The following is a 72089-nucleotide window of genomic DNA, read 5'->3' on the forward strand; positions in this document are numbered from 1 at the left end:
GCTCATACATTCAGCTAGAAAAAAAAGGTGAGAATTTTAATTTTTCTCTCACTCAGTCTTAACACATTAATTTATAAGTAGTGTTTTATCAAAATAGTTTTTAAAAAATGATTATCATGATTCAATCTTTCAAAATGATAAAGTAGTAGAATTTCAGTTTTTATTTTAGCTTTAAAACTTGTTCTTTTTAAATTTTTATGATAAAAATGTGAAGCAGAACTAATTAGTTAGATATAACAGTATTTTAAAACTAAAATTAGAAAGTTTTTTAAAATGCCCTGAATTTGTTGTATTTTAAAAGACAAACTTTTTAAAAATTGTCATTTTTTTGAAATTTGAAAATAATCACACAAATTAAGAGAAATGTAATTTAGAGAAGTTTAAAAAGGTAAAATTAATTTTAAAGTTGAATCTAAAATCATGCATTTTAATTTATCACATATTAAAATACAATGTTTAAGAAAAGTAACAGCTGAAAAATCCTAAGTTGAAGAATTGTTTAGTGTATTTAAATTTAATGAAAATGAAAATGGCAGAATGAAATGCAAAGTCATGATGAAGGAGATTAATAAAAGTTATATTCAGGTGGCAGCAATAATAATGGTGTACATTATTTTAGGAGCTTATATATTTATCTCCTGAATTATTTTGTGTTCACTGTACTTCTGTAATTTTTTTACTATAAGAATATTCATTTTTAATGTTTATTAACAATATGATAAATACTTTCATGCTTCTCTTTTCTCATAGAACATGAATGACCCATGCCCTGGTGTCTCGGGCTATCAGGTTCTTCTTTCTGTTCTACACATGCCTCTTTTCAGCTTTCATCTACATCCTAATGAGAAGTTTACTAAAACTAACTGACAGAGAGGGAAAGAAGTTGAGCCTGAGTCTCAAATGGCTCAGCACCTTATACTGGCACTAGCTGAAAATTAGTTATTGCCACATTGCAGTCTCACTTAACAGAGGTCCTAAAGAAGCGTTATGAAACACTGTCCCAGTTGCCAGGGTTTTGTACGGTACATTTGGTCATTCAGTTTTTAGAGAAAGGATGAATGACCTGAAGTATGTGGATTCCAGAATAGTGCCAAATAGTTTGAGTAAGTCATTTCCTGGAAAGAGTAACACTAAAAAATTCAGAAGTAGGATGTCTAGAAAAATAGTGCACAGATCGACATATCCACATAGTATTCTGGGTTTGTACCCAGGATGTGTGAATTTTTGTATCACATGTTAATGCTCAACTGAGATCTTCGAAAGCAAGTCAGCTCTCAAAAACCTTACAGGGTGACTTGCCTTGTGTATTTTACCTCTGCCCTCTGCCACCCCGGTGTTTACACAATGAGCTGATGGATAAAACAGCTTGGGTAGCAGGGATAGGGGATAAGTATGGACCGAGAAGCAGGAGCTCTCTTTCACCAAGACTTATCTATTTACATTCACTGCAGAATACACAACCTGCCCAGAATAGAGACTAATATCGAGTCCTTAATATTGTGTCAGGCATCAAAGTGACACATTCAGAGAGTTGCTTGCCGTATATTATATCAGACAACTTTCCCCTAAGAGTAGTGATTCATCCTAACCAAATTCATACTTTCTTCCCTGCTTACAAAGCCTTTGCCATACAAGGGCTCAGGAATGCTTAATCTAATCCCCAAATAACCCATACAATATTGTTTCTGGCGAAAAGATGCATTTTACAGTGGAGCTGATAAGACAATATGTGCATGACAATGGAATCCAGTCTTCTTACCATATATCTGTGCATCCAACAGAATAGTATGAAAGAATCATCTGCTAAACACACACCTAAAGTGCCAGCTTAGCAACAGCATTTTATGTGTCTGGGTGCTGTATGCTAGGCTATAGTAAATCCACTTAAGCAGGTGCTGCGGAGATTCTGAGGATTCCTTTTTAAGCCTTAAGACTCCAGTGAACTCCAATAGGAATTCTGTCAGTATCTGCATCTTGTTGCCTGAAGGCTTTCTACAAAGCTATGTGAAAGGCAGGCTTATAATGCCTGTGAATTAACACTTACCCCCTACAAGCATCCTCAGTCACTGATAGAGGAGAATTTGTTAGATTAACATCACGATATACTTGCCTATATTTCCAAGTGTTTTTCTGTTGGGATTAAGTTCAATTAATGGCTTGATAATATATCCTTTGGTGTCTGCCTTCTTTTCTCTGATGTAGTTAATCACTTCTCTACCAATATTTCCTTCATTTCTTAAATAATGTATTTCTACTTGAGACTTTTCTCAAGCTAAGACCTGTGCAAAATCTATGCTTGATATGTGGAAACCAAGTAGGGGATTATTCTGGGTAGAAATCTTGGCTCCTAGAAGATAACTCTTCTGGCAAGAGAAACATGCAGATGCTCAATTATCACATTAGCTCCTCCTTCCAGGGGATCAATAAGTAAAAGAAGAAGGTAGTATTCTGGTGGAATAATCAGCCCTGAAGAGATAAGTCTTATGCTTCACAATGAAGACCAGGGGAAATATGAACGGATCTCAGAGTATGTGTTAAGACATTTCTTTTTGGTTTAATGCCAGTGATAAGGGCAAGTGGGCAAATGGCAGCACCCACAATCTAACAAGGACAAGTCAATTAAAGACTCAGATCCTTAGGGTATATAGGTTTGAGACACTCTAATAAATTTCTCATAACAAAACAAAACAACAACAATAACAAAACAGAAAAACTACAACAGAAAAAACAAACCTAAATCAAAACTGCACTGTGCTGGGTTTAGGTTTCAGGGACATCTAAAATGTGTAGCAAAGGAAGAAGATGATGAATCTGATTCACCCTCTTCAACAGGGAAGGACATTAATTGTTTACAAACACTCTGACCTAAATCATTTTGAGGAATTGAAATATACCCTTATGACCGGTTAGACTTGTAAAAGCTTTCTCAAGAAAAAAGAGGCCATCTTGATTACATATAGATGGAGATCTGTAATTTAACACAAAATGAAGGACACAACCAATATGAAATGTGTTAGCACCCTACTCATGTGCATGCTCTGCAACACTTACCTCCCATCTTGTACTTTCTTTTTGATGTCAAGTCATGAGATGCTATGGGACCCACCTATTTACTATGCATGCACAATTTAGAAATATGGATGAGTCAATTGACTATAAGAAAAAACTTTGACAAAGGGGATATGTCAACTGGGAGAAAAATTCTTCCTCTAAGATAATCTGTACTGAAATGCAGGACATATGTGTTCTCAGAAGATGGTGAAATCGAATAGTCAGCATCAACTGATATAAAATAGTGACGAGCTTGTAACATGCCCTCCTATTGCTCTTCGTCCTTCCTACCTGCCTTCCTTTCCCCTCATTCTTTCTTCCCTGGGATTGCATGGCTTAACAAGGAAGTTAACCATAAATATTTGCCTCCAACTATTTTATTTGGAATGTTGACCAAGACAAAAAGCACCTCATCCACTAATATGTTTGTAATCTTTCAGTGGACAGTAAGTGATTTAATAAATTTAATTAGATCAATCCATCCATTATTAATAAGAATCCTCCTCATTTCTTTTTCTAAAATGACATAGTTTTATGAGACATAAAGACATAAAGTGAGAAACTTTAAGTACTAATATTATTCTTAAATATTTAATGACATTATGTTTGTCTGTGATAGACTAGAGAAGTGAATCATCACCGCCATCTTAAGGAATAGAAAAAGGGGAAAAAAATAGGAAATGAAGGTACACATCATGTTGAAAAAAGCTGATATTAGTCTTGGTCAATTTTTACTTAGTTATGGGACTCTAATTTATATATTCATACTCACCCTAAACTTACGTAATAACTTGTGCTACTATCTGTACTTACATCTATACATGTCTTCTATATATTCTATTTCTTAATTATATAATAAGAAATATGTATCAATATAGGAAAGATATGAATTAAAATGTATACCCTACTATTTTAATAGTTTTATCACTTTGGTGGGTTGATAAAGAGAGAGTTTAAATTAATTCATTAACCCCTAAATATTTCATAATGTGCAGGTTATGTTTAAGACTTCTAATTAATACTAATGTAATGCGACTAATATATGGAATCTTTAAAGCTAAGGACACAATAAGAAATCCTACATACAACTTTCTAGCTATGTAATCGTAAGCAAGTTACTTAAAATATGAGGTTCAGATTCTTCATTTGTAGAATAAGAATAATAGCTAGAATATAAGGTCGTGGTAGTATTAAATGTCATAACATATATAAAACCAGCTATTACAATGCTTGCTATATATACGATGATCAAGATATGACTTTCTTCAGCTGCTTTTTCAACAACTGTTTTCTCAGGTGTTACCAACACTTTAACTATCAACTGTCTTTTACTGCCACTACCACTAAATCTTTTTCTAGCAATGTAAAGTTTATTTCTGAAATGACTTTCTAGTAACACTTTTATACATACAGTTTCTCTTGAAAAATGTTAATATTGCTAATCTTTTCTAATCATAAGTCTGACATCATTGAAAATGAGCTTATATCAAAATATGCATTGCTAATTTTTCATACCTTGAATTTTTTAGAACTTCTTGAATGTGTTAGTTAATATGCATAGAATTCCAAATAAGGTATAACTTTGTGACTGTAAGATTTTAGTCATTTTTTGTTTTAATTTTTAATGCTAACTACTAATTTAATTTTCTCTCTTTATCTGATGTAATTTTTAAAACCTCTTCCATGCATTCATATACAATAAAATAAGGAAAAACTATGATAAAATATTCTAGAGTTTATATACAAGTTCACAAGCAAGAAAGAAAAATCCCTGGACACAGAAATGAACAAGGAGCTCAAATTTGGAGTACTTAACAGTTATACAATTGAAACAGCATAGGCAGGTATTAAATTCATTTCTAAAGACTGAGACTTTTACACCAACACCGTTCTAGTTGTGAGGTGAAAATGAACTCTCTGGAAACATTCATGAGTCCCCAGGAACTGAGGAACTTGGACCTGGAGCAGGCTGACCTCCCTGGTCCGTGAAGAGGAAGAGTCACTTGGAATAATTTTAAAGTGTAGAATTGTGCTTTTTATGATGAGTGATCTGACTTCACACCACTCAAATTGTGTGGGAACCTGTAGCGGGAAAATTAGCAAAAATCTCAGATATCCCTGGAATGCAAGTAAATGTGAAATTTCCCCATGGGGAGGCTCCACAAACATGTGTATACAGGACTGTCATATATAAAAAAAAATTTCTTACCATTTGTTCCAGTTTAATTTTTAAAACACACAAAAAAGGAAAAATCCATAGACACAACTACACCATAAATAATTGTAAATTTGAAAACCAAATGACAGAATGTTATATCTGAGACAAAACTAACTGAAAAAAAAACTAGTTTATTATTTCTGTTAAAAAGTAGGTTTTATACATAAATATTATTATAAAAATGAAGGTTATTAGTTAATTAAAAATGAAAAAATTCTAAGGAAAATATAACAGTTCTGAATATTTATATACTTAATAATACATTATTACTATCCCCAAGTCCATCGACAGAATTACAAAGCAAGTAATACATTTGCAATCTTCGTTGAACTTTTTAATAGAACTTTTGTGGAAACTGGTATATAAAGGATAGACATTAATACAAGAAATATTTAAGACATACAATTAAAAACTAATGTATTGGTAATTCATTCAGTGTTAGAAATTTGTGTAGTATAGACTGATGTTTTTATTCTTGACTCATAAAAAGAAAGCCTTGTGTACGTGTTAATGAAAATACATACAAGTTGTTCATTAAATCATTGTTTAAACTTACAAAAAAGAATTCTTAAAGAAATAGTAAAATATAGTGGACTAATATAGTGGAAAGCCTACAAAACATAAAATGAATAAATCAGCTCTATTTTTGCCAACATGGCTGATTCTCAAAAACATAACAAGGTAAGTAAGCTTTAAAAAACATACATTTAATTTGATTCCATTTAAAACATACAAAGCTCAATTTAGAAGAGATGTTGTTCATAGCTGCAGACATGTATAGTATACTCAAAAGCCTGTGTAGAGTAGGAACTCATCAACTTGAGCATATTGTCTCTGGAGAGAAATTTAGGAGAATGGGATGCAATATGACTTGAAGCATATTGTGGTAGTATTTATGATTTTTTAAAAATCTTAACAAAGTAGGTCAAATGTTAACATTTATTAATTCTGTATACCAAGTGGATATCTGTTTTATTATTCTCCATACGTATCTGTAAGTTTGAAATATTTCAGATTTTCCAAAAGAAAAATATGAAAAGAAAAAGGGACTTCAATGCACATTTGTTACATACCTTTTCCTGCTTCGCTTAATGCATCAACTGTGAATGTAGTTTTGAAACATTCATTCACTCATTTATTGCTTTATTCGATGAGCACCAGCTCTGTTGCCAGGCACTGTACTAAATGCTGGTTTATAGAGCAATAAGTGAATAATGAAGTGGGCCCCTTTCTCCATAAATCTCTCTAAGAGACAAAGAAAATAAGTAATTTTAAAAGTCCAGGGAAATGAGATGACTGTTGTAAGGGAAGTATAGTGTGGAATGACAGTGCATAGCAGACAAATGAATCTCCCACAGGAGGAGAAATTTTAGCTGGCACTTAAAGAATGAGAGAGATTTAGAAAGAAAATGTTTGGAAGTAAGGTTTATTGGGAGGCAAAGTAAGGATAATTGTTCCAGCCATGTAGACTACCTAGCACCTTGAAGACCTTAAAGTAGTTTAGCAAGGCTGAAGCGTAATTCACTTTGAGGAGAAAAATGAGATCAGATCAGATCAGATCATATCAGCAATTTTAGACAACTTAGAGGGTCTTATAGGAGTGATAGGAATCCACTGTGGAACTCATAAAGGAGGGAGGTATATAATATTATTAAATTTTATTTTTTGAAATAAAATAATGTGGATAACTAACATGGAAGAAGGATCTATTTGAGAAAGGTAGATTGGCTACTGTCCAGGAAAGAGGTGTGATAGTCTGTATCCAGAAACAAAGTGAGAAAGGAGAAACTAATCACACAAATACATAACAGATCGAAAGGATAGGACTTCATAATTCATTGATGATGTGGTTATGGAGAGTGAGGTATCAGTACTGATGTCTACAAGTATGGATTAGGAATGTGGGTGGTTAGTGGTGCCTCATATCAAGATAAGGAACACTACAAAGGAACAGTTTGGTGAGAGTAATGTTCAGTAATAGATATTCTGAATTTTAGTTGCATATGAATTGTTGAGATGAAGTTATCTGATAGGAAGTCATAAAGATGAGTCTAGCACTGGGGAGATAATCCTGGAGGGCTGGCTGGTCTATTAGATTATGAGAATCTTTGCTTTGATGATAATGGTATAGATTGGTAACAGGTGAGGACATAGTCATGAATACTGACTAATACCAATACTTAAGAAGTTCAGGCAAAGTCGGCTTTCATGAAATCCCTAGTAAGAAAGCCACACTGCATGAGATTAATGAAAGTAGAAGATATAGAAGAGTAGCCTACAGTTCTGTTAGAAACTTATGATAATATGGAGAAAATCAGGGTAGTAATTGGAGTGTGCATGAAAGAAAATAACTTTTAGTGACTTGTATAGGTTTAAATGCAGATGCAATAAAAATTCACTCATGGTTCTTTCCTTTCTCTCAAATACTTGCCAAAGAATCTCTGCAAGGACTAAGTCCTCTGTACAGAGTGTTCTTCCAACAGTTGCGTCTGTGGCACAGGCTTTGTCTAATTCAATCTTAGTTGAAACACTACCACTTCAGAGTCTTTTCCTAAATTTCAGACTTAATGTCCTTTCCTCTCCCACTGAAACTATGCTCTCATTCTCCCTATCTTATTGCATCATCATATTTAATTTTAATCAAGTTTATCACTACCTTTAACCTTGTTTAGTTACTAGATTGTTTACTTTCTTCAAATTAGAAGTAAATTGGTAGTAGTAGTAAATTGAATGAATTACTTTTCAAACACCATTTAATCTTTGCCTTCCTGGAAAAAATGCAAACTTATATAATTAAAATACACTTATAGATATTGCTTAATTCAGTTTGTTAATATTTTTATAATGATACAAATATAGATTATTGAGAAAGATTTCTCTCCAATTTCATCTATAAGTTCTTGTCAGGTTTTAATTGAAAGATTTATGGGGATTTTATAAAAAGTTGGAAAACACTTTTAAATTCTCTGGAACAATTTGAGTAGGAATAATAATATTTATTCCTTAAATGTTTGGAAGCAATCATTGGTCAAACCATTCTGTGTTTTCTTTGTAGAATAGTCTTAAGGATGTAACCAATGCTTTTAATACACACAGGACAAATCATATTTTCCAATTCTTCTTGTGTCAGTTTTGGTGAACTAGGTATATCTAGAAAGTTGTCCTTAATACAAATTTTAAATTTTATTCTTGCAAGATTCTTCTAAATAAGAGGTTTGTTATCTTTTTCATGACTGTGTTGTAGGGCATCTTTCTGATATTGATTTGCTTTTGATACTGATTGCTGTACCTTCTCCCTAGTGTTTTTTTCTCAGTATTTCCAGATGTTTTCAAATGTATTAGATTTCTCAAATACCAAACATGCCTAGTACTGTTTTTCTTTATCATTTATTTCTATTCTTATATTTCATTATCCCTGAGTATAATTTGCTAAAGTTTTAAATTTCTATAGGAATTGCTTGATTTGTTCACTTTTTGCCATCTTTTATACTATTTGCAGTTAAGGGTATATATTTCACTTTGCATTCCACGTGTTTGGCAATGTCATATTTTCATTACCATTTGATTAAAAATATTTTCAAATTTCCGTTAAAAATTTATGAATTAACAAAATAAGCAACGTTTAATCTTCAAGTATTTGGAGATTTTTTGGTTATTTTTGTTATTGAATTTTAGCTTAATTCTTTATGTAGTCAGAGAACATATTTTGTATGATTTTTGTCATTTAATGTTTGTTTTTAATGGTCACAATTTGCCCTACCTTGAATAAAAGAATGCTGCAAAATGTGTTATTTAATAGAATTGATTTTCCCCCTAGAGCACAAAATATTGAAGTATGAACAAAGTAACAAGATCTGTTTTATACATGCAATTAAATTACACTATCAGTCCAGGGAGTAATAGAATAGGTATAATAAAACAACTAGATGTGCAGGAAAATACAACAAAGAACTCTGACCCTCTACATAATTGTTTCTTCTAGGTGACTGCTGTGAGAATGACTGTTCCTGGCAGCATTAAGTCCCAAATGTACTCATCTCCTTACTTGCATTATGTCCAGCCCCAGGGCTAATTTCAACAAGACCTACACATTATTTGGTGTTATTTCCAGTCTTCTTTCTATTTGTTTTTCTTGTCTATTCAAAGAAGAATTTGCACAGCCTGAATTAGTGAAGAGAATGAAGGTGGAGAGGCAAATATCCAATCTTAGATAACTCACTCACAGGCCGATTGGATTAAACATCCTTGACATTGGACTTAATAAAAAGAAAACAGGGATCTGCATTTAAATGCAGGAGTGAACATGTAAGTGAAGCCATAAAATATTCATCTTTCGAAATTGGTCCCACTGAAAAAAATATGCTTAAGTTCCTAGTGTTTTCCCCATGATAAATATAGCTGGTGACAGATACAATATAGTGACTATGATCCTTCATTTTGTAACTTTTTTGTTAGATTTAGGAGTACATTTGCAGGATTCTTGTATAGGTAAACTAGGTGTCCCAGGCGTATAGTGTACAGATTATTTAGTCACCTGAGTAATAAGCATAGTAACCAATAGGTGTTTTTTTTTTTTTTTTGACCCTCTATATTTTTAAAGTAGGAAGCTCGTGAGCTGAGCTTGTAGGGAAGCTCATAGCCAATGGCTGAGCATGATGCTGATAATGGAGCCTAGTGATTTCTACAAACTTGAGATTCCTCCTTTGGGCAATCTTTATTCTGGACAATTGGTTCAAGTGAAGCTTCATCAGAGCCACATTGCAGTCTGTGTCACTCTCTGCTCAACTCTCTTCTTCCACATTATGGACCGAATTATCTCCTCGCAAGTTTATATGTTAAAGTCTTATTCCTCAGTACTTCAGAAAGTAACTGTATTTGGAGATGGGGTCTTTAAAAAGGTAATTCAGTTCAAATAAGGCCTTTAGGGTAGAGCCTAATCCAGTATGACTGGTGTCCTCATAGGAAAAGGAGGAGACACCAGGATACATTCTCTGTGAGAAAAGACCATGTGAGGACATAATGAATAAGTGGCCATCTGCAAGCTGAGGAGAGAGGTCTCAGGGAAAACTAACCTTGTCGGCACCCTGATAGAGGATTTCTAGCCTCCATAACTGTGAGAAAATAAATTTCTGTCATTTAGGCAGAACTTTGCTTTTTTTTTATTTTTCCCGCATCTGCAAGTGTCTGCCTGCATTCCTTTGCTTAGGGCCTCTTGCTCCAACTTCAAAGCTAGCAGCACAGCATCTTAAAGTTTCCCCTTAACTCTAATTCTCCTACCTCTCCAATTCACATATAAGGAGTTCAAGACACTTAGGGAGCATTTCTGCAAAGTCCCTTTTGCCAGATAAATTAGCATATTAAAAGATTCCAAAGATTAGGATTAGCACATGGACACCTTTGGAAGAGTGTAATTCTGTTTACCACATAGACGTTACCTCTCCAAATTAACCATTTGCACTCCTATCTGCAATAGGACCTCCACATCTTAAAAAATCATCTCTTATTAAGTGAAAAAATATTTGTTCTATAGAATAATATATAAATATACTTTCTCTAGGTAAAGTATTCTGACAATAATAGGAACTCTTGAAGTGGGCACTTATGCAGCTTTAAACATTTACATAGTCAATAATATCATTGGAGTTTCTATGATAGATAATAAATATCTGTAAATATTATGTGCAAATTACATATTAAAATCAACTTTCTTAAGAAATAGTTTATTAATTAAACATGTACTTTCCTTATTTTTAAACTTATAGCAGCCCAAAGGGTTTACTGCAAAATAAAATAGTATTGTTAAACAATAAAATAAATGAAAAATCTTGATTTATCTAGAGAACAAACGATTTTTAAACATTACTGTCACATGAGGTCTAGACTTTCTGCTCTTTCTTTGCTTCTGTTTCCTGCACATATTTTATATTCACCCTAACTTGTTATTTCTCACATTCTCTCTGATCTTTTTGCCTAGATTACCCAGAGGGTTTGGACATCTCATAAGCCACAGGGCAGGCCACAGAAAAATGGCTGCTAGTTCAAGACACAGGCAGGGCAACAACATTAAATATTCCTACCATGATATCCATCTAGAAGGAGTTCATTCTCCCTAGCAGCTTATAAATACAAGCACACTTTATTTGATTAGTAAGTACTTTAAATTCTATTAGTTATATCATATCTAGAAAACAAAGAATTAGCACTGATTTTTTTTTTTTTCTGAAATTAACTTCGTGTTAGAGTGAGAAACTGGTTCACTACAAATACCTCTCAGGTATTACCAGTCACAACCATGGGACAATTGGAAGTCTACTAAATTTATAGTGCCTTATTTTATTTTTTATTTTAATAAAATCTTGTTAAAGAATAAAAATCTAGAACACATTTAGAACTGGACAGGAGGCTAGGTCAAGATAAACCTAGCCTTCCTGCCTAAATACCCTTCTTATGCTCCGAAGTCTTCTCTTGGTTGATGCAGATCTCCTGTAATTTTCATAGACTACACTCACTCACCATAGTATAAAACCTGTTCCTGCAGTTTTGCCAAGATTCCATTTCTTTATGAATAACTGATGTGTCACAGGATCAAGAGACAATAAGTTGGCCATCTATGCCTTATTTAAATTAGTACCTCTTTTAAATATGTAAAAGTCTTTCATGCTTCTAGCCTATGAATGATTTTTCTTCTGGTGATCAGTTCTATCTTACAAGTGTATCTGCAGTAGAAGGGAGAGATGTACAGGCATATTCCTCTTCTTTTACAGTCATTTTTACAGTCATATGTTATTTTAAATGGAAAATTATTAATTTCTACCCAACTTGGCATTACTTTAATGAATTTATCATTGTGTATACCAATGGCTTAAAAAAGTATGGCTTAATCATATGCAACTTTTCCTGTGAAAATATGTCCAAGCTCTCTTTTACAAAATAATGTGCAATAATTTTACCTATTATGCAAATATCTGGCTGCCGTTTTATTTATCGTTGAACAGAAGTAATTCAGATTGCTTCTGTGGATATATCCAGGACATTGAAATAGTACCTTGCCATGAGCGCTTTCTTTGTATGTTTGGGTGTTATATAATAGTATCAAGTTTTGGGCTGGGTGTGGTGGCTCATACCTGAAATCTCAGCACTTTGGGAAGCCAAGGTGGGCAGATAACTTGAGGTCAGGAGTTTGGGACAAGCCTGGCCAACATGGCAAATCCCAGTCTCTATTAAAAATATAAAAATTAGCTAGGTATGGTTGAACACGCCTGTAATCCCAACTACTGGGGAGACTGAGACACAAGAATCACTTGTACCTGGGAGGTGGAAGTTGCAGTGAGACAAGATCACACCACTGCACTCCAGCTTGGATGACAGAGTGAGACACTGTCTAAAAAAAAGAGAAAAAAAAATCAAAAATTGGTTCTTAGATATTGAAAGTGACTAAGACAGATTCAGTTTCTCAGAGTAGTTCTCTCCTTGGACAAATTTCATTTCAGAATGTAAAATATATAACAAATTATCAGAAACATTGCACTCTAATTTTTTATACTAATTTGATGAAAGAAAAGTAAAACCTGTTATGTTTTTTCATATAACTCATTCACATATTTTTAAAATATTTTAAATAGCCTTTAGACATATATATGTAAAAATGTATATATATGTAAAAATTTGTGTGTATATATATATGTAAAATATGTATACGTATTTTAGATATGAGCAAACTGGAATTCAGAGACCTTATTGAATTTCCTTTGACCAGTAGCTCCAGTTGAGAGACTAGAAACGAATTTAGAATTGCAAAGTTTACAGCCTTGTGATATTTACTGTGTCACAGTAAGGAGATAACACATTAGAGTGTGTCATTAAGCTACATATAGGTACAATGGGATGATAATCTCTAAATGTTTAAGAAATAACAGTGGAAAAAGCAGTATCAAAAACTATCCTTATCTTTGACAAGGAATTGATATCACAAGCTTAGAGGGGCAGAAATTAATGGCCTACTTAATGGTTAAGAAGCTTCTTTATCTATGTGGTTCTTAGAACATGCAGACTTAAAGGATAAAAAACAGCAACAAAAGCAACAAGAACAAAAACAAGAAAAATAAAACCACTACTTTTTTGGAAATCACGGCAACATCTCCTAAAAGTCATTGGAAAATTAGGCCACAGTTTCTTGGAAAGAAGGTCAGCGTTGTAAGAGATAGAATCCTCATGAAGCTAATTTAGAAATGTCATGCTTTTCTGAAACATTTTACTAAGAAACGACAGAGAGTATGCCAAAATTTATCAAACCCATCAACCTCTACCCCCTTCTGACCAGTGCAAGAGCAAGTGATATTGCTAAAAGAAACCTGCAGTTTTATCTAGTAAATTGAATTTATTTATAGGGGACACAGATGGTGTTTTTATCTCATTTTCCTATTGAATAGTATGACATTAAAAGTGAAAAGAGTGTATGAAAAAATGAAGCATTGGCTAGGTAGATGGTGCTGAAGAACTGAATTTGGTTTGAGAGACTTGGCAGGAATTGGGCACTTCTCACATGGCCCGGGACGAATGGATCTGGCAGGAGTTGGTGATCTGATTAAAAGCATTTTCAGCTAAAATGTGGAAAGAAAGGAGAAAGTGTAAAACTTAAAATGAAGATATTCCAGGGTTAAAAATCAGAAATGTGTACAATTTGCCTGTTAAATTGTCAAAAAATTATTGACAAAACGTTGTGAAATACCTATGATTTCAGATGCTTGTAAAAAATGCAGAGTATAAGCATCACAAATAATATATAAAACTAGCTCTATCAGTTAAGACTGATTTAACTAAAATATACAGCAGATTATATCAGGTTAGTATTAACTAAATACATATGTTGAACTATATACACAATTGTTTTAAGTTCCAATATTTTAAAATGTGCCATTTTAGAATCAAGGAGAATTTCATTAATACTGCAACTATTTATTAATGTAACTTATATCACCTTACATTTCTTATTTCAGCCTAATTTTCCTAAATATTCTGTGCAGGATATTTTAACTCCACTTCTGCTATTTACCGTTTATGTAAATCTGGATATATTTTTATCTTCCCAGAGAAGGCGGTTTATAACCAAATGTTAACTCCAACCTTACTGAGGGACCTTGAGAAAGTTTCTCTTATTTTTAGTTTATAAGACTCAGTGTCTTTATCTGTCAAATAGGAAGGAATACTCTATTTCATTACTGTTGTCATGAGGATTAAGCAGAAATGATTTTGTAACAAAGCACTTAACATGGCTTCTAGGATATAGAAAGCACAGATACCCTACAACTGCTTCATCTTCTTACCCAAAATCAGGCCCATCTAGAAGTCTGGGAGTTATTCCTGACTATACCTTCTAACTCATTAAATATATTTCTAATTGATGCATAATAGGTATTCACAGTTTTGAATACATTCAAATAATTTGTAAAGAACAAATCAGTGTACTTGGGATGTCATCACCTCAAATATCTGTCTATTTTCATTGTTGTTGTTGTTTTTTGAGACAGGGTCTTGCTCCGTCACCTAGGCTGGAGTGCATTGCTGTGATCTCGGCTCACTGTAACCTCTGCTTCCCATACTCAAGCAAAACTCCCAGCCTCTCAACTCAGCCTCCCAAGTAGCTGGGACTGCAGGCATGCACCACCACACCTGGTTAATTTTTGTATTTTTCATAGATAACGGGGTTTCGCCATGTTGCACAGGCTGGTTTCAAACTCCTGGGCTCAAGTATTCTGCTTGCCTTGGCCTCCCAATGTGCTGGGATTACAGATGTGAACCACCCTGCCCTGTCTTTTCTTTCTGATGGAAATGTTTCAGTTATTCTCTTCTAGCTCCTTATATATCCTGGTTATTAATTCCATGTCAAAGGGGGTGGTTTGTAAAGATTTTCTCCCATTTAATGCATTGTCACTATACATTGTTGATTGTTTCCTTTGCTGTGTAGAAGCTTTTTAGCTTGATGTAATCTTATATATCTATTTTTGCTTTAGTTGTCTGTGCTTTTGAGGTCTTACACAGAAATATTTGCCCAGACCAGTTCTGTGGAGCATTTCCCCAATGTTTTCTTCTGGTAGTTTTATAGTTTCAGGTCTTATATTTAAATCTTTGATCTATTTCAATTTGATTTTTGTGTATCGTGAGAGATAGGGAGTCTAGTTCATTCTTCTGCATATGGATATCCAGTTTTCCCAGCACCATTTATTGAAGAGACTGCCCTTTCCCCAGAGTATTTCCTTGGCAACTTTGTTGAACATAAGTTGGCTGTAAATGCTTGGATTTATATCTGGGTTCTCTATTCTGTCCCATTGGTTTACGAGTCTGTTTTATGCCAGTTTCATGCTGATTTGGTTACTATAGCTTTGTCACAAATTTTGAAGTCAGTTAATGTGATGCCTCCAGCTTTGTTCTTTTTGCTCAAGCTATTCAAGGTCTTCATGGTTTGATATGAATTTTAGGATTTTTTTTTCTATTTCTTTGAAGAATGTCATTGGTATTTTAATAGGAGTTATATTGAATATATTAACTGCTTTTTATATTATTATTATTTTTAACAGTATTAGTTCCATGAGCATGGAATATCTTTCCATTCATTTGTGAAATTTTCAATTGCTTTTATCAGTGTTTTATAGTTTTCATTGTATAGACTTTTCACTTCTTTTGTTAAATTGATTCTTAGGAATTTTACATTCTCTTTATCTATTGTAAACGGGATTCTTTTCTGATTTATTCTTCAGATTATTCACTGTTAGTATGTATAAATGCTACTGACGTTTGTATGTTAATTTTGTGTCTTGCAACGTTATTGAATTTATCTTTTCTAAGAGTTTTTTGGTGGAGTCTAAATTTTTCAAAGAATAAGATTATGTCATTTGTGAGCAAGGATAAATTAATTGACTTCTTTTTTTTCCAATTTGTATGCCCTTTAATTTAACTTCTTTTTTCTCAATTTGGATGTCCTTTATTTATTTCTCCTGCCTACTTGCTCTGACCAGGACTTCAGGTGCTATTTTGAATTAATGTGGTAGAAGTGGACATTCTTTTCTTGTTCCTGATCCTAGACAAAAGGTCGTCAATTTTCTCCATTAATTACAATGTTAGCTGTGCTTTTTTCATATATGGCCTTAATTATTTTGGAGTATGTTCTTCTATACCTAGTTTAACGAGCATTTTTATCATAAAGGAATGTTAAATTTTATTGAATTTTTTTCTGCCTCAATGTAGATGATTACATAGCATTGTACTTGGTTCTGTAAATCGGATGTATATCTTTATTGATAAGCATATATTGAATCATCCTTGCATTAGTGAGATGAATTCCACTTGATCATGTGAGTGATCTTTTTAATGCGTAATGTGTTCAGTTAGCTAGTATTTTGTTGAGAACTTTTGCATCTATGTTCGTTAGTGATATTGGCCTGTAGTTTTTCTTCCTTGTTGTTATTTCCTTGCTTAGGTTTGGTATCAGGATAATGCTGGCCTCATAGAATAAGTTTGAATGTTGTCTTTCCTTATCAATTTTTTAGAAGAGTTCGAGTAGAATTGGTCTTAATTATACTTAAATGTTAGTAGAATTCAGCAGTGAAGCCATCAGGTCCTAGACTTTCATTCGATGAGAGATTTCTATATTTCTTAAAGATCACTGAGCTTCCTTAAAACTTCAGTTTTAAATTCTTTATCAGAGAGCTGAAATTTTACCATTCATTGGGGTTAGTCACTGATTTCTTGCTTTGTCCATTTGTGGACATCATGATTCCTTGTTTGCTGCAGTTTCTTGTGGATGTATACATATGTCTTCACATTGAAGGATTAGTTATTTATTCCAATACTCTCTGGTTTGTTTTGGTTTTCATTTGATATATTTGCTTAGAGGCTCTTTACTGCTAGGTCACTGAATCCTTTTTGGCTCTAGGTGGTGCCTTAGGCTCAGATTCACATTAACTCTAGTAAACAATCATAGCACTGTCTTTTCAAAATGGAGGAGGTTCCAAAGGGGATATTCTAGCAGTGTAAATCACTAGGGGTTTGTACCTAGGGGACTTTTTAAATGAACCTCTTACAATATGGTGCTGCTGAACAACCACTCTGATTTGGTGTCATTTGGGCCAAGTTACAGAACAGAGTTTTTAGAGTTTGGGGATGGTACTCCTGCCTTCCCCTTTTGTTTCTGCCTGTCTTCAGGGGTATTTCTTCTTTCTGGCACTCAGTGCTTCCTGTGGGTTAAGGTAAGAACAGATCTCCTTTCAAGGGACTCAGGATGGTTGGGGAAGCTGGTTGTTCACTTTGATGTCACTATTTCCAGTGTAGAAGCTGTAGGATAGGGAAAAACTTTCTACATGCTTGGTACCATGCAGAATGAGGGGTGGGGCATTGTGTATGTGGAAGTCTGATTCTCTTACCATCTGCTCAGAGATTTTTCACTTTTCTGTGGCCCTAACAACTGTCTCATATTCACATTTGAGTTCTGGGATATTGCTGGCGATAATCTGAGCACCATCAATTTGTTTTTGTTTTTCTTTTGGGGGAAGTGAAGCCAGCTTGCTTCTATGCCTCCATTTTGGAACCAGATGCCCCATATCAAATATCTTTTTCCATTCACTGATTTGGAAACTAAATATCAGTGATATGACCCCTCTCTTCATCTTCATTATTAGTGTCTGAGCTTATGTCCCTGGTATCTATTACTTGAAAATTTATAATAGATTTCAACCTAGTCCACATGAAATTCATCCATAAAGCATAGACAAGTGCCATGACCAACTGACTTCAGCAATTCCTGAATTTTGCTTTGTTCCAATTTTTTGGTTAGTTTGTTTTTTAGACAATCAAATATGTGTTTAAATTTCTGAAAATACACTTAGTTGTTGTTGGAGAGCAAGCCATCTTCCCCCTCTCAGAACAAGTAGTTTATTTGAGCAATACTGCAGAATTAGCTGTGAGGTTCTAATTCAAGCTTGGAAAATGTGAGCCTTTCATCCCACATTACACATGGATTGATTCAAGAGTAGGAAGGGAACCCAAGTTTATGTAATGAGAAAAAATTGTTGGACTTTGCATACATGACAAAGAAGCAGATAAAGAAGCACATAATCCTTACTTCTTACTTTTGAGACATATAAGCCTGTATTTTCTACTACAATTTTTGCACACCTCAATGAGCAAATGTGTATGTCTGAGAAGAATCAATCCACTTGGTCAGGACCAAGATCATTAGGACTTTCTAGTTACTGTATCCAAGCCTCTCTTTATGCTTGTGGATTCCTTAAATATATTCTGTCATTCATCCCCCTATATTTCTATGTACTATTTCTTTGGCCTCAGATACTAGATTCCTCACTTAATACACACACGTATGCATGCACATGCAGACACACGAAAATGAACTCCCACACTCACATACAACCTTCAATAACATTGCTCTGCTCTACTTCATTTCTATCTGCGCTTGTCCCTTTATTAGCATAGTGTTTAAAGATTTGCTGTTGTTTCTGATTCTCAAACTGGTCCATTACTACTTTGAGGGTAGGAAGTGGTATAATATTTATCTTTTGCCCTAAGAGCTTGACTTTAAGGTAGGCATTTATTAAATTCTTTTAAATTGACTTCTATAAAATATGTATTCATGGAAGAAAAATTTTATGAATGTATTTTGCAAGTGTATTTTTATACAATGATAGAATTTTCAATGGAATTTGAATGTTTTATTCTTTGATTTCAGAAAACTGGGAAAAAGAAAGAATATAATTACTCTTGCAAAATAGTTCACCTAAAGGAAAACAACAGCTAATATTAATGGAGCATTTGCTATGTAATGTGCTCTATGTTACAAGCTTTTCATTTAATTTTAAAAGCAAACTTATGGATATAATATTAAATATTAGAAAATAGAAAAAAACATTGAGTTTTGGAAAAGTAAATTAAATAGACATCACATTGTTAATTAAAAGCACTAGTAATGTTGGAACTCAGGCAGCCGAATTCTAACATTTAGATATTGAAAAATTGTACTACAGTGTATGAGTTAAGTACATATTGTTAAGCTTTTAATAGAATATTGTTGAGACTTTTTTATTAATGAATTTATCATAATTACTAGGGTTAATTAAACACCATTTTACAAAAATTTCCAGTAATATTTTATGCCAAATCAGTTATCAAATCTCTTTTTGCCTAAAAGGCACTGTAATTAATAGCAGTGCCTATTGAACCACTCTACCACCAAACGTGTTTTGAACCTCCATTCAGCCTTTTTCTAGATAAAAAATCATGTCTCTGTGTTAGTTTCCTCATGTGTTAAAATGGGTAACTGACAACAAATAATTATGGAAAAGTCAATTAAATTAGGGTTTTTACATTTATAAACTAAGTCAAATTAAAGGTATTCAGTAAAGTTTATTTTTTAGGCAGTAAAAATGACACAAATAATGAAATATTAAAATTTGGTGGAAAATCGATGCATCTATCTTAAAGATATGATTACTTAGTAACATTCAAACAAATAATTATTGTCTTTAGAATTTCAGATTTGTGTATATACTTAAAGGTGGTACATTGCTCCCTACACTGGTCAAGTGTCCTAAGAGTGAATCTTATGAAACTATGCTTACCTATTAGCCTATTAGTGGCCAACAAATTACAACAAATTTTAGCCAGGTACTTATCTATTAGTTTTACCTTTTACTGAATATTAAAAAAATACACATATTTGGAACATTAAAAAAATAAAGAAAGCTCTTAGGTTCTTTGATGGGGGAGAGGTAGAGGGTAACAGTGATATGAGAATTGAAGGCAGTGGTATAAAAACTTACAAAAGTGAAGGACAAGTTTGTATAAATTTGGAAATATGCAGGAAATAATAAATTGAACAAGAGATGAAACAGAAAATCATTCAAAGAATATCAAATGCACCAAATATTTTTAAGAGAGGTAGAGATTAATGTCTGATGTACCAAGTGTTCTTTCAACTGGAATTAAGGTACATCTTGGATAGATCTCAATGGCATTGATTATTTCCTACTCATCTTTGAATCCTCAACACTTTATCATCTTCTTACACATAATTGACCTTCATAACTGTGTGACTGATGAAAGAGTAAGCCCAATCATTATGTAGAAAAGCAACAGAATTCAGTGGAATTAAACTAACTGTTTCTCTATTAAACTGTCATTTAAATACTATTATCAAAACAATCATAATTTTAGGATAAGTAATGTTGATGATTTTAGAATTTCTCTTAAAATTTGAGCCTGCCATATACCAGATATGGTAACTGTTAAAAGATTCACTTTTGATGTTAGACAAAGAAAAAAAATAATAACCATAGTTTAAAAATCACAGCTTTAAAAAGTTCAACTGTTTATTTTACATCCTTATCATTATTTTTAGCATATTTAAATTTAAAAAATTTCTGTGTTAAACATATCAAAACGCACTCATTTATTCATTCACTTCTATTTGTTTACACTCTTTTTTCTTATACTTTACAATATTTGAATACTGGAGTGATTATAAATACAAGCAGACATTGTAGTGTTTTTCCTTTGTAATTCAAGCAGCTGAATACTTAATTAATTATGCATTTCAATGGAATTGAACATGAAAGTAAAGCCAAAAAGAAATAGGAATAAATCTGTATTATTAACTAACCAAAGAGCAAAAGGATCAGACCCTACCAAATCATACTCTGTACAGTATATTAACTCTAAGTCAGTAAAACTTTTTCAAATGGAAAGGGTAATGATAAATTGTTTTAAGCATGCACATGAGTGCATGGACTTCTAATAAAATATTCTGACCCAGTAATGTTTAAAAACCTGCTGATCTCAATTGAGCAGAAAGATTACCAAATTAAAAATCATTCATAAAGTGACTGAGTCTCATTTCTGTCAGACTCATGGTAGAAAAACTTTACCAGCTCTCCCATATATTAGAAGAATTATTTATTTTATGTAGTTGCTCATAGAGCAAATGCAGTAAATCGAAAAGCATCAGAAATACTTAAAAAACACCTAATTATAGAGCATTTTTAATTTAGAAGGGAGACTTGCTTTCTGAACCTATATGACACAATAATAAATTGAAAGTAATAAATTACTTTTTGGATTTATGAAATGAAAAACATAAGACAATATGAAATTTAGACAACCTTATATAATTAAGAACTAATTTTAAATTACATTTGAACATTAGACTTAAAACTTTGACTTACATTAAATAAGAAATGAAGGAATAAAATCAATTATTCTGGCCTTCATGGATTTTAAATAACTCCAGGCGAACATTAATATTTGAGGTGAGTTTGAAGGGGGTCTCATCTTTTACAAATTGCATAGTACTAACCAGGAAAGTGATAGCACTTACAACACTGCTAGTTTTTCAATTAACCATAATAACGGTCAGACAAAACTATAGGAGTGAGACTTTATTCAACTTTCTTAATATTTTGTGGTCTTCTATTACAGTAATATATCATCTAAAGCTCTAATTTTCATGTAGACTTATGCTATTTACAAGTCTTAATAGACTCGTAGCTCTACAAGGTAGGTTGTTTGAAATACCTCTGAAGAGCTAGCAATCAAAGTAAGTAAAATTGAAGTGTTCAGGTTCAAGTTGAATGGCAGGTTCTTTGTTTTCTTCAACTTCTTGTACAATTGTCCTTTTCTTTTCCTTTTTTTTTAGAGAGAGAAAATATACAAACCTCTATAGTTTAGTTTCTGTGAAGATAAGCCAAGCTGCCACAGACTACTGGCTCCTTCCCTCAAAATCAATACTGAAGAGAATCTAGAAGCTAGAGGAAAAATAAACCTGAATTCTAGTAACTCAGGCAGCATCCAAAAACTTAACAAATCTCTAAGAAGATTAAATAATGTTTTTAATTAATATCTGTGTGGAAATTGAGTTGCCACAGCCCAAAGAAGAGAAATTTTGGAGTAAGATGTAAGAGGGTAGATTGGAGAAAAACTTTCAAAAATGTTTCTCTTGCTTCTCCCCCATACCCTTCTGACAAGCATTGCTTGTTTGCTCTGGGTAGTAGCAGTGTAGCAGGAAACCTGTGCTTGGATGGTAAGTTGAAGACAGGATTTAATGACCAGCGGCCCTCAGGCATTCACTGCCATTACTCCTTATGTAAGGTTGCAAGGCTGTTCGAATACTTATCGTGGAGGCAGCCTCCTTTTATTACTGCTTTTTCTCAGTGGTTTATAGGTTATACCAAGCCTACGATGTTGTCCTTATCCAAGGGATTCATGATGGCCTCCCTCCTTATGAACATCCTCAACAGAAGGAGAAGAAACATTCATCTTCTACTTTTAGAACACATTAGAGATATTACATCCCCCAGAATTTACCTTTCATCTCATTGGACAGAATTCAGTTATGTTGTATACATGGCCACATGTGGTTGCAGGAGAAGCAAGGAAATATAATGTGTGCACACACAGAGACAGGCATACCCGCATATATTTATTTACATATATAAAGATTTTTTTCTGGGTGAACATATGCCCCATAAAAATTAAGGTCTTAATTACCGAAGAAAAGTTGAACATGTTTCCTGGGTTTCAACTAAAAGATTCTTCCATAATCCAATCCATTCCCTTCCCAAGTAGTCCTGCACACTCATCTCATCTTTTTGAAGAATATCAACTCTCCCACTTTCTATATGAAACAACACATATCCTATTTCATTTGCTGCATCTACTTTAAAGTTCAGAATCTTTGGGTCATGTGTGAAATTCTTCAGGTTATTTCCTTGCAATGTATCACATACACAATTGTATATCAGTTAGCATAGTAAAATTTTATTCAGAAATAGAAGGAATAAATATTCTATGGCCACTGGTCAACAGCAAACTCCAAATCTCATGGAAAAGCAGAGACTTTCTTGCCAAGAAGGAAACTATGTATCTTGATTGGCTCACCTGGCTGTAATAAGTTTCATTTTCTGAGAGATTCTTCTTATACCTTTCCTTCCATGGCCACATGCTCTCCAGCATTGGAGAGCAGGCATTTTTGGACTCTGAAAGGCATTCACAGCCTGATTGTAGCTAATAGTAGTTTAACAGCTTGAAATTGGAAAATGCTACATATCAGGACTGAAGAATATGTTAATAACACAGATTAAGCTCAAAACTGTCTTAACTTTAATCATTACATTGTAAATGGCACAAAAGATTTAAAGAGATGTCTTTCCAATATTTGAAAATTATAATATGTTTTAGCAAATTAATCACACACGTGGTCAATGAACAAGTGAATGCCTAACATATGGCTTTGTAATTTCTTTTTTCTCTTACTTGTTAATGCAAAGAAAATATCAACCAAATTTAATGTCAAAACTACCCTTGTTCATCTGGTGTAACCATAGGCTGTCTATTGAAGGATATCAGAACATGCCACCCCAAAATATGCCACTCTGGCACACTATTTTCAGTTAAAGGCACTTAAAAACAGCAGATGCAAGATAAACATTCTGACCTTCCTTCTGTTTTCAAAAAGCAGGAAATAAAATTCCAATAGGAAAGATGATGTTTTCCTTATTCCAGGACTGTAAATTCTTATCATCTAGGATGGGAAGTTGAGGCTAGAAAAATCTGTAAAAACAAACTTTATCAAACTAATCCTTATCTTCCTAGTAACTTCTCCACCCAATTAATTACTGCATACCATAGCTCTAGTTCCCTTACCTTGCAACATTTTCACATTTACTTTCTTTTGGTCTAATTCAGTATACAAGTGTTTAACTCTGTGTCATTGAGTTTTAATTTCATTATGAAGTCTTGATTGAGCATAAAACTTGTATTAAATAAACTATGTACTTTTTTTCTATTGATCTGTCTTTTCTCAATGTAACTGTCATGTCCAACTGAAAAACTCCAGAAAGTAGAGGTAAAATTTTGTCTCACCTACACTACAGATATGAGCATTTGACTGAAATCAATAACGGCATTCTATAAGAATCAATTGACTATTTGAAATTATCAATAAAGTATAATTTATATTCTATTATTATTTGTGAAGTATTTGCTTTATCATTAACACCTTGCATTAATGTGGTACATTTGTTATAATATATGAATCAATATTAATGTACTACCAACTGAGGTCCATAGATTACATTCAGGTTTACTCTTTGTGTTGCACATTCTATAGATTTTGAAAAATGTAAAATTCATGATCAATATACTTTAAATATAGAATTTAATCAAAATAGACAAAAATGTTAATGTGACTAAACTACACATTTGTTTCTAGGTTTATGTTGTATGGTTTCTCTCCCTACTGGAATATTGGCCCATTAGGAGTCCTTAGACTATGTTGTTTACTATTATATTTGCAATGCCTAGGGCAGTTTCTTGCATGGAGTAGATGCTCAATAAATATATGTTGAATATACAAGAGTGAATTTAAAAATAGGCATTAAATATTTTTGAGACAGAGTTCATATTTTCTAGTACAAAACAAAATAAGGGACTGGAGCAAACAATTTTAAACTATATTTGAAAATCTCAAAAATGTTGTAATGATAAACAGGGAAAGAGGTGAAGAAATTAATTATAAAAAGTATAATTTTTTATTCCCAAAACAGAACATACATAACATCTCATTAGCTACCATATCCAGTAAAGTGTTTACAAATAGGTCACATTTTCAACTAAAATATAAATATTAATCACGATTGGTGTTCTTCATGTAAAATAGTAAATACAAAGGAGGAGCCATAAATAAATAATAGAAAACATAGTTTGTGGGGTATAGCAAAATTAATTATTTAGCACAGATAGCATATATATTTAATAATAATTTGTTAGCGAGTGAAAGAAACCACTATAAGAATTGAAAAAGTCATGAACATCCAATAGGTGTAAAAATACAATGAAACGGGCTTCAGGAAGTTCGCATATCAAGCTTTTGGAAAAAAAGAAATGGTACTCTCACATATTCTAAAATCTGAAAAGAGTTAAAATAGTTACAAAGGTGTGGGGCTGACTTTAAGAAAAGGAGCAAGGGATAATACAGTGCCCATTTATAGAGATAGCGAAAACGAAAGACAGAGATACAGACAGGGAGAACTATGTGGAAGGGATCACTTGGCAAGAACTCTCTCCATAAGATTAACACAACCAATGCAGAGAGATATGGCAGAATAGGAGAGAGTTGGGGGACTAAATACCTCTAACTCTCTCTTTTCCCACTTTCTGTATCCCCTGTCAGCATCTCTTTTTGTTAAAATCTCATCATAAAATTGAGAGGAATCAATCCATTGATGTGGCCAATAAAAATCCACCTTTCAGTCATAGAATAGGATGCAGAAAGTAGAGAATAACATTCATAACATAAGGTGTCACTTGAGTTTATCTTTGCAAATTTGCTTAGGTCTGAAAAATGAGTATGAGTTGACTTAGGCTTCTGCCAACCAGACTTGATTAAGTATCACGTAACCAGAATATTCATATGTTATATTTTTAGTGACCTCTTGTTCAATTAGTCATTGACATTAATAATGCCCAGGGCCAAATACCCATAAAACCACAGCTGTGATCAATCACAATTAAATTGATTATTTTGCTATAGCAATATAATTGGAGGAGTCAAGAGATGTCTCTGTAAGGAGAGGATATTATAAGGTGTGAGCCAATAATAAATGACATAGGAGAGCACTCAAGGAAGCAAGGGTCTATTCCAGATTAGGCACTAGTAGGAAAGAAAGAGATTTGATGTGTGTGTGTGTGTGTGTGTGTGTGTGTGTGATGTGTGTGTGGGATGTGTGTATAAGTGTATGTATGTGAGTTTACACATCTATCTATCTATTATATATATCTCCAGGGAAAGACAATTATTTGGGGTTTGTCTTTGCATAGTGGTGCCCTTGTATTTGGCTATTTTCAGACATCACTTAACAATGATTATGGAGTGTTCTTGTTTGGGTCTTGTTCCATCCTTGTTCCATCAAGTCTGTGAAGAGTCCTCGTATGATGTTTATATATTGTGAAATTGCTCATGTCCAGTAGGAAAGACTCCATGCTAGCTGTTTTTCTTCTGTTGTCAACTGGATCCTACAAGGGACATTTTTCTTCCTCTCTAAGCCACTTTTTTTGGCTAACAGCATCTGATATCAGGCTGCATTTAAGACACAGGATTTTAATTTGTTGAGGCCAGATTCACATGGTTTTTAAGATTCTGTTGATGAGAAAATTGTTGTCTATAGTTGGACAAGAGTGTTTCCCTCCTGTTCCTTTTGTAGCATGTTGAGTTATTGAATTATCTAAAGTGACAATGGCTTCACATTATTATCACTACTCTAAATAGGAAACATTGGCCAGCTACAATGCATACAGTTACAAAAATCAAAGGTTGATTTGTTCATGTAAAGAGCTATGAAGCTAGGGCCTAGAAAACAAATCCCAATTATTAACATATGTTCTAACATCTAGCTAGGTTATTTTTTAGATTCGATTGTTCTTTTATTTTAGAGAAGTCACACATTTATACAAATGCAGCAGGAATTTTATATAGCACAAATTCCTTCTTTTTTTCTTTCTTTCTTTCTTTTTTTTTTTTTTTTTGAGACAGAGTTTTGCCCTGTTGCCCAGGCTGGAGTGCAGTGGTGCAATCTCTGCTCACTGCAACCTCTGCCTCCTGGGTTCAAAAGATTCTCTCACCTCAGCCTCCTGAGTAGCTGGGATTACAGGTGCCCACCACCACACCCGGCTAATTTTTGTATTTTCAGTAGAGACTGGCCAGGCTGGTCTCAAACTCCTGACCTCGAGATCCACCTGCCTCGGCCTCCCAAAGTGCTGGGAGTACAGGTGTGAGCCACCACACCCAGCCAAATTCTTTCTTTGTTAATGAAGAGGAATCAAGGGATAGCTGTTGGCTTATGAAACCAGTTAATCAGTATAAACCAATTTTGAGAATCTCTAAAACATAATATTGTAATTGATTTCTTTTCCTAGGTTCAGAAATCAAATTTGAAAAAAAACTTTTTCCAGTTTTATTATTGTATCATTGAAAATGTGGCTTACACATTATGTATGAAGAGGGAGTCAGTTATTCTTCCTGGGAGCTCTCCTGAATAGATAGGTATGCTTGCTTTACTTTTGAGTATCTTTTTAAGAAAAATACATGACAGTAGTTTTAGATATATGAAAGCCTCTAACAATCACCTGAAATATTATACACAGGACAGATGAGTACGCAATAAGAACCACATGAGATGTTGTGCCCTAGTGGGCACAGAAAGGATCGGGAGTATAAGTATTGTTTATTACTAGAAAAGCAAGCCAATTACTAGTATCTGAATGCAGGCAAATTTTCTGAGTAAAAATAAATAGTAACTACAGGTTAAAAGTTATCTTAAGAGAATAAACTGGCTGCAGTAAAAATGATAACTGCATACTTATTTTCACTGGTGAGCTGTTTTCTGTTGAGAACTCTAGTATTACTTTAGTGAAAGCATTTTTGTGACTAAGAGTAGAGGGGAAAGCCAATTTTTACAAGATTAATTGTTGAGGTTACTAATGACAGGACAATTTATATATCAGAGGGAACCTGTGGAAGCAAATACAATATGCCTTTTAAGTGGTGAAAGGGATAGCTATTAAATTTATGTCTTTAGAATTACATGGCATATGACAAATTTGCCATTAATTAGATTTAGATTAGAAACTATAATTTGAGAAAAACATGAGAGTTTTGCCTTTCCTTAGGTGATAGAAGGTGGTACGAGGTGAAGAACAATATGGTGAAGATACTCAAAAACAACTGAGAGAGAGCAGGTGGTCACAGAGCTAACAAAATATCATGAGAATTATGATAAGTAGTAAATCAAAGGGAAATAAATAAGTTGACATATCAGAAAATTAATCATGTTTTATCATTTTGGGTGGAAGCTGTCTGCTTCGTCCCATCATCTGCTTGACCTGAGAATGTTGAGTCATGTTAGACTTGAGAATGTTAAGTCATCTCTCATCTTCTGAGTGTTGTCTACTTCTAGAGGCTTTCTACAAATTTTTGGCCTACTATATAGTCCAGAAGAAATGATGATTTTTAAAAATAGTAATACATAAGCCTAAGGATTAATATGTTGCAATTTTACAGTTATACTAGTTATTAACAGTTACAAGGCCAAACCCATAGAAACTTAAGAAAGGTTTCTTTCTCAGTGCCTCTTTCAAGAAATAGGCTTCCATGTTTCAGGACACTCAGAGACTTCTTAGGTGAATAATTTGGAAGGGATGCTATTACCTGCTGGTAATGAGACTGAGTGTCTCTTTCAGTATTTAGTCACATCATCTTACAATTGGAAAAGAACATGAATCAGAGTTGAAATTTCAAATGCATGGTTTGTTTTCTTAGTAACTGATAAATGCATAGCTTTTGGTTGACAGAAGAAATGTACCAGCAATTTTAAACAGTGCCTGTGATAGAATATTCCTCCCAGAAAAAGAAAAAACAAAACATACTTTTTTTTTTGCTTTAAATTCTAAGCAATTGCTCTTGTTTTGCAGAAAGTATAAGCAGTCTTCCTTTGCTTTGTGTGAGAGAGTTGATTCCAGGACCTCCTGTGTAAAGCAAAATCAATAGATGCTCAAGTCCCTGATATAAAATGACATGTTATGTGCATATAATCTATGCACATCCTCCCATATACTTTTAATCATGTCTGGATTACTTATAATACCTAACACAATGTAAATGTTATGTAAATAGTTATGCTGTATTTTTTTATTTTTCTCTTTAAATCGTGTTTTTATTTTTTACTTTGTGTGTGTGTGTGTTTGTTTTAATTTTTGATCCACTGTTGGTGGAATCCATAGATGTGGAATTCATGGATACGATGGGCCAACTGTATATATATGTCTATACACAAATGTGTGTGTTTGCATTCACATATTGTGTATTTAAAATACATATAATAAATATGAAGGGTTCAAATTAGTTTATTTTAGTACTTATCCATTAATCGGATATGGAAGTTAATTTAAAGAATTAGAATACATGTGGTACTACATGTTTCTGTTTTATATAGTACATGCAAAATTAACAATGGTATATCACATTCACTCTTTTGTGGAGTTCAGTCTTTTGACGTGTTTCTTTATGCATGGCTTATTTTTTTATTTTTGGAGAGAAAAAAATATTATTTTCAGGCTCATGTCATCAATGAAAAATGCTACAGAATATAAGGTACCGGTGAAAATATTTTGCCGGAAAAGATGTAGTGCTCAGTATAAAGCTGTGTTCACAATAATACATTTTGAAAACCTCAACTTTTAAAGTACTATGAATCTATTTTAAAATGCAGAAAACAAGGAAGGGTTCCAATTTTGATATCTTGTACATCTGATACATGAGGGTTTTTTTGTTTGTTTCTTGAGTAGAGTTTCAAGAATAGAAAACTTGATTAGATTATATGAAAAGGATGTGACCTCAGAAAAGTTTGGTGCTTGGTATCTACAATGCTTAGCCAGTTTTAAATATCTGCAAAGCTGCTTTTTTGGTAATTAATTCAAGAAATTTTGGGATAGATTATAATCTTTTTGGATTACATACCTTTTTGGAATATACCGTATTCTAAATAATGCATTTTTTTCCTGGCAGAATTTCAATTTCTCTTTGAATATTTTTGCTGCTTCTTAGGTAGAGTATTTAACAAGAAGAGTCAGTTAGAGAACGTTGTTGTTTTGTAAATAGCAATATGTCATTTATGTCTTGTATTAAGTAAGAGTCATAAGAGAATGTTAAATTCTAGGTGTTGGTTGGTGATGTATTAGAATACAAGAAAGTTTCAGAAAACCCTAGGGGCATGTCAGTCCAGGGATATTGTTTATTCTTCCATGTGAAGACAAATATTGATTGTGTGGATCTAAGTGAAAACTAAGGAAGAACAAGTCTACCAGTCAACCAAAAATGCATGACCCCAGGAGCTACTGAAGACAGAATGGTATTTGAGTTAGTACCCATAAAAAGTAAAGGATCACAAACTTGTTTATAGCTCATAAACCCATGAAACTTTTTTTTGGCCTTTCAACCATTTACTGATTTTTATTATTATTAGTATTTTTTTTATTATACTTTAACTTCTAGGGTACATGTGCACAATGTGTAGGTTTGTTACATATGTATGAGTGTGCCATGTTGGTGTGCTGCACCCATTAACTCATCATTTACATTAGGTATATCTCCTAATGCTATCCCTCCCCGCTGCTCCTACCCCACGACAGGCCCCGGTGTATGATGTTCCCCTTCCTGTGTCCACGTGTTCTCATTGTTCAGTTCCCACCTATGAGTGAGAACATGCGGTGTTTAGTTTTTTTGTCCTTGCGATAGTTTGCTGAGAATGATGGTTTCCAGCTTCATCCATGTCCCTGTAAAGGACATGAACTCATTCTTCTTTATGGCTGCATAGTATTCCATGGTGTATATGTGCCACATTTTCTTAATCCAGTCTATCATTGTTGGACATTTGGGTTGGTTCCAAGTCTTTGCTATTGTGAATAGTGTCATAATAAATATACGTGTTCATGTGTCTTTATAGCGGCATGATTTATAATCCTTTGGGTATATACCCAGTAATGGGATGACTGGGTCAAATGGTGTTTCTAGTTCTAGATCCTTGAGGAATCGCCACACTGTCTTCCACAATGGTTGAACTAGTTTACAGTCCCACCAACAGTGTAAAAGTGTTCCTATTACTCCACATTCTCTCCAGCACCTGTTGTTTCCTGACTTTTTAATGATTGCCATTCTAATTGGTGTGAGATGGTATCTCATTATGGTTTTGATTTGCATTTCTCTGATGGCCAGTGATGATGAGAATTTTTTCATGTGTCTGTTGGCTGCATAAATGTCTTCTTTTGAGAAGTGTCTGTTTATATCCTTTGCCCACTTTTTGATGGGGTTGTTTTTTTCTTGTAAGTTTGTTGGAGTTCATTGTAGATTCTGGATATTAGCCCTTTGTCAGATGAGTACATTGCAAAAATTTTTTCCCATTCTGTATGTTGCCTTTTCACTCTGATGGTAGTTTCTTTTGCTGTGCAGAAGCTCTTTTTTAGCAGTCGACAACATGAGTGTTAAAGACCTAATGAGTTGAATTACAAGTTGCTTTTGTATGAAATATTCCATAATAGGCTTCAGTCCTTTTTTGGTTTTGGGTGCAATTGATATACTAATGATCCATGAATGAAAGAGTCCCCATGGATTTGTAGAAAGTGTATGTGTGAAGAGCTTTTGACTTCACCATCAAATTTTTATAGTTTTCTCCTATTAAATTTTTTTGGAGTGGTATTACAAAGAAGGAACATATATTTGCTAGTAAGAGGGTCAAGATTTCCAGTTACAGATTTAAGGGGAGAATTTGAGAGGCAATGAGAGGCAATTTAAATCTAAATCTCTTTAGATTTACTCCTTGAAGGAATCTTATGACTCATAGTAAGTGATACAAAGAATGGTAGGATTATAGTCCTAATTTATGTCCAGTTGTGAGTCTTTTATCTTAGTTGTTTTAAGAAAATCATTGGACATTGGGCACACAGTCCTGCTTGAAACGCATTCATATCCCCCTTGGGAAAGGGCTTCTATTGCTTTTTAAGGATGTGACAATTAATTTTCCATGGCTCTCTTCATATTCATGATACGAGTAAGTGTTTCTGTAGAAATGATTTTGTTGTTTATGTTTTTGTTTCCCCTTAAGGGAGGGGCATATCCATTAAGCTGCTTTATTCATAAGGCTATACTTTCATTTTAAACTATATTTTTAAAAACTTATTTCCTTTCTAATGTCTCTTAATATGGTGCAGCCAAATGCTAAAATTCATGCAGCGAAACGATCTGCCAACCTATCTTTTGTTTACGTACTAGAATTGCAATTTCTGGTTTGAAACCATTGATGCAGTATTAGAAAAGGCCATGAAGACATCTGGATTACAGGCTATCCCTGAAGATTGTCTCAAGGTTATTATTAATGCTAGGGATTTTCCCTTTTGTCACTTGCAAGAATGAATTAATGTTCAATTTAATTTCAGCAGGAAAAACATGCAGTTTTTAAAACTTGTTCTATCTAACATGCTCTGAGATATACTAATTCAGTAAAGTTTACTTCATTTTCTTCAAATGATATGCACGTATTCCCCCCAAAATTCATTTGTTGGAAAAGTGATCCCCAATGCAACAGTGTGGGAGGTGGGGACTAATGGCACAAAGCAAAATGGCACCTGCACTATTAAGCAACTAGAAATAGAGGATTTAATTTTTTTAAACCTTGAGCACCATAAAGTACTCAGACAATTTTAGTAATAAATGCTTATATACCTTTCAGATTGTCTAAAAAAGAGACTAAAAATAGATTAAAAATATAGAGGCATGTAATATGCATACACTTCCCTTCTCCAGAGAATAACTATGTTAATAAGTTCCTCCATTACCAATTTTACAGGCAATGTTTTTTGGTTGTGATACAATTATACTAGAAGTCAATATTTTTTTAACAGTCAGAAAACATATTTCTATGAAAAATGGGAAACACTTTCTTAACTAATCATTTTAGCAAAGAGCAGAAATAAATTGTAAATTATGCTATGGTAATTAGAAAATATAAAAGAGAAAATCAGTAATAAAATTTTAAATTATCTATAAAGTAATGAAATAAACATTTCATTGGAAAATATCGATATAAAAAATAGTGCTAAGACTGTTACTGGAGAAAAAAACAAATACTTAAATGTCTTCAGTAATTTTAATAAACAATCAGAACAATCACTCGTAAGAGACAACAGCCACACATTAAGTATTATTTTTTGGTAAAATTTAAACTAATGAATTTGGAAATAGTCAGCAATAACAAATGTCATTCATTCAGCAAATGTTCCTAGATTGCCTACTGCATGCCAGGAACTTTTCCAGGCCTTGAGAAACAGTTTTGAGTCAGAGAAAAATTTTGACTTCTTGTTTACATTCTAGTGGAGAGGAGCAAGCAATTATGGAAAGTAAATATAAAAGATAATGCAGGAATGTAGACTTGCAATTTAAAAAAAAAAAGATGGTCAGTGAATATCTCAAGTATATCACCAAAAGTAAAATACACTGGGATAAAATCTGACTATTTGAAAAAGGTCATGTAACTAACTGGAGAAATTGCATTCCACCAATAAAAAATGTTTTAAAGAATAGCAAATATCAAGGTAATTCATTAAAAAGACTTTTACAATGTTCATGTCCTTTCATTAAAAGTTTAAAATTTGAAAAACATGAGAAGATAAAATACATCACAATTAGGAAAAAGAAAAACTATATAATCTCTCATTATGAAAATACTAAAATGATTGTAAGAAGTCACATGATATTAATACTCTATGCATACGTATAACATTAAATTCAAAGTAGATGCATGATTTCTTAGAACAGTATAAATAACCTGCAGTGATATAATAAAAATAGAATCTAAATGGAACAATAAACAGAAGATATTGTATTTAGTTTTCTCAATATTTTAAAAAGGCAAGAAGATGAGATGTTTAATACTTGTTTTTCCAAATTTGAAAGTAAAAACTTATAAAACAAGTATTTTAAAGAAGTTATTTAAAAATTGATTTGGTTTCACCTCAATAAAAATTAAATATTTTATGAAGCTTGAGTAAATATAAACATTGTGAAACTGACATGGGAAAAAATAAACATATCAGTCAGGCAAATAAAAACACTAGAAAGATGAGATGATACTATCAATTTTATTTTTATTTTTTGGTCTGCATGTAGCAAAATTTAAAATGTACATCATCCTTTGTACCTCTAGGAATTTATTTCACTTATACCTTTCTCCAGTGGTATAAATACAGAATGTTCACTGAAGCATCCAAAAAAAGATAAAAATACAAGCATTTGCTGCAAAGACTTACATGAAAAGTTCATCTAAATGAAGGTCTGTGAAAAATATGCAACTTAAACATAGAAATATTTATAAAACCTATTCTTAGTGAGTACAGATTACTCATAAAAATTATGGACACTAAATTCAATAGAAAAAAATTATATGTATGCATAAATTAACTATTAAAGTGCATTAAAATTCTGAAAGATTACACAAAATTTAGAGCATATCTTAGTGGAGGTGGAAGGTAAAAAACTTTCAAGTTCAATCTTTAAATTTTTCTACAAAGTTTTTAGAAATTGTTAAATGAGAATTAATTACATGATTGAAAAAGATAATTAAAAATAAAATTAAAAAGCTATAGGTTAATGCAAATAACTTAAAGGACAAAAATGTTTTAGAACAGCTTGCTTAATTCAATCTAGTAAAAAAAAATATTCTCATGCAAATTATGTGTTTTAAACATCTTTTTGATAAAGGACATTGATGTATATGAAAGATAGTCGCATGAATCTTCCAACTTAAGTTGAATTTGATAAGAAAGCTCATTACTGTCTAAATGAGCAATATGAGAAATTAAATGCTGGGCATGGCTCAGGAATAACTGCTTAGCATATGCTACCATTGCATAATAAAAATCATTTGTGTAGTAACACATGAAAGTGTTTCTAAGCCATTATGACAATATTTGAGTTTCAGAATTTATTGAAATATTTGGTTCTTATTTGTCTTTTGCATTCGCAAATGATTTTATTTTTATTTGATGTGAAAATATTATTATTAATGCAACAGTGGATTTTTAAAGGATATTTTAATGCCTATGCAAGAGTGAGCATGTTAAAATTGATCATTATCAGATGAAACATCACACTTCACTAGCAGCAGTTTATTTTTTCAACTGTTTGTTGTTCCTGTGTTGTTCCCTAAATATACAAAATGAGATCAAAACACAAAAAGGCATCATAAAATGCCACTGGAAAATGGAAAGATAAGGTTTTTATAATGTATCACTAGTGCTCATTTGTTAAGGCAATTTCCCAGACTCCCAATGTATTTTAAATAATTTTGCAAAACAAATCTATGGTTCTTTTAAATAACCATGTAATTTAAAACAAAACATAGTGGACATGATAATAAAGGTATCACTTTTCATTCCAGATTGAACTTTATATTATATAATAATATAAACATTTTCACTTAAATCACATTCAAATTTGGAAAAAATTTTATCATTTGTTATTGTTTAATAACAAATGATAAAGATTCAGGTCTGTTTGCTATAACAACAAAAGAAATTATAAACAAGATAATCATGGAAGACACAAATTTTACTTTTCTTTATTTCTTCTATGACATGGACAAAAATAAGAACTCTATAATGGTAAGGGTGTATTCATGGCCTACCCAGTCTCCTAACTTGAAAGTCTGCCTTTTATAGTATTGCCCAGGTCCACTTGGTCAGTGATATCTTCAGTCAAAGGGAAGAAGATGTATTGAGGAAGGGAAATGTATACTCTTTCTCATTTAAGGCACAAAGGAGATTTTTTTCCTCAATTTCCATTTACAGAATGTGTTCACAGAGGTTAGCCAGAACATAGCTGAACAGCTAAACTAGAGGCTGGTAAATGTACCCTCTTGCTGGACTTTCAGGTAATCAGTTACTTTTCAGGATTTTTTTTATGGAAAATGGTAGAAGGGATATTGGGCATAACTCACAGACTTTCAAAGTTTTTTGCAAAAAAAAGTTTCATATCATGCAAGAAAAATAACTGTGATACTGCAGGGATTATAATAAATATGTTAATTTAACAGAAGCTTAAGACAATAGAATTAGAATAGTTGTCAAAGTAGATTTAAGTAATGTGGATAAAATATACATAAAAACTAACTCCCTTTTACATCTTTCTATCTAGTTTTGCTTTTGTGTTTCATTTCTCAACTCTTCAATCTAAAACCTTTCAAAACTGTTCTGCTGAGATGAATAGGCAGACTACACTATTACAGGATTGTTAGCTTACAAGAAAAAAATCCTAGACTGTTAACTGTTTCTTTCTCCTATTATTCTCAAGAAAGATCTTACTTCTATAGATGAGTACTTCAATTTAGAAAATAACTTTTCTTTCCATGTTATTTGTTATGAAAAAGTTTTGTATAGCTATTCTATTCATTTATTTCTATGTCTAATATTCATATCAATGTCCAGAGTAATGACTTTAAAGAAAATATTTTTGAGTCTACAAACAACAAGAATCATCTTCCAGTAAACATTATCTTCTATCTTCTCTTGGTATTGTATTGCTCTTCAGTTCCAGGAAAACTAAAATTAACTGATTATCATCCAAAAAATTAGTTAAGATAAGCAGAGAAATGTCAATTTTATTGCTATTGGGTGAAAGTTTCCATAAAATGGAGATTTAAGTTAAATTGAATAATAGTTTTTCTAAGATTTCTATTTTTTGTTGATTTCCATTTAAATATTCCTTAAATTATAGACAAAGGTATGTTAAAACCATCAACCGTAATATTGAATTTGTCTATTTCTCTTTCCAGTATATTTTTGTTTCCTGTGATTTGAATCTTTGCTCTCAGTTGCATACCCACAGAATTGTCACATCTTCTCAGTGAATTGTCCCTTTTATTATTATTATATGCCCCTCTTTGCAACTATTAATATCGTCTATCCTTATTATTTGAGTGTGCCATATTTGCAAATTTCCCGCTCACTAAAATTTATTTTTAACCCCAAAATCAATACTCAGAGTTTTTCTCAGTCATTTGCAGACATGTCCAGAGCCACAAAATGACTGATGAGTTGCCCAACCCCCCAGGTCCCCAGCTGAAATTAAAGAAGATGACACTGCCTTCTTACTTCATCTCTCATGTAGAGTTCACCATTTGGTAGGAGCAGGGCCGTGTAAGGGAAGAAGCTCTGGATCTGGGGCCAGTTAGAGGGAGTGTGAATTCCAACTCAGGCAGGCATTAGTGGGGTGGTCTCAGGCAAGTCATTCAACATTTCTGAACCTGTTGTTCTTTTTTAATAACATTAAGAAATTAAAATCCACCATAATTTTTTTTAGGATTTAAGATTATAATCTGTGTTAAATGTGTGTGTGTGTGTGTGTGTGTGTATATACTTACTCTTTGGAATCGTCATTCAATATTCACTAATTCAGTGCTTGTGTGACTTTGTAGAACATAAATACTACAAGTAATGTGATTAATTGCATTTCTTTTTCTAATGTGTACTTATTATGATGCTAATATAGCTATTCCAGCTTTTGTTTGAATAGTGTTAGAATAGTATACAATTTTTTATCCCTTTTTTATACATATGTTAGATTAAAAGTAGTTTTCTGGTTGACAATTTATAGTTGATCTCCTTCTTTGCCTCTTCCTCCTCCACTACCTCATCTGCCTCCAATTCCTCCTCTGTCTTATTAAGTTCACCTTTGCAATCTTTGCCATTTAACTGTTCAACCTTTTACATTTAATGCAATTGGTGGTATGGTTGACTTTAAGTCTACCATTTTGCTGTTTGCTTTCTCTTTGACAACTTCTATTTGTTTCTGTTTTCTTTCCTATCTTCATACCTCCTTTAGGTTTTTATTTAATACCTTGTATTATTTACTCTTGGCTAATTAGCTATGTTTAAATTTTCTTTCTTTTTCTTTAATTTTCTTTTACAGGTCAATCTAAGGTTTACAATATTTATCTTATTACAATACACCTTCCAACAATATTGTAGACTTTTTTACATAGCATTAACCACTTATGCAAATATTTTTCAGTCTGTCTCTGTCACCCGTTGTACTGTTGTATTAATACTTTTACTTCTGAATATGTTTTAAATAATAAAATATGTTGTTATTTTTGTTTTAAATAATCAATTATTTATTTATTTATTTATTTATTTATTTATTTATTTATTTATTGAGACCAGATCTCATTGTGTTGCCCAGGCTGGAGTGCAGTGGTGCAATCACAACTCACTGTAACCTCAAACTTCTGGGCTCAAGTGATCCTCCTGTCTCAGCCTCCTGAGTAGCTAGGACTAAAGATGTATGCCACTATGCCCAGCTAGTTTTTCTTTTAATGGCCTTTTTTTTTTTTTGTAGAGATGAGATCTAATTGTGTGGGCCAGGCTTGTCTTGAACTCTTGGCCTCAATTGATCATCTTGCCCCAACCTCCCAGAGTTCTGAGATTACAGGAGTGAGCCACTATGCCTGGCTCAATTATGTTTTAAAGGAAACTTGAAAAGGAGAAGAGGCCATATTTACTCACATATTTACTAATTCTGTTACTCTTCACTTCTATATGAGTGCTTGATTTCCACCTGGGGTCATTTTATTTCATTTTGAAAAAAAATTGCTAAGTATTAATTTTAGTGTAAGTTATTTAGTAATGAATCTATAACTGTTTGGTTTACAATGGTATTTATTTCTTTTCATTTTCTAAAAAACATTTTTTTCTGGCTGTACAATTTTAAATTGAAGAGGTGTACTCCTCTTCCTCAGCACCTTAAAGACATTTTTTTTTTATGTCTTTTGCCTTAGGTTCTTTCCAAAAAGAATTATTTGGTCATATTCATCTTTCATTTCTAGTATATAATGTGCCTTTTTTCCCTTTAATTTCTTTTTAGATTTTTCTCTTTTCCATGTATTTATAGTAATTTGATTAGGATTTAATTTGATTTTTGTTCCTGAAATACAGAACAATTCATGAATTTATATCATTCTTGTGTAGGGGCTATGCTGATCTTCTCTGTATCTTTCCAAATTTAGTATATGTGCTACTGAAGCAAGCACTTGATTTAATTTTCTTTTTATATTACCTGAGATTTAGTGGCCATTCTATTTTTTAAATTTAATTTCTCATTTTTAATTTTTATGTGTACATAGTAGGTGTATATATTTATGGGGTACATGTGATGGTTTTATGCAGGAATATAATGTGCAATAACCATATCAGAGAAATTGAGGTATTTACCACCCCAAGCATTTATTATTTCTTCGTTACAAGAGCATTCCATTTCTGCTATTTTAGCTATTTAAAAATATATCATAAATTATTTTTGACTGTAGTCAACCTGTTGTGCTACCAAGTACTAGATCTTACTCATTCTAACTATGTTTTTATACCCATCAACAATCCACACTTTTTCCCTCCCTCTCCACTAACCTTTGCACTCTTTGATTGATTTCAATCAATTTGATTGATTTGACTTCATTGATTGATTTGCATATGTTAGATCATTCTTTCATTCCTGGGATGAATTCTACTTCGTCATGATGAATGATCATTTTAATATGTTGTTGAATTCAATTTGCTAGTGTTTTGTTTAGAAATTTTGCATCAATGTTCATCAGATACTGGCCTGTAGTTTTGTTTTGTTCTTCTTATGTCTTTGTTTGATTTTTGATGTCAGTAATACTGTCCTCCTAAAATGAGTTTTGAAGTATTCCCTAATCTTATATATCTTGCAATAGTTTGAGTAGGATTGGTATTAGTTCTTCCTTAAATGTTTGATAAAATTCAGCAGTGAAACCATCAGATCTCGTTACTGGCAGCAAATCGTTACCCATACAGATCTGCAGCAACTTCAATTATTTCTTCCTCAGAAGAAAGACTCAGAAGGAGAAACCAAAACATGTTTTAGAGCAGGAGTGTAAGTTTATTAAAAAGTTGTAGAGCAGGAATAAAAGGAAGTAAAGTACCCTTGGAAGAAGGCCAAGTGGGCAACTTGAGAGATCAAGAGCACAGTTTGACCTTTTGACTTGGGGTTTTATACGTTGGCATACTTCCAAGATCCTGCATTACTTCTCTGATTCTTCCCTTGGCATGGGCTGTCTGCATGTTCAGTGGCCTGCTAGCACTTGTGTGGAGAGCATGTTCAGTGTGTTTGCTGGAGTTGTACACATGCTTACTTGAAGCGTTCTTCACTTGCTGGTCTAAAATTCCTAGAGGAAGGTAATGATACCATTTAAACTCCATCACTTTGCCTCTTAATGATCATGCTTGAGCCCACTCGCCCAACTCCTAAGATCTTATTAGGAAGCTGCTGATCACCAGTTTCGGGTGTTTTCTCTCTACTGGGAGACTGCCCTTCCCTGGTGCTGCTAGTAAGCAATCATTATTTTAGAGAGAGAGTTAACAACTGCTGGACCATCATCTGATGGTCACCTGACATTTCTGGTGGTTGAGTGGGGAGCCCTCCTGCCCTGCTCATGCCTTACTAGCTACGTACTATAACAATCCAGGCTTTTCTTTGGTGGAAAACTTCTTACTAAATTTGATCTTGTTTTTTGTTTTTGGTCTCTTCAGGTTTTCGATTTCTTCATAGTTCAATCTTAGTAGATTGTATGTGTCTGATAATTTATCTATTTTTTCTAGGTTCTCCAATTTATTGGTACATAGTTGCTCATGGAAGTCTTTAATAATCCTTTGAATTTCTGCTATATCAGTTGTAATGTCTCCTTTTTCATCTTTGATTTATCTACATAGGTCTTCTCCTTTTCTTAATTAGTCTGGCTAAAGGTTTGTCATTTTTGTTTATATTTTCAAAAAAACAAACTTTTTTTGTCTTCTTTATCTTTTATTATTTTTTATTTCAATTTCATTTATTTCTGCACTTATTCTTACTATTTTCTTTTCCCAATTTTGAGTTTGGTTTGCTCTTGTTTTTCTACTTCTTTAAGATGCATTGTTGGATTGTTTGAAGTTTTTCTCTTTTTTTATGTAGGCACTTATTGCTATAAACTATCCACTTAATACTAGTTTTGCTATGTCCCATAGGTTTTGGCATATTGTGTTTTCATTTTCATTTTTTTCCAGAAATTTTTAAATTCCCTTTTTAATTTCTTCATTTGCTCATTGATCATTCAAGATCATATTGTTTAATTTCTACATCATTGTAGAGTTTCAAAAGTTTTTTCCTTACTGATTTCTAATTTTATTTCATTGCGTTCAGAGAAGATGCCTAATACGGTGTAAACTTTTTTCATTTCTAAAAAACTTGTTTTATGGCCTCACTTGTGGTCTATCCTTGAGAATTATCCATGGGCTAAGAGAAGAATATGTATTTTGTAGCTGTTGAATGAAATTTTCTGTCAATATTTATTGGGACTATTTGATCTATGTTGCAGATTAAGCCCAATGTTTCTTTGCTAATTTCCTGTCTGGATGAACTGCACAGTGCCTAAAATAGGACGTTGAGGTCTCCACTCATTATTGTATTTGGGTCTGTCTCTCACTTTAGATCGAATAATATTTGCTTTATATACCTTGGTGTTCCAGTTTTGGGAGAAGATATATTTATAACTGTGATATCCTCCTGCAGAATTATCTCCTTTATCATTACATAATGAACCTCTTTGTCTTTCTATACTTTATGTTTGAAATATATTTTATCTTTTATAATATAGCTACTCCGGTTTTTTTTTTATTTCCATTAGCATGGATTATCTTTTTCCTTCCCTTTATTTTTACTCTGTGTATGTATTTATGGGTGAAGTGAGTTTCTTGTAGACTTTTATCCATTCAACTACTCTATATCTTTTAAATGAAGAATTTAGTCCATTTACATTCAATGTTATTATTGATAAGTAAGGACCTACTCCTGCCATTTTGTTATTTGTTTTCTGGTCTTTTCTTCCTTCCATTCTTCTCCTTTTTCTGTCCTCCTTTGTGTAAGTCATTTTCCTTGCTTTCTATTTTCTGTATATCTGTTTCACATTTTTTTGATTTGAGGTTACCATGAGGCTTGAAAATAACATCGTAAACCAATCATTTTAAACAACTTAGCTGTGACTGCAAAACAAGAAAAGAGAAAACTAATAAAAATTCTACACCTTATTCCCCGAATCTTGTACTTTTGGTGGTTGGATTTATATTTTTATACTGTTTATATTTTTAAAAGGCGTTTGTAGTTAGTATTTTTGCAGGTTTATCTTTTAGTCTTTCTATTCAAAATATAAGTGGTTTACACACCATAATTATAGTTTTAGACTATTCTGTATTTGTATACTTACTGTTACCAGTGAGTTTTGTATCTTCTGATAATTTCTTATTGCTCATTAACACTCTTTTTATTTTAGATTAAAGAGCACCCTTTCAGATTTCTTATAGGTTAAGTCTGGTGTTGAAAAAAATCCCTCAGTTTTTGTTTCTTGGAGAAAGTATTTATTTTTCTTTCATGTTTAAATGATATTTTCACTGAATGTAATAATTTATGATATATTATCTTGTGATTCAGCACTTTGAATATGTCATGTCCCTCTCTCTTGGACTCTAAGGTTTCCACTTAGAAGTCTACTGCCCGAATTTTTGGAGCTTATTAATACGTTCCCCTTTTTTTTTCTCTTGCTGCTTTTAGAATCCTTTTCTTATCCTTGACCTTTAGGAGTATGGTTATTAAATGTCTTGAGGTAGTCTTATTTGGGTGAAATCTGCTTGGTGATCTGTGACCTTCTTATAATTAATTATCGATATGTTTCTGTAGGTTTGGAAAGTTCTCTGCTATTCTTTGAATAAACTTTTCACCCCAATCCTTCTGTCTATCTCCTTTTGAGGCCAACACATTTTATATTTTCTCTTTTGAGGCTATTTTCTAGATCTTGTAGGCATGTTGCAGTCTTATTCTTTTTTTTCTCCTCTCACTTTTTCATATAAGTTGTCTTCAGTCTCACTCTTCAGTCTCATTCTTCTGCTTTATCAGTTCTGCTGTTGAAAGTCTTTGGTACATTTATAAATTTGTCAAATTTTTCAGCTCCAGAATTTCTGCTTGATTTTTTTTATTATTTCAAACTCTTAATTAAATTTCTCAGATAGGATTTTGAATTCCTTCTCTGTGCTTTCTTGAAGTTCACTGAGTGTGCTCGAAACAGCTATTGTGAATTCTCTGTCTGAAAGGTCACATATCTGTCACTCCAGAATTTGTCACTGTTGCCTTATTTAGTTCATTTGGTGAGATCATATTTCCCTGGATGTTCTTGATGTTTGTCAATTTTCATAAATGTCTGGGCATTAAAGAGTTCAATAATCTAATCTTTTCATCTGGGCTTGTCTGTGCCTGTCCTTGAGGAGGCTTTCCAAGTCTTCAAAGGCAATGGAGTGTTTTGATGTCAGTCTTTGGTCACTGCACTCAGATCTCCACTGGAGGCACTCTAAACCCTGTAACGCTGTGACTCTTGCAAACTCAAAACAGAGGTATTGCTTTGGTGAGCTTGGGTAAGGTCCAGGAGAATTTCCTGGAATACAAGGCAGAGTCTCTTGTTCTCTTTCCTCACTATTCTCCAAACAAATGGAGGCTCTTTCTGTCTATGCTAGGCTGCTTGGAGTTTGGGGAAGGGGTAACGTGAGCACTCCTGTGACCACCACAGTTGGAATTGTGCTGAATCATAGCTAAATCTAGTACAGTACTGGGTTATGCCCAAGGCTTGTGGCAACTACTGCTTGGCTACTGCTGGTGTTTATTTAGGGCGTGAGAGCTATTTAGTCATCAGATGGTGAATCCTGCCAGGACTGCCCTTTTAGGGCAGAGGGTGGTCTTCTGGTCTAGCATAGGTCAGAAATGTCATCCAGGAGGTAGAGCCTGGAATTTGGGGCTTCAGGACTTTGGTGCTTTTGTTTGACTGTAGCTGAGCTGGCATCCAAGTTGTAAGACAAAGTCTTCTTTACTATTTCTTTTCCTTTCTGCAGGCAATAGAAGTCTCTTCCCAAGTTACACTGCCTAGAGCTGGGGTACAGGTGATGCAGGCACACCCTTGGCTACCCCTGCTTGTGTCTCACTGGGTGGTGTGCAACCCGAGTCTACCAGATCTGAACCCAGTGCAGCACCGGGGATTGCCCAAGGACTGCAGTTCTTGTGGCCTATAGTGCCTTTCGAATTTATTCAGGACCCCGAGCACTTTAGTTTGCTGGTGGTAGGGCTAGCCAGAACTCAGTATTCTACTGCTGGAGTGGAAAATTCTTCTCTGGATGGAGCTAGTCTAAATGCTCCCTTCATGGGCACTGGCTAAATTCTGCCCTGTGTTATGTTCCACTGTGACAGAATATCATTGATTTCCAATGCAAGGTCCTGTAATCACTCTGCTCTCTGTCCCCCGAACAAAGAGATTCTCTCTCCACATACCATGCTGCAAAGAGGATGGGAGAGGCATGGTGTATGAAATACAAAATTGTCATTCCTGTTCTATTCAGTGCCCTTTTCCATGATTCGATATTAAAACTAGGTACTGTGATCACTCATCTGATTTTTGGTTCTTATGGAGATGCTCATGTTTGCATGAATTTTGGAAACATTTAGTGCGTCATTTCTTAAATATAGATATTCTTTTTGTGGGGTGGGAACAGAGTCTCACTCTCACAATGTTGTAGGAACACACTTGAAAATAATAAGAGCCACCTGTGACAAACCCACAGACATTATACTAACTAGGTGAAAGTTGGAAGCATTCCCTTTGAGAAATGGAATAAGACAAAGGATACCTATTCACACCACTCCTATTTACCACAGTACTGTTCCTAGTACTGAAAGTGCTAGCCAGATAAATCAGGCAAAAGAAATAAGTAAAAGTATCAAAATAGGAAAGAAGAAGTCAAACTATTTCTGTTCGTGGATGATATAAACATATGCCTGGAAAATAGTAAAGACTCTGCCAAAAGTCTCCTGGTATGGATTTAAAATGACTTCAGTAAAGTTTCAGGATACAAAATCAATGTATAAAAATCAATAGCATTTCTATACACTAATCATGTTCAAGCTGAAAGTCAAATCAAGAATGCAATCCCATTTACAATAGCAACAAAAAAATTTAAAAACCTAGTAATATATCTAATCAAGGAGGTAAAAGAGCTCCACAAGAAGAATTACAAAACACTGCTAAAATAAATTAGGAATGACACAAATAAATGAAAAAAATATTCCATTATCATGGATTGGAAGAATCAATACCATTAAAATGGCCATAGTGCTCAAAGCTAATCACAGATTAAATGCTATCCCTATCAAACTGCCAATGTCATTTTTCAACACAACTAGAAAAATCTATTCAAAAATTCATATGGAACTGAAAAAGAGCCTGAATAGCCAAAGCAATCCTAATCAAACATAAAAAAAGCTGGATGCATAACATTACATGACTTCAAACTATACTGTAAGGCTATAGTAACTAAAACATCATGGTAATACATGTGGACCAATGAAACAGAATAGAGAACCCAGATATAAAGCCACAAACCTACATCTATCTGATCTTTGACAAAGTCAACAAAAATAAGCAATGGAAAAAGGAGTTTCTATTCAGTAAATGGTTCTGGGGCAACTGGCTAGCCATATGCAGAAGAATGAAACTGGACCCCTATCTTCACCATATACAAGAATTAACTTTAAAGGATTAAAATTAGAAATGTAAGCATCCTAAACAAAAAATCTAGGAAACACCATTCTGGACATTAGCCTGGCAAATAATTTATCACTAAGTCCTCAAAACGAAGCAAAAATTGACAAATTGGACGGAATTAAATTAAAAAGTTTCTGCACATCAAAAGAAACTATCAACAGAACAAAAAAACAAACTATAGAATGGGAGAAAGTATTCACAACCTATGCTTTCAAAATGTCTAATATCCAGAATTTATAAAGAATGAACAATGGAATAAGCAAAAAACTAATAGTCACATTAAAAGTGGACAATAGCCATGAACAGATACTTTTCAAAGGAAGAGATACAAGCAGCCAACAAACATATGAAAAATGCTCCACATCACTTGTTAATAAAGAAATGCAAATCAAAACTACAGAGAGATACCATCTCACACCAGTCGGAATAGCTATTATTGAAAAGTCAGAACCAACAGATGTTGGCAGGACTGCAGAGAAATGGGAATGCTTTTACATTGTTGATGAGAATGTAAATTATTTCAGCCACCGTGGAAAGCAGCTTGGAGGTTTCTCAAAGAACTTAGAACTTCCATTCCATTCGTCAATCCCATTACTGGGTATATATCCAATAGAAAACAAATCATTCTACCAAAAAGACATATGTATTCACATGTTTATTGTAGCACTATTCATAGTAGCAAAGACATGGAATCAAACTAGATGCCCTTCAATGGTGGATTGGATAAAGAAAATGTGATACTTATACACCATAAACACTACACATTCATAAAACATGAACAAAATTATGTCCTTTACAACATGGATGAAGCTGGAGGCCATTATTAAGTGAAATAATGCAGGAACAGAAAGCCAGATACTACATGTTCTCACTTATAAATTGGAGCTAAACATTGGGTACTCATGGACATAAAAATGGCAAGAATAGAAACTCGGGACTACAAGAGGGGGAGGGAAGAGATGAAGGGTTGAAAAAGAAACTCCTGGGCACTATGCTTAGTACCGGGATGGTAGGATCATTTGTACCCCCAAACCTCAGCATTACACAATACAAACAGATAATAAACTTGCACATGTACTCCTTGAATCTAAAAGTTAAAATTTATTTTAATGAAATAAATAAAATAAAAAGGAATATAATTGAAAAAGTAGACTATGTTGCTAAATGATAAATTTCTATGCTACATAATTCCAGAAATTTGCAAACTTCTATCTCCTCATTAATTATTCAACGAGTGCTGGTATTATTGCTATTTCAATAGCTGCTAAGATTTCAGTACCATCAAATAACTGTCAGCTTCTAATGAACTCAGTTACTATGTTGGCAGATCAAAATGATCTACAGTATCTCAAATTGGAACATAACTTTCTCTTGACTATTTCCTAATCTCAGCATGTTGTTATTATCAACTAACAGCCAAGATATCCCATCAAGATATAAAAAGAAAGTTGTGTTAATTATGCAGGCACAGTGTTGCAATACGTCACTGACCTTTTCAAAATTCTTTTTTTTTGTCAGTGTTTCATAAACCATTTCGGCAAAGACATAAAAAATAAACAACAAAAGGTCATTGTTTTAGGCTATTTTTCATAAATGATTAAAGGAAAAAAACTTAGTTCTGCATTTTTGCAATATTTTACAAATAACATTTTTCAGGTAAAGTTTTTTGATGATTTTGTGTTATGTGCAAAGCTATTTAATATATACAGAATAACACAGGCTCAGTTCTAAAGCCCTTTGAATCAGCCACTAGGATAATATAAACCTTTGATGGGTTTATATCTTAAAAGAAATTGGCCCTTTCTGTTTAATGTGAGAATATAGATTTTTTGGAACAGATTTTGAATTTTTCGTTAATGATTTTGCAAAATGTAGATGAATAATTTTCTTGGAAGTTTTTAAGGAAGCAATTTTTTGCTAATTTTACAGATTAGCTAATAATAAAATATATTAATATGTTTTATCTCTATATAAATGTAAATACACATTTCAGCTGGGCGTGGTGGTTCATGCCTGTAATCCCAGCACTTTGGGAGGCCAGGATGGGTGGATCACGAGTCAGGAGTTCGAGACCAGCCTGACCAACATGGTGAAACCCCATCTCTACTAAAGATACAAAAAATTAGCTGGGTTTGGTGGTGCATGCCTGTAACCCCAGCTACTCAGGAGGCTGAGGCAGGAGAATCACTTGAACCCAGGAGGCAGAGGTTGCAGTGAACCAAGATCATGCCATTGAACTCCAGCCTTGGCAACAGAGCGGGACTCTGTCTCAAAAAAAAAAAAAAAAAAAAAATTTCTATGTAAAATCCTTGATTCAATAAATACTTATTGAATGTCAGGTAACAGTCAGGCACTTTTCTTGGCCCTGGAGATATTGTAGTGGGGAAGGGATAACAAAATTATGGCATATTAGAATTAATTCTAATGTTGAGGACCAAAAATGTATGTATGTATGAATTTATTATTTGTTATAATTTGATTGCCATATATTTATTGAGATCATATCTATTTATCATATAAATTTTTCTTGGTTAATTTGGGTTTTTATATATTTTAATGCATATATTTTTTGTTTTACATATATAAATGAAAGAATGAGTAAAAAATATATACATTAAAATATGTAAAAGTCCAAAGGAACTGAAAGAAGATATTTCAAACAGGAGTGAACAGCATGCACAAATACTCTGAAGCGAAAAGGTATTTACCTGGAGAAACTGCACAGAGACTGATAGAGCTGACAGTGTGTCGGGTGGGTAGCACAGTAGATGACTTCAGGGAAGTCATGGGGGTCAGATTACACAGGGCCTTGTAATTCAGAGAAAGAACTTTGACTTCTATTCTGATACAATCTGATGTATATTTTAATAGGATCAATCAAATGCTATGTTGAAAATATAAGAAATGTAGTCAAGGATACAAACAATAGTAATAATTACAATAACAGAAGACAGTGATAAAACTGTGGTGTGGGCTAGAATAGTGACAGATGGTCAAATTCAGAATGTTTGTTTAAGGAAGAGCCTACAGGATTTAAATAACATATGAGCAAAGTACAGTGGCTTACTATGAAGATATCTAGGAAAAGTGTATTCCAAACTGAGGGGATTCTAATTGTCAGTGCCTTGAGTTGGGAATATACCTGGAGTGAAGGAGCAGCAAGGAAGATACTGTGGCTAGAAAAGAGTGAATGTCTTAATTATAAGGAACTTAGGAGGAGGAGAGTGCAGAGAACATGAGCCAGGGTAGACAGAGCAGGGTCTGATGTGGGAGAGAAAGAAAGAAGTTAAAGATAACAAGGTTTAGGAACGTGAGTAACAAGACAAATTTAGTTGGTAGAAACTGAAATTAGTAAGGCTGGAAGTGGTGCTGGTTTGGGGGAGAATATCAGCTCACTTTGCATATGCTAAGTTTAAACTGTGGAGGTGTCAATTACACAGTTAGATATTCTTGTCTAACGATTTCATAAGGGAGAATTGGTCTGACAATACAGATACATGGTTTATCAGCATTTAGTCAAGATCATTCTGGGAGTAGGATGGGAAGACAAGTGGCTCCTGGAGTGAGCCCCGAGCTTTTGATTACTTAGGAAAAAAAAAAAAAAAAAGCAACCAGGAAAATAAACCAAATAAATCCTGATCTATTATGTGAAGACAGTAACACAAGATTATTCCCTAATTCTAGTGCTTTGATATATTTTTAAGTGACAAGTTAGAGATGCAGTTTTCTATCCTATTTCAGAAAGTGTTTTTAGGACATATAAAACTATTTGAGTAAAATATTTTAAGAATAAATTTGTTCTTATATTTTCTGAAAAAATAAATGAGGAAGTAAAAAAAAAGAAGTTACCTATAGGTTTGGGAAGTGAAGGGGAAATAGGAAACGGTGCAGGACTTCTAAAGGGAGACTTTTTAAATAGTATTTCTGAATTTGGAAAAAGATAAATATATGATCCATTCAAAAATAAAACAAACATTTTAGAACCATAACTATATTCTTAATGTTAACAATAGCTGATTTTTCAACACTTGTTTTCCAATTACTTTTAGGCCTAAAAATAAAATTTACCAATTTAAAAGAAAGTCTGCATAAAGTAGTACTGACTACTAGTTGATTTGAAGTTTAAATGATTTCTCACATTTTTCTACACTGTATGTTCAACATTTTAAAATGTATACATTTGAAGATGTTTTAGCAACTTCCTTTTATTCTCTACCAAGAAAAATCCAGTTATATTTTCCAGTCATGTATTTTCTATTAGTTTTACTGTCTTTAAAGGGTAGTAGAAACACATTTTAAATGCTTGACCTTTTCTGTGTGAGGTTATTTTAAAGTTAACAGACCTTCCGTTTCTGTTTTGCATGCTTTCCACATTTATAAGCTTACTGCTAACTATTTTGTTGTTTAAATGAAAGACTGTGCTGACAATTAAATGGAGGTTCATGCATGCTTCACTGCCACATCTTATTACCATCGACATAGAAGAAGCAGAACGCTGAAATCACTGGTTTTAGCCTGCATCTGCATGGCCTTATTATACCTACCAAGGTGAAAATGTCAGCTTTAAAGAATGTAATTATATAACTTAAACTGCAGTGGTGGCAAGGTTAAATTCTTGCTTTACTGATCTTAAAACAAACCGTAGTTTCTAGGTCTGGAAGTGCCTTTTGTTTATAAATTTGACCTCTCACTTTCATTCCCTCTGCTGTTTTTCTTCAATAAGGTTTTCAACATAGGTGTTAATTCAATATAGATTTTTGAACTTTTTCTACTTCACTCTGTTTAAATACATACTATTTCCAACAATGAGAAGGCATACAGCATACATATTATTGTACGGGACTCTTCCTATCTGGAAAGTTCAAGTGTAAAATACACTTTAAGATGCTTTGAAGTAAAGCAACCCAAGTTAATTGTCAATAATTTTAACTTGCAAATGCAAATTACAACCTAGGTTAATAAATATATTTTTAAATTATTGCTAAAAACTAAATGTCTTTAGTTAACATTTAATTATCTATTGAAAATGCGATTATCTCAATAAGTCCTTTCACATGAGATCTTTTTAAATAGTTTGAAACTCTGAGAATTTAATTTTTAAAACCTATTTGATTTTATTATGGTTGATGTAGATATAGGCTTAGGAATGATAAGTTGGAGTTAAATATGCATTTAAGATATTATTTGAAATAATATTCCTAATTAATATGTAATGGAAAACATCATGACTTTCAAGTATGTATCTTAATAAGCACATAATTCTATAATATAACATAATATTCAGTGTGTTCTCTTTGCATGACACTATGGAAAATATGGAGTTGCTCACTCCATTCAAATGTTACCAAAATGATAGAGGCATTTAAATATATCACAAAGACATGCAGATGAAGAATCATATAAACATCATAAAACATAGTAAAGAATTCAAGGAAGGAAGAAGGAGCTTGTAGCAACAAGGATCCATGAGTGTTTCCTAGACTTAATAACAGTCTCCAGTTATGCTGGATAAATTTTCCGGATGTAGGAAATGGGAAGAATAAAGGTATAAGATAAGATGTTAAAAATGGATGTTAGGGATTTATTACACCTCTAGTCTGAGCATAGGAAAGCATTTGCAAAAATATTTGACCAGAATGCACTTTAAAAAACAAAATATGTAGATAGAATATCTTCAAGATATAGAAGTTACTGGGAAAATGAATTTATGTAGATAGCCAAATTATCATTTAACAGTTGTATTTATTCAGTTTTGCAAAAATAAAAAATAAATAATTGATTCATCTGTTTTTACTTTACCTTGCAATAGAAAACCACATTTTAAAAGCTATTTTCTATTAAAGGAAAAAATAATAAAGTATTCGAATACAAAATGGAACCTTTTAATTTTAAAATATATTTTTAAATAATGTACATATCTATGAAAAAGGTAAAATATTTGTCTATATCAACAGAGTTTTGCATAATTTTATGTGACATCCACATTCAATTGGAAATACTTTCTGCCATATGGAGAATTGGAATGCGGAGAGAAACAATGAATATTAACCTTTATTTTTTTTTCTAAAACAGGAATTTTAAGGTGAGCCATTTCTGAGCTAGTAGTTTAGGTCAAGTTTTGTTGAAGAGAACTTAGGGGATTTCTGGAATATATCTATTCTCATAGTTATATTTATAGCTGTGCCTCTACCTATGTCTATATCTCTCTAGTTCTATCTGTCTAGCTGTATCATTTATACCACAGGATATGATGTGCAATGAGATATCCACCAGCATAAGGAAGATAGAAAAATTTGGAGAAGGAAAAAAGGAGACAGATGCTGTCTGGTTCCCTCAAAAATGTGACAGTTGTACATTTATCGACATAAACCTGAGTTTCTGTAAATGTTGTTTGAGGTCAGGGGATCATGAAAAAGACAAAAGTCCCAAGCTCCATTAGTTTATATGGAACCTGCTAACAGAAAGAGCTTCTCTACTGTTTCCTATTAAGCAGTGTGTTGAACAATTGCATCCTTGCTCTCAGATCCAGTTCTCATTTGTAATGGCTTTTTGTTAGTAACTTTAAATGTGTACCTCCGCCCCATCCACCACCATAAATCCTACTGGAACCATCATCAACCAGATAGAAAAATAAGTTTTAGTAAGTGAAGGAAGTTTATTTCCACTTCTAATTGAAATATACATGAGATCCTTTCAGTAAAATTATTTATATTAATTATATAAGCTCTTAACATTTAGAAGAATATTGTCCAAACCAATATTTATTTTAACAACAGCATTGGTATTGCCAATGTTTGATCTTTTACTATAGAACATTTCCAGATTATATTTGGTCTTATGTAATAATTAGTCTTCGTGGATATATTGTAGTCAAGAACATCTCTTTCTTCCCTGAAAGAACCTAACACATAAAGGAGGGCCATAACCCTTCTATGTAAAATGCCCCTTTGGCCATGGCATATTGATATCAGGGCAGACATATCTGATTCAAGCTGGACAGAATTTTCTCCCCTATAAATTATAAGTTTGTAATTCAGCAAGACAGAGATGGGAGTTAATAGAATTGACAAATATTGATGGCAGCTAGAAAAATAGACAGTTGTTTAGTTACAAAATATTTATGACTTCATCATGTACCTTCCAGTGAGGTATGTACTCAGGTTATATTGTTGTTGAAAAAAATAGATATATGTTCTGCACTTTTGTGGTTTACAATATAATAAAAGTCAGGAAATACAAATAAGAACAGACATAAGATTATAACTTCAGGTTGTGGTAAACACGCTGAAGGAAATTATTAAAGAACAGTGATAGTTTATAAAAAGAGATATCCAAATTTTTATGTGGTGATGAAGTAGAACTCACTGAGGTAGTTGCAATACAAGCTGAATCCAAAGTTTGAGAAGAAACCTGCTATGTAAAGTCCTTTTTAGGGAGAGTGAGCCAAATATATAAGGTCTTAAGACAGAAAAGATTTTGATGTATTGAATAAAGCAAACAGGATTGAAGTACATTTAATTTTAAGGGGTAAGAAAGAAGATGGAACAAAATAAGGTTGAAAATGTAATTAGGGATAGATCCCAACATATCTTATTCGCTGTAGTAAGGAAGGATTACTTGAAAATATTGAAATAATTGGTCATTTCTATAAATAGTTTGAATGGAGTGATGATGGCCCTGGCCAGATGGAATTCAGTTGTATAGTAATTGGAGATTTGAAAGCAGGGACAATATGTGCTGACAAATACTCTCTTTAGTTTGAAGAAGGCTAAAGCTACAGCTTAATAACCAGAAAGGGACATCCAGGGTGATAGGAGGGCTCTTTAGAATGTGAGATACTAGAGAATAAATATAGACTATGGGTATTAGGATCCTCAAAGTTCCCCTTATTTCTTCCATTTCTGTCTTTTGGTTATTTTTATTTAATGAGATATGAAGATAAGACATTTGTTCTTGGGTCTTCCCAGAATCTCTTTGGAAACTACCCATGGACCGGAACAGTCTAATTTAGCTCTGTGTGAAGTATTTCAAGCATTTAAGGGGTTAGTCTGCCATTCTGGTAGGGCTGACTCCTTCTAGCATTTCCACAGGTGAACATGTAATCATAGTAGTTACATGAGGGGTAGGCAAGAGACCAGGCTGTGTTTACTAAGATCCTTTCCAAAATTTTATGAAAGCATGGCAGCAAAAAGAAGAATCAAAGCAACCCGAAGTGAACATTTTTAAAAATATTCATGTCCTCTTGATTGCAGTGCTCCCAAAAATCAACATTTTCACCTTGAATAGCTTTGTTCTTGCTTTGTTTATAAATCAGAAAAGTGTGATTTTTCACTATTGTAGGGGCAGCTTATGATCTGTGTTAGTTCCTTGGGGGTACTGTAACAAATACTTTTATTGTCTCACAATTCTGCAGCCTAGAAACCTAAAATTGAGGTGTTGGACCATGCTCCCTCTGAAACTTCCCTTCCTCTTCTAGCTTCTGGAAGCTCCAGGATATTACTTGGCAACAAAACTGTGATCTTCACATGGCATTCTCCCTTCTTCTTTACATATTATTCTCTCTCTGCATGTCTGTTTCTGTGTCAAAATTTCCCCTTTATAAGGACACAGTCATTGGATTAGGGCTTAGCCTAGTGGCCTCATTTTAAATTGATTACTTCCTTAAAGACGTTATTTCCAAATAAGATTGCATTTTGAATTACTGGGGATAAGGACTTCAACATATATTTTCTGGGGTACAGAATTCACCCAGTAATACCCACTTATTCACATGTGCAAGGATATATCTAATATAACTATTTCTGGCCTTGTGCCCACTCTTATTCATTTTTCCCATAAAAAGGAGAAATGAGATACCAGGTTGGTGAACCAAAGCTTGGGCCTAGGTTTATTTTTGGATCACCTCTGTTTAAGAGCCATACGTCTTATGAGTTCAGCTCTTTTTCTTCCTCACTTCTGAGCCTTGGGCTAGGGGAAAGAAACTGTAGATCTCAACTTTCAAGCGGATGAGAATTTCCACTTTAGCCCAGGGATGAACACTTTAGAACACTGTTCACTTTAGAACAGTGAATATTAGTTCCTCCTAAACCATTGTCTTCAAATCCATTCATGCATCCCATAACCACATTTCCATCAACAATGGACCACATATATGACAGCGGTCCAATAGATTATAATACAATATTTTATTGTACCTTTTGTATACTTAACATATGTTTAGATGTACAGATACCACTTTGTCACAATTGCCCACAGTATTCAGTAGTAATATGCCATACAGATTTTCAGTCTAGGAGCAATGTGCTTTACTATATAGCCTAGGTGTATAGCAGTCTATAGCATCTAGGTTTGTGTAAGTACACACTATATATGTTCTCTCAAATATTAAATCGCCTTAAGATGTGTCTCTCACATTTTATCTCTGTTGTTAAGTGACGCATGATTGTAGATTTATGGTTGTATTTTTTCATTGTATTTTATTTAATATCTATCTATTAGTCAGGATCACAATTCTACAGAGAAAAATGTTGATCTGGACTAGGCCCTTTAAAATCCAAGTATCAATTTAGTTTGTTCTGACATTTCCTTTGAAAATGCAGTTTAAGGTCCAAATGTTTCTCTCCTACATTGGAAACTGTCTTTGTTATTCATTGATTCATGAAAAATTAGCCTGCATACTATACAAGATCTATATGTAACACATTTCGACTATCGTAAATATATATTTTTAAGTTATGAGAAGATAATATACATCTGTTAATATATGTATCAATATTTGTTTACTTCACTTGACTTATTTTATAATTTTTTTTGTTATTTTTGTGCTTTTCTGTGACATTAATAAAAACACAAAATGTGTTTATAATTGCTTACATGCACACATTACAATACATTTTAGAAGGAAAAATATTACTGACATTTATTTCTTTTAAAACTGATGTTCATATCTCCTGGAACATGTATTTGGTGAAATACAAGTTTTAAAAATTGCCTGTAATCCCAGCACTTTGGAAGGTTGAGGCAAGTGGATTACTTGAGGTCAGGAGTTACAGCCCAGCCTGGCAAACTTCGAGAAACCCAGTGTCTACTAAAAATACAGAAAATTAGGCTAGCGTGGTGGGGTGCACCTAATCCTAGCTACTCGGGAGGCTGAGGCAGGAGAATCACTTGGACGTGGTAGGTGGAAGCTGCAGTGAGCCAAGATTGCATCACTGCACTCCAGCTTGAGTGACAGAGTAAGAATCCATCTCAAAAAAAAAAAAAAAAAAAAAAGAATTACCCATTATTTTATATGCAATTGCAAACAGTTCAATTGCAACCTCTGTCACTGCAAAAAGAAAAATATAGTAAAGATTTTCAATACTGATATATGTGTGTGTATGTGTATATATAATTGAGAACACTTTAAAAACTTAAGGTAGATCCCTACATAAACCTGTCAATTGAGAGTTAGTTGAAGCAATGTATGAGATTCCTTGGTGTTGCACGGTTTAATAGCATAGCCAACAACCATATGCGGCTATTTAAATTTAAATTAATTAAAATTACTTAATAATAAAAATTTAGTTCCTCAGTCACTCTAGTCATAAAAGAAGCTACATGAGGTTAGCATCTGCCAAATGAATAAGAATACAGGACATTTTCATTATCACAGAAAAATGTATTGGATAGTGCTTCCTTAGCATCTCAATATTTTATGAATATAATTGAATTTTTTTTAGATGATTTCTGACAAATCTGTTACTCATAAATGTCCAAGTTACTTCAAGGTCCTTTTCTTACACTGCCTTAGAACACTACCCAGAATGCCAACACACCGTTTGACTTTAGTATGTGTTGGCATGTCATGAGACACATTGTGTATTCAATCTAAGATAATGAGGGACAGCAACCAGCATATGATGAGGCTCTGGAGGTATGTAAGGTGTAAGGGTATGTGCAGGATTTCTCTGAGTATTATGAAGTAATACATTTTGCTTTCAGTTTATGCCCTAAAAAACAAATTGCTATTCTTTTAAATGAAACAGAATAATATAATTCTCTGTGTTAAAAGGGTTAGAAAATGGAGATCAGAGCAAATAGGAGAAACAAACACTCTGGTCACAAAGAACAGCAGGACAGAAAAAACTTATTCCAAGAGCTAACACAAATGATATACCATCAGCTTTAAAAATATATATATATACATATATATATATATATATACACACACACACACACACATATATATATATATAGTGCAGGCCAGGTGTGGTGGCTCATGCCTGTAATCCCAGCACTTGGGAGGCCGAGGAGGGCGGATCATGAGGTCAGGAGCTCTAGACTATCCTGGCTAATACGGTGAAGCCCTGTCTCTACTAAAAATACAAAAAATTAGCTGGGCGTGGTGGCAAGCACCTGTAATCCCAGCTACTCAGGAGGCTGAGGTACGAGGATAGCTTGAACCCAGGAGGCGGAATTTGCAGTCAGCCGAGATCGCCCACTGCACTCCAACCTGGGCAACAGAGTGAGACTCTGTCTCAAAAAAAAGAAGAAGAAGAAAGAAAATACAGTGCAGGACAGAAATGTTGTATTTAAAAGGCAAATGTGGACTTATGCAAATGTAAATATTAGGGACGATATCCATCTATTTCAAAGGACTCTAAAAGACATTGGCATCCGAGGGAAAAAGGTGGGTAGTTATACAGATACCATATAGAACGTAGAATATGAACCAGAATTAAACAAGAACCAAGAGAAAAGGAATTTATATAGGATCAGACCTTGGCCACACTGATCATTGTTATCTGATCTTTAATAAGAAGAATCTAAAAGCTTAAACAAAAAATTTAGAAAATATGTTACTAATATTCTTGAATCTCTGTACAAAGAATATGTGTCTGAATTAATGTGTAATTTGCATCTATATAATTTTATTAAGATATTTTAAAATGAGTTATCCTCAATACATTATTTTATTTTAGAAAATGAATTAATAAATGTCCTCATACACTCATGTCCAGAAAACTAGGGAGAATGAGCCATACTTAATTATTAAAAGAAAAAAATATTTTTGAAGAGATAGCACTACTTTATGTATCAAATTTTTTATAAAATGGCCATATCTGGTATACTATAATGTATTACGCTATATACGTACAATAAAATCTTAAGCACTTGGGTTGTAGTCATAAAAACTCTGTATATATGGGTCGTTGCATTTACTACCTTTTCAAACTTTGGAAATTACTTAATTCCACTGAAACTAGATTTCTTCATCTGTAAAATAAGGATCGTATTTTCTTTCTAATTAATATGGAATATTTAAATGAGATGATTATTTAAATCACTTAGAAGTCTGCTAAAAGTAATGGGCAGGTATTTAAAAATAGTTTAAATAGTTTGCACACAAAGATATTTTAAAATAGAAATATCAAGTAAATGCATATTTGTTGCTAAAATTATCATTCACATTTTGCATTCCTTTACCTAGATACATTATTTTCCAGCAAATGTAGCTAAACATATTTTGGCATTTGATAGGAATTATTTGTGAATAAAATCTTTTGGGACTTTGAAAGGAGTATCTTGTTTTAGTTCTTGGCTTGACCCACATTGACAGGTAAATCAGGTACTTCTTTATTCTTCCAAGGTCATTTCTTCCAATTGTGCTATCTACTTGGTATTCAGGTTTGCAAATCATCCTTTGAAGTTGTAGACTTGTCTTATTGCTGATTGATCTTAAGCTTCTTTTAAACTGAAGCAAAGTTTGAGTAACAGTTCTAATCACCAAAGAATTCTTTCCAAACAGTGTGATTCCCCCACCTGCATTTCACAGGCTTTATATTATTTTATAAGGGAAGAATAGAAGACTTTCAAAATGTACTACTGCCGTGAAACTGCACTCAAATTTATAGACTTCTGATCATTCTAGTTGTTCTTAAACAACGTTTGGGGTAAAGGCGACAGTTCTTATGATGGTTTTCAATATTCAACAATAGAAAAGTAATTACTTACATTTATTTGTTTGACATATACAAATAATGTTTGGGATATCATGAAAGAATATTGATTTTTCTTATAATCACTGTACTCTCCTAGGAATATTGAGAAAAAACTGCTCTTTATCTTATTTCCATAGTCCATCTATAGTAGCCAAATAACTTTTCAAAATATTAGTATTGGATAGAGTTTTGGAGTACAAGTCATTTTCAAGTTATTTTGTATTTAAACCATTTCAATTTGCGAAAGAGAATGCAAGAAACTCACCAAAGGCTACGATGGAAGTATATGGTAGAGCTAGGATCTGAACCAAATTTGTGAGTGTCTTTTTTTCTTTCACAAAATGCAGCATAATAAATACATTATATTACATGTTACTTTGTACTTAACCAAATATATATACTATAAATCACTTCATGTCAATTCACAAAGATCTTTTTTATACCTGAAACATACCTGCTTTCATATGTGCTCTTTTATTTATTTACATACCATTCATATCCATTTAAACCACAAATATATGGGTGTTTAGAAGGTTTCCAATGGTTTGCTGCTACAAATAATGTCACCATAAATGACCTGCAAATATGTTATTTCTGCCAATATATTGATGTGATTCTTCAGAGCACATTCTTACAATTGAGATTTCTGGGTAAAAATATAGATTCCAATATAGTTTACTTAGCTTTTGTCCAATTCCCTTCAAGAAAATTGTACCATTTTTAATTCTAAGCAGATGTCAATTCATTTATTGACATGCAATGTACACACCATAAAATTTACCCATTTGAAGTGTACAATTTAATAGTTAATAATAGGTTTTTAAAGTATTCATGTATTTGTGTAACCACCACTACTATTTAATTTTAGGATATTTTTATAATCTCACAAAAAAATCTCAAACCCATTGGCAGTCACTTCCTGTTCCCCTGACCCCACCTTTGCCACTACCAATCAATTTTCTGTCTCTATAAACAAATAAAATAAAACATGCCTATTCTGGATATTTCATATAAATAAGATGATAAATATGTAGCTTTATCTACCTGGCATTTTTCACTTAGCAAAATATTTTCAAGGTCCATTCACGTTGTATCACTTTTCTGTACTTTATTCATTTTTATGGCTGAATAATATGCTACAGTAATCTGCTTTATCCATTAATTAGTTGATGGAGATACAGGTAGTTTTTAGTTTTTGACTGCTTTGTAAAATGTTGCTATAAACATTTGTGTACAGGTTTCTGTGTGGCCATGTTATATGTACTTAGGAAGGGAATTAATGAAACATATGTTAACTCTATGTTTAGCCTTTTGAAGAACTGCCACATTCCTTTCCAAACCTTTCCAGACAGCCAATTTCCTTTCCAGCATTTTAATTTCCCACCAGCAATGTATAAGGATTCCATTTTCCACATACTTGTTAAAACTTGTTCTTTGATTTTTTTTTATTTCATTTTAGCCACACATATGGGTGTAAAGTACTGTCTTGTTGTAGTTTTGAATTGTCTTTCTATTTACTGATGATGTTGAACATTTTCCCATGTTCTTATTGCCTTTGTATATCTTATTTGAAGAAATATCTATTCACATTCTTTAGCCATTTAAAACTGAGATTGTCCTTATTGTTGAATCAGAAAGTCTTTATATATTCTGTGCATAACACTTACCAGAATATAATTTGAAAATATTTTCTCCCATTATGTTTGTTGTCATTTAAGTTTCTTGATTGTATCTTTTTAAGCATAAAAGTTGTATTATTTTTAATTTTATTAAGGTGCAATTTATTTACTTTTGCTTTTGTAGCTTGTGTTTTAGGTGTTATTCTCAGAAACCGTTGCCTAATCTAAGGCATGAAGATATACTCCTGTGTTTTACTGTGAGAGTTTGACATTTTTACCTCTTACATTTAAGCCTATCATCCATTTTAAATTAATTTATGTACCTGGCGTTTTCATTATTTTGCATGTAGATAGCCAGTTGTCTCAGCCCCATTAGTTAAAAAGGCTATTCTTTCCTCATTGAATTAGCCTGGTACTTCTGTTGAAAATCAATTGAGTGTTAAATATAAGAATTTATTTCTGGACTACCCAGTTAGGTTAACCAGTAGGTTAAATTTCACTTTCTTATTATGAGTGGAATTAAATTTTTTTCATAGGTTTATGAGCTTATTTATTACATAACCATTTTTTCATGAAATGCCATGTGTCTTGCTCAGTTTTTTTAAATCAAAATTTTGTACTTTTTTTTTCAATTTTTTCAGAGTTCTTTAAAATTTAGTGAGAACAGACTTAAGAAGCAATACAATTAATTTAACGTTAGTGGCTATCTAAAAATAGAATTTTTTCTGATCCACTGCCTTTAAAATGTTTGCCCAAAAATTAAAATGAGGTTTTTGTCAGTTAGTCCCAGCCTCATACATATTATAGGGAAAGCAAAGCAGACAGTCCAATTCATACTATTTGTTTACAGGAAAGACATAATTTCTATGTGTATTTACTAAAGAAATTGTATATTTCACTTTGCTTTCTACTTTTCAAAGAGATGTGGATTAAGCTACCTTAATTTCTTTGAGCACCTAGTAATCACATCTAGGTAAATCTATATACTCTACTTTATTCCAGTGGGAATGATGTATTGTGCTCCTCTATAAAAGAATGCTTTCCAGGAAAAAAAAAAATGCTAAGGAAACTCTATTTTAGCTTGTAGAATCACTACCTGCATCCTCTACCAAGTAAACTGGTGGCACATATAAAAGCCTTCCTTTGAGGATGGTTTCCTTGTCTCCTTGAGGTACTTCATATTAGCTACAGCCAGCACTAAAATAATCTGAATACAAGTTTGTTGACTTCAACATTCTAATTATTTATTTATAAACATTAAAGCCACATGGGTAGAAAAGTTAATATGAACCTGACCATTAAAAAATAAGCAAAGAATAAAGTTTAATATATTCTGATGATGAGAAAAGTATGTTTGCTTATTGACAAACTGATGATGAAGCATGCGTATTTATATAAACAGTGATTCCTGTATGGTTCAATAAAAACTAAATCTATCAACAATAAACCTAATCCTCTTAAGTTGCTTGATAATGGCTTCTGACATTGGCATTCATGGTTTCATAACCTCTCATCTTGAAGCTTCCAACAAGCTTGGTAATATTTTTTAAGCATACTCTGAGAGACAAACCAAACAAAGGGATTACTGCAACACACTCAGAAATAAAAATGCTCAATACTACACAAATGTACATGACAGAAAGTAAAGAAGCATGCAACATCCAATTGAAACTACATTAAAAATTTAGGTGAACAAGATTACTCAGCTTGGAATGCAGCCAGGAGAAGGATAAAGAGTTTAGAGTTATCAGAGTGGAATAATGTGGAAATGCTAACTGCTAACACCAGACATCAACTTCTATAATTAAAACAGCTTTCTCACAATGAGAATAAATATCTTATATGTATTTATACTTAATATATGTATATTAAAATTATTATAGCACTCTAGATATTATAAAAGATTTTTTATTACAACTGTAACCACAATTAATAAAATTTGCATTAGAAAAATGACTACTTAAAGATATTTAACCTGAGTTGTATCTTTTCTTCTAATTCAACTAATTTTATTTGTTTAGTGATTCATTTAAAATTGAATGCCATAATTTTTCATATAAAAATCATCAAATGTGGCATACAGTATAGTAATGTTTTAAACTTTTTTTTCAGAACAGTTTTATGTTCACACCAAAACTGAGCAAAAAGTAAAAAGATTTTCCACATACTCCCTGTCTGCACACATGAATAACTTCCCTTGCTATCAACATCTCCCACCAGAGTGGTACATTTGTTACAATCTATGAACCTACATTAAGGCAGCATTATCACTGAAAACGTATAGTTTCCACTAGGATTCACTTTTGGTGTTGAACATTCTATGAGTTTGGACAAATGCATAATGACACATGCCCACCATGATAGTATACAGAGCTGTTTTACTGCCCTAAAAATCCTTACTGTTTGGCCTAGCCATTCCTCTTTGCACCGTAACCTCTGGCAACTATTGATCTGTTTATAGTCTCCATAGTTTTGCGTTTTCCAGACAGTATAGTTGGAATCATACATATGTAGACCTTTCAGATTGGCTTTCTACACTTACTAATATGCATTTACTTTCCTCCGTGTCTTCTTATGGCTTGATAGCTCATTTCATTTTAGTGCTGAATAATATTTCATTGTCTGGATGCATCACAGCTTATTTGTTCATTCACATACCAGAGAATATCTTAGTTCGTTCCAAAATGTGGCATGTGCAATCTAAAACATGCACAATCTTAATGTACTAGTAAATTATTTTCATCACCTATTTTTTCTAATCTATATCTATATGAATAGTTTATATCATTTATTATATATCTCTTGAAATATAATTTTGCATATGCATATAATTGAAATATTTTATATAACATTTTCTTGTTTTAAGGTGTAATGTAACCTGTGGAAAAAAACATGAGAATGTTGTTGTAGTTGCAGGATACAATACAAATATGAAAAAATGACTTTTTTTTTTTTTGACATGGAGTCTCATTCTGTCACCCAGGCTGGAGTGCAGTGGCGTGATCTCGGCTCACTGTAACCTCTGCCTCCTGGGTTCAAGAGATTCTTCTGCCTCAGCTTCCCGAGTAGCTGAGACTACAGGCACGTGCCACCATGCCCGGCTGATTTTTTGTATTTTTGTATTTTTAGTACAGACAGGGTTTCACCGTGTTAGCCAGATGGTCTCAATCTCCTGACCTCGTGATCCGCCTGCATCGGCCTCCCACAGTGCTGGGATTATAGGCGTGAGCCACTGTGCCCGGCCAACAAATGATATTTTAATGTATACACCTATGTAGCAGAAAGTGAGACAAAGTAAAAGAAGAAATATGGCTACAAGAATGAACACCGTGTTGCAAATGCCACATTAAGGGAAGTAAAAAATGGATAAAAGTCAACAAAAAAGTAAATATCAATTAATTTAAATATTTTTGACAGAAAACCGGTAGAGAATTGAAAGTAAAATAATAATAAAATTTTACATGGAGAAAAAAAGTCTAAGGAAAGTATACACTTTAGCTACAGATGCATCTTTTATGGCAACAATAGGCTTTGTCAATGAATGATAGATCATTTTATAGAGAAAAGAACATAGAATTATAGCAGCATTCTTTTGAACAGTTAGACATAATTGTTTAAGACTTTGTCTCTGGGAAGACACAGGCCTGGAAAGAAAAATATTGTGGTATACAAAGACTCTATTAAACTAGTGATGTGCTACCATGTTCATATATACCACTTTGGTAAAAATTAAATATTTATAAAAGGAAATAGAAAATGATTTTCAGTTTTATGCCATAGCCAAGTAGAGTAAAATATTGGCAGTGAACGTTTGACATATTCATATTTAGAGATCATATTCAAGATGAGATTCCAACAGGAATTTATTTATAAAAAATTTCCCAGCGGGAGACACTGAAAAACATGGGTCTCTTTACCAGTGAGAGCACTAATAAAGAGATTTCCTTTGGTGGTATTCAGTAAGCCAGAATATCTTCCCTGTAGGACTTAAACTTTGAACTCTTATTAGTCAGAAGTCTTCATAAGTTCATATTAACCAACATAATATCACATATAGAAATAAATTAGGATAATAATCATGACATTCAACTGGATAACATTTTCAGGTTAATCAGAATATTCTTTAGCTACAGAAAGAATAATGGCTAAAAATATTAGGAGTTTGAAATTAGTATATCTTTAAAAATTCAGAGAGATTTGCAAAATTCTTTCAATGTAAATTTTGTTTGAAAAAATATTTTCTACAATTGTTTCTCTATGTCACTTTTAAGGTCTTCCTCAAATAAAGTAGAATAACTAATTGTAATAAAAATGAATGATTGTTGAACTTCTGTTGTTGAAAAGATTCTAACCATAATAAGACAATGTCTTAAACTTAGAAAAAAACACTACGTATATGTATATGAATTTGTTCTAATCAGGCTTCCTCTTTTACCTGTACCCACAAAATCTATACACATTAATATTGTAAGTGGAACCATACACAGAAACGAGGAAAATGAAGCAACTAAAGCAGTGGTCTTCAACCTTTCCGGCACCGGGGACCAGTATAGTGGATGGACACGGTGGGTGGAGGTAGGGGGGCAGTGGATGATTTGGGGATGAAACTGTTCCACCTCAGATCATAAGGCGTTAGTTAGATTTTCATAAGGAGTGCACAACCCACAACCATCGCATAAGCAGTTCATAATAGGTTTGCCCTCCGATGAGACTCTAATGCTGCTGTTGATCTGACAGGAGGCGGAGCTCAGACAGTAATGATTCTTCACCCATTGCTCATCTCCTGCTGTGCAGCCCAGTTCCTAATAGGTCAGGGACCAGTACCATGAGAACATTACTCTCACCCACTGCTCACCTCCTGTTGTGTGGCCCAGGACACTCTCACTTTCATTTTTTTATTACAATTAATCCTTTTACTTTACACATATATTTTACATATACTATACATATTTATATGTGTAAAAATATATATTTTATATAGATCTATATAAAATCTCTGTTACACATAATATATTTAAATATACATGTATTTAAAACAAACAGAAAGACCGCTCTCTATCTTTCAAAGGAATTATGTAGCTATTTATAAAGGCTTCTCATTACTCTATGAAAGGACATGTTAAAAAGAAAAGATTGAAATTTTAAATATCTGCCATTTTCTCTGGGCTGCTAATGGTAGTTGAATATGTAAATACAGGCAGAGGCACCTGAGGAATTGGAAAGAGAAATTTCTTTAGTAATAAAATAAGAGAACAAGAGTTTCCATGAAGAAACTGAAGACACGTAGAGTGATAAAAGAGAAATAGAATGTCTTGGTGGTAAGAGACAGCCAAGCATCTTGTTCAAATTGCCAACAATCTTCAGAAGTATATCTAAAATTCACTCTCAAAGAATTTTCTCCTCTGTCCATCAAACTCCATTTAGCTCTACAATCTCTCAATACACCCCTCTAAATTAGTATAAGTAAACTTTTGTCTTATTTTGCTTTTAATAGAAACCAAAGGAAAGAAGCTAAATTTTCTATATGGACTGAGGTAGAAAAAGAGAATAGACAAACAGAGAGAACATTCAAGTTCAGCAAGGCAGGAACAAGAAGATCTTGAGCAGACCAAGAGAAATAAGCCCTTGAGAATATTTTGAGAAAAGCATTCGATTTCCATACAGGTGGTAATAGGAGCCTCTAATTAACCTTAATCTCTTAGGATGAGTTTAGGACACTTGTTTTTGATAGCACCTCCAACACAGATAATGGCCAATAGTTAGGATTTTAAGCAGAAGATTGTGATTATACTTCCTCTTGATCCAGAACTCTTCTCAAACTCAGATTAACAAAAAAAAAAAAATTAAAAATTTGCCAACTTTCCACTCACATTTGCATCTTGATGATCTTAAAAGGCATACAATAGAAAAATGCTACTTTTCAGAAACTGAAACATTATAAAATGACAATAAACTTGAAGAAGCAATCTTTACAAACTATCACGTAAAAAAGCGAGTGTTTATTGACCTAGATTGTATTTAATATTAGCTGAAATGAGTCATAAAGTTCTAGCATTTAAAAGATATTTTTTAAAAGCAGATAATTGATTATAACTGATGTAAGAATACCTGTTTGTCACTTTGGAAGGTGATAGTGCATGTTATTAATGAAACATTACATTTCAAACCATATAAAGGCCATAGTTACTGAACTTTAATGGATATCTGGGCTCCTATTTGATTGCTACGACCACATTTAACATGTTCGGTTTTGAGAAATTTCCAATATTACTGTTCATGTCACTGAATAACAAAAAGCAACATAAGTTCTCTAATAAGGAAGATCTATAGTGCTTATTTGTCCAAATTCAAAATTTTAAATGATTAATATAACACAAGATACAGAAACTGTTCAAGATAGAAAAGCGAGTCTCAGAATAATTTTGTGACAAGCTTAAATAAACCAGTGGCAATGTCAAGAATTTTGGGCTTGTCCTATTTGCAAGTGTTCTATCTATTACAACACACTTTATAAAGAAACAAAAAATTAGTTAAAGACTTTGTGAACCACTGGAAAACTACCCTAAAATTAAAATCCAAAGAAAAAAAATTTGAACAAATACTTTGAACCAATCAATTCACAATGACAGTCATAACAGCTAGTTGCTAAAATCACTCTTCAGAGTACTGAGGATTTTAGTGGAAAATGTGATTCATCTTACTTTTCTTTCTTCAATTAAGCCTACTCATAAAGATAATATTTGTGGATTTAGAAATATCATTTTCAATAACCAAATACTTTCATGAATATTAAAGAAATGTAAAAACTAATTCATTCAGTTTATGAATTAGTGGTGGCGAGGAAAACAAAGTTGTATAGAACAGCTAAACAGCATTGCAATTCAATGTGATTTACATAATATTTTGTATTTTAAATGTTTGTTCATGTTATCTCGAATTTTTGGTTGCACTTAAAAAATAAATAAGTCATACTCAGTTGATGATGGCTGACTAGTGGTGCCTGGCACTCAACCTCTTCCACAAAGAGAGAAAAAAACAATAGGTAGATAAACACATATCAAATAGATAATATAAGACAGGACAATGGATTTAGCAGGGAAGGGACAGGAAACCTCTGAGGCATAGAAGAAGAGGGAAAGCAGCCAGCTCAGCTGAGATTAACTTGGAGCCAGGAGAAACTCCCCACTGTGGGGAAAAGCTAAGCAAAAGGTCCTCAGCCATCCACATTTCCACTATAAGCTCCTGCAGTCCTAGCCACAGGAGAGACCCTTGGCCCTCACAGACCCTGAAACTAACTAATACAGGGAGCTACCTGGAGACCACGTGACAGCATTGCTGCAGAGAGGAAGTTCATGCTGGGTCCCATACTTTAACCCCAAGATATAAGCAGCTGTAGGATGGTGCCATTTTGACAGCCCAGCCCCCGCCTGACTGCATCCTGTCCTGGGGCCCAACAACCCCTGCATCTACACATCTATGGAACTCTATTGACATCTTCCCTACATCCATTCAGAGGGTTGCAGCATTATGATGCTGGCTGGACCCAGTGGTGAGGCTGGGTTTTTAGCACTTTAGCCTATGCAGCTACCTACACCCCTTGGAATAGGCAATGCAGTGCCACAGGGCAGTTGACCCCAGGACAAAGATAGCCAAAGCATGTGCTTCCCAGTGCCTGACAGCCACCTGCATGGGGATCCTGTCACTAATAGCAACCTACCTCCAACAGCAGGATTGTCATGCACCTGCACACATTTTCAATGGGTCTGGGGAGTAGCTGGCCTAGAAGCCATCCTGGAGCCTATAGACAGAGCCACCTTGCTTGCTGCTACCAGTGCTGTCACCTGAGCATGTAGTCAGGTGGCCTGGAAATTGATACCCCTGGCGCTTCACAGCTGACACTTGCGTAACATCATTGGGTGGCCTGAGAACAGGTTCTCCCTGCCCACCCCATCACCGCCAGTGTCTGTGTGCATTGCCCAGGGACTGGGGATTGAGCTGCCACACCCACCATACTGGCATCCACATGCACCATCAGAAGACCTGAGGGCATATCTGCTCTTCCTGCCACCACCAGTGCCTGCACATAGCATCAGCAAGCATGATAACAGGCTCACCCCTCTTATTGCCACTGCCATCAATTCCTGCATATGTCATCCAGTTTGGGATCAACTCATTGCACCTCTCATAGTGAGCATCTATGCACACGATTGGGGGGCCTGAGGACAGGCTTACCCGGCCTTCTGATACTGCTGTTGATGCCTAAGTGCACCAGCCATGTCCGAGAACATGGGAATTGAACCACCCACTGGAAGAGCAACTACCGCAGCCGGTGCTCATGTGCAACACTGAGGAGTCTGAAGATATATTTGCTGCACCCATTCCTGCCTGTGCTAGTGCCCATGTACATCATCCAGCAGTCTGGGGATCAACCCACTCAGTATGCCACTGCCAGTACTCATACAAGCCTTTTGGGAGCCTGAAGATGGGCCTACTGTGCCCACTACCAACGTCCATATGTGCTTTCCTGGGCCTAAGGACTGGGCCACTGAGCCTGCCTCCACCACTGCCACCAGAACCCACACACACATCACTTAGGGTCTGGGGATTGGCCTGCCCCATTCACCATCACAACTGTTGGCACCCACACATGCTGATGGGGCTAGAGAGTTAGTCTAATGCTGCTACTGACAACACCATACACAAAATTGAGGGGTTCAAGGCCCCACCAACCCACCTGGTCCACTGGTCTTACTGCGTAATGGACAAGGATAGGCCCACCTAGACTAGCTACCACTGATGCCCACATATCTGTCCATGGGCCCAAGGACGGACATGCCTAGCCTGCAGTCACCACCACTAGTACCCAAAGAGGAGCCTGCTTTGTTTTCCTGTCCCCAGGGAAGACTTACTACAGCCTCCACTAATGACTGCAAACTAAGTCACTGAAGAACTCACAGGTAGTAGTGATGCTGATTATAGTGAAATAACCCATACAGAGACTGAACTGCTGTACCCACAAAGCATTAAAACCAAAGTGTACTACCCAACTAACACAATATATACCCATATAAGAAAAAGTGTTTTCAAAAATAACATTAAAGAAACTCAGTAAGATGGAAGAGAACACAGATATGTAATACAATAGAAAAAGAATTTATTATTTGAATTGGAAATTCAACTAAAAGATAGATATCCTAAAGAATCAAACATAAATCTTGAAAACAAATAATTCAATAAATAAAATAAAAAATATTATTGAGAGTTTCAACAATGGACTAGATCAAAGAAAATAAATAATTTCTGAACTTGGAGATAGATTTTCAAGCAATCTAGTCAGGCAAAAATAGATAAATAAATACATAAATACATACATAAATGAGAATGAAGAAAGCCTGTGTGACATGTGACACAACATAAAACAAGCAAATATTCTAATTTTGAGATTTTCAGAAGGAGAAGATATAAACAAACACATAGAAAACCTATTTTAAAAATAATGACTGAAAAATTCCAAAGTCTTTCAAAATATATAGACATTTAATTATAAGAGGCTCAAAGATCTCCACATACTTTCAACTGAAATATTGAAAGTAGAAGCAAGAGTAGGTCTTCTCTAAGGCACATTATAGTCAAAATATAAAGATTCAAAGACAAAAAGAAAATTCTATAAACAGCAAGAGAAAAGGATTAAGTCAGATATAAGGGGATCACCATCAGACTAAGAGCAGATTTCTCAGCAGAAACCTTACAGGCCTGAAGAGAATGGAATGATATGTTTAAACTTTTAGAACACTATACCCAACAAATCTGTCCTTCAAAAATAAAGGAGAAATAAGTTTTTGCTTATCCAAGACAAGCGAAAACTGAGGAAATTTGTCACCACTAGACCAGCTCTACAAGAAATGCTTAAAGAATTACTACATCAGGAAGAAATATGTATGGTTGTGTTATATTTCTATATTTCTTATGTATATCTATATATACATAAGATGTATAGATATTATAATATCGTATCATGAAAACACACAAATACATAGAGCAAATAGTCAAATGAGAAGGAGGAAAATGTCAAATGTTACCACTACAGAAAACCACCAAACCACAATGATAAATAATAATAGAGAAAGAAAGGAACAAATTATACACAAAACAATCAGAAAACAATAAACAAAATTAAGTTTTCAAGATATTTTCAATAATAAACTCGAATATGAATACATTAAATTCAATGCTTAAAAGATATAGACTAGCTGAATAGATAGAAAAAAATAACCAACTATATGCTGTCTAGGAGAAAATCACTTTACTTGTAAAGACAAAAATCAAATAAAAATGAAAGGATTCAAAAAGATATTGCTTTCAAAGAAAATCCAAATGTGAGCAATAGTAGCCATACTTATTTCAGATAAAACAGACTTTGTGTCAAAAACCATAAATAGAGACAAAAAAGGTCACTATATAATTATAAAGAGATAAATTCAGCAATAGAATATAACAATTCTACATGTTTTCACCCAAATTGAAAGCACCTAGACATATAAAGCAATTATATTATTAGATCTAAAGGGAGAAGTAGATTCCAATACAATAATAATTGAGAATGTCAACACACCACTCTCAGCATTGGATAGATCACTTACACAGAAAATCAACAAGGAAACATGGAATTTAAGCTGCACTTTAGACCAAATGAAACTAACAGACATTTAGAGGACATTTTATTCAGCAGCTGCAGAATACCCATTTTTCATATCAGCACATGGATAAACTACATGTAAGTTCAGAAATAAGTCTTAACAAATTTTAAAACATTGAAATATAAAATATTTTCTAAGATCACAGTGAAATAAAACTAGAAGTTAATAAAAACAGAAACTTTTAAAATTGTTCAAATGCATAGAAATTAGTCAACATGCTCCTGAACAATTGGATCAAAGTGGAAATTAAGAAGAAAATTGAAAAATTAAGAAATTTAGAAATTAAGAAGGAAATAAAACAAAATTTTGAAGATAAACAAAATCAGTAAGCCACTAGTGAGACTAACCAAGAAATACAGAGAGAAGATTCAAGTAAATAAATCAAAACAACAACAAAAATATGTAACAACTGTGACAACCAAAACATAAAGGATTATTTGAGACTATTATGAATAACTATATGTTAACAAATTGATATTCTTAGAGGAAATAGATAAATACCGGACATCTATAATCTACAAATATTGAAACAGGAAGAAATAGAAAGCCTGAATAGATCAGGAACAAGTAGTGAGATTGAATCAGTAATAAAATGTCTAAGAAAAGCCTAGGACTGGATGGCTTTATAAGTTTGGTTTGAATTCTACCAAACTTATAAAGAACATCAATTCTTCTCAAATTATTCCCAAAAGCGTAAGAGGACAGAATTCCTCCTAACTCATTCTCTGAGGCCAGCATTACCTTGATTCCAAAACCAGACAAAGATCCAACCAAATAAAAACTCTAAAGATCAATATACCTAGTGAACATAGATGCAAAATCCTCAACAAAGTATTAGCAGACTGAATTCCACAACACATTAAAAGGATCATTCACCATAGTCAAGTAGGATCCATTCCAGGGACATAAAGATGGTTCAACATATGAAAATAAATATAATAAAATAATAAAATATTAAATAAAAGTGATGTATCAATTATCTCAGTAGAAAAGTACAAAAAACATATGATTACCTCTGTAGAGGCAGAAAAAGCATTTAATAAAATTTAATATCCCTTCAAGATAAAAACTCTCAACAAACTAGGCATAAAAGGAACAAATCTCAACATAATAAAGCCCATGTTTGACAAACTCATGGCTAAAGTCATACTGAATGAGGAAAAGCTGTATACCTTTCCTCTAGGATCTGGAGCAAGACAAAGATTTACTTTCACTACTCTCATTAAACATGACCCTGA

At 33.4% G+C, this 72089-nt stretch overlaps 1 non-coding gene across 1 annotated transcript; it reads right to left on the reverse strand.

Moving 5' to 3' along the window:
- Positions 1-38853: 38853 nt before the first annotated feature.
- On the reverse strand, positions 38854-38958 carry LOC115934400 (U6 spliceosomal RNA). Its single transcript, XR_004070209.1, has one exon. It is a non-coding gene; the product is annotated as a U6 spliceosomal RNA (small nuclear RNA).
- Positions 38959-72089: the final 33131 nt, after the last annotated feature.

The sequence above is a fragment of the Gorilla gorilla genome, chromosome 3, assembly GCF_029281585.2.
Source record: "Gorilla gorilla gorilla isolate KB3781 chromosome 3, NHGRI_mGorGor1-v2.1_pri, whole genome shotgun sequence".
Taxonomy (NCBI): domain Eukaryota; kingdom Metazoa; phylum Chordata; class Mammalia; order Primates; family Hominidae; genus Gorilla; species Gorilla gorilla.